This window comes from Paramisgurnus dabryanus, chromosome 3, assembly GCF_030506205.2.
Source record: "Paramisgurnus dabryanus chromosome 3, PD_genome_1.1, whole genome shotgun sequence".
Taxonomy (NCBI): domain Eukaryota; kingdom Metazoa; phylum Chordata; class Actinopteri; order Cypriniformes; family Cobitidae; genus Paramisgurnus; species Paramisgurnus dabryanus.
In genome coordinates, this window is record NC_133339.1 from 46635377 (window position 1) to 46707465 (window position 72089).

The 72089-nt window shown below is 37.0% G+C and overlaps 1 protein-coding gene across 2 annotated transcripts; it reads right to left on the bottom strand.

Moving 5' to 3' along the window:
* Positions 1-37242: 37242 nt before the first annotated feature.
* nptx2a (neuronal pentraxin 2a) lies at positions 37243-56843 on the bottom strand. Of its 2 annotated transcripts, none has more exons than XM_065290001.2 (5): positions 55839-56843; positions 52901-53114; positions 50944-51188; positions 41635-41814; positions 37243-39612 (listed from the first exon to the last, which is right to left on the bottom strand). In XM_065290001.2, the coding sequence occupies exons 1-5, from the start codon at positions 56292-56294 to the stop codon at positions 39385-39387; spliced, it is 1323 nt and encodes a 440-aa protein (XP_065146073.2). In that variant the 5' UTR covers positions 56295-56843; the 3' UTR covers positions 37243-39384. The 2 variants fall into 2 exon arrangements, with proteins under 2 accessions (XP_065146073.2, XP_065146010.2); XM_065289938.2 differs by having other exon boundaries at positions 52901-53117.
* Between the last annotated feature and the right edge of the window lie 15246 nt (positions 56844-72089).

Below are 72089 nucleotides of genomic sequence, written 5' to 3' on the forward strand. Positions count from 1 at the left end.
ACCATGGCAGTGCCATTTAGTGCTGAGATCAGCTCATTTGCATTTTAAAGTACACACCCAAAACCGGCACATTTTTGCTCACACCTACAAAGTTGCAATTTTATCATGCTATAATAAATTATATGATATTTTGAGCTAACACTTTACATATGTACTTTGGGGACACCCGAGATCTATTTTACACCTTAAAAAGGTCTTGTAAAATTTAATAGCACAGTAGGCTTTATGCCCAGCTGCACTACTTCCTGAACTTCAGCAAGCTCCTTGTTTCCTGTCTGCCATTATTGGACAAACTGATGAATCCAGGTGTGCCTGACCTCAGTAGTCACAACAACAATAATCAGGCACACCTGGATTAATCAGTTTGTCCAATAATGGCAGACAGGAAACAAGGAGCTGGCTGAAGTTCAGGAAGTAGTGCAGCTGGGCATAAAGCCTATTAAGCAACATTAAACAGTCATTAAACAGAACTTAAATAATCATAAATGCCATTTCAGATCTTCTCACATTTAATTCACACATTTAATCAAAACATTTATTATGGTGGTTTCTATATGAATGCAGGGGGGGGGGGTCAGCTTGTTAGAATTGTAAATGGGAGTGTGCACGTTTCTGTAAGCTGTACACACTGTGCCCCCTTTAAAAAAATGGTGCTCGAGATGACGTCCCTGATAATAGACAACTTGAATTAACAAGTATGTGAATGCAAATGGCTGCGATTCCATTGCCTTCCACAAGATGTTGCCCAAATACCGATTTTAATAAAAACAACAGCGCACGTAGACAAGCAAAAGAATACGCATTGATGCCAGTAGGGATTATGAAATGATTTTCATCTCACTCTCATGCTGTTCGTCAGTTCAAACGTGTATATGTAAATAGACAAAAAATGAAAAACAGAACCAAAATGAAACTGTTATTTCGGAGATGTCTATTGGATATCTACGTTTGAGATGTATTCTTTTGTGTTTGCTCATCTGCAAAACGTCTCTGAGACGTCTCTGAAATGTCATATAAGCATTTTAAAGAATGTAAAACTGCTTTTTCCAAGATATTTAAAAGATGTTTTTACACACAGCAGATGTATTCCAGATCTCCAGATTTTTAGCAGACATCTTACAGACGTACCTTTCTATCTGGGTAGATGTTAAGCTAAACGCTGCAATGCTTCATAAAACCATGGCCTGCGTGTATTTTTGCATAATCATGGTAACAGATGTTGTGCTGTGTTGTGTGTAGAATATTTAGGCATTTTTTTTCTATCGTCAGTAACCATGAATACACTAAAATGAGTTACTGGAATCATATGAAAAGGATTGAATGACTCCTTTTGACGACAGTTCTGTGCAGATCAAGGATGCACAATGCTAAAGTGTTTTATTTTTTATAATGGAATTGATAAATCAAAGCCCTGCATTATGCAAATGTTATATTTCACAGAAACATGCCTTGTTTCAGAAAATATTATTCATGTCCATATTTGTCCACAATGTTCATCCATCTACCTAATGAGGTTACATACAAGTTGCTTTAATGCATCCTGTTCATGATTTTGATGTGGACCATGTTTTTATTCTGTAAACAACATTTAGCAAAGCTTTTATTAGGCTGTTTATAAATGTTTAAACAAGGCAAGAAATGAATGCATTAGAAACAGATTAAAAAGGGATGTTTTATATCTGATCCATTTGATCCAGACTTTAATGGCAAAAATTTGAGCTGAAACGAAACATCCAATCAAAGCTTCAGTCCATCATGATGCACTAGAGAATAGACAGAGGGCTCATGCGCGCTCATTTCATTGTTTTCTGGAACAACAGAACGTGCGTTGTGCTTTTCTCTCTCATAAGACGCCAAAAGCTCTGTAAGCTCTTACAAGCTAAATTGTATGTTGCACAGTTTGTTGAATCCTGATCAGAAACGGATCTTCGCAGCTTGTGATAGATCTATAGTCTATGAATTATCTGTGCAAATCTTCTTTCATAAGAACCTGTCAAAAGATCGTATTTCACCACTAAATCTCATGAAAAAAATATTATGTTCAACATAGAGTAGAGGTCTTCACGAGTCCACTTAGATCCGAAAACCAGAGGTCCCGCTCGGCTTTCAAGTGTGCCTCAGACAGACATGGTTCGAGTATAATATTAGAGGCATCAGGTCTCGGGTTATTTAAAATTTATGTGCAACATGGTAATGTGTAACATGGTAATGTGTTATGCCAAACGAATCTGAGAAGACTTGAAGGTGTGTGCATCGAGTCCGAGTCCTTTTCCGACCCCTCTGTTTGCGAAGAGCGCTTGCGACATCGTGTGGCAGGCGGTAAGTTAATTTTCACTGAGCCAGCCTGTCAATCAATTTTTGAATGCACTTTGTAGCAGTTACCTAATATTTTCCATCTGATTGGTCCATCAGACTGCACACAGTGTCATTTACATTCGGGTCTAGTCTATCGGGCTGGGTCTTTCTTTAAAAACAAAATATTTATGCACCTCGTGTTCGGATAAAAAGTGATTCGGGTCATTTCGGGTCGAGTACAGTTCTTTGGACCTGAGAAGACCTATAAAATAAAGTCCATTGTTAGTATCATTATTGCATTGTAACATTATCATTTTATGACACTCTCGGCTCCCACCAAGTCCTATTATTATGAATAAACAATATAATGCAATAAAAAATCACATTCTCATGTAATGTGAAAATGATTATCCATTTATTCTGCATACCACCTTATTATCACTTATTTTGTAATCGGTATCAACAAAACATTGTGCCATGCTGATTTTAATTTAATTAACCAAAATAATTTATTACAGTATTGAGACTAATAAATATTGAATATGAGAATTATAGGAATTACAAATACTTCAAAGTGAAATGATTCCTGACATGTTTTTCTTAATTACTCTACTGTAATTTCAAAAGGTATTAAAACACAGCCTTAACTACTTTAAACATTGCACAATATGATAAATAATTGTGATTGACATCTTTCTGTTTTATCTTTTTTAAAGGTACAACTACATTTTTAATTGACTGTAATTGTTTCTGATTCTATATAATTCTTTTATAATCTGGGATTTTATTTTAACCATTAAAACATATATAAACAAAAATAGTAGTGTCATTAGTTATTTCACTGGATAAACAAATTATGTTTCTGAAGTGGATTTGTAGAAGGATAAAGCTGTATGAATAATATGTTATGACTGATAACTTTTTAAAGGTTTTTAACCGTTCCCCTAACAATGAATGACGTTTTAATGCTAAAGTATTTAGAACGTTCATCAGTAGCGTATAATGTTGGTAACAGGCACGTGCACAGATAGGGCTCAACCTGTGCAGAACACATGCCCTTTTTGTCCTTACACTCCGAAGTGCCCTTTTTTGGAGGTGTTTTATTATTTTTTTTAATATATAAATTAATGCTATTGTTAAACATTTACGTGTGTCTGTGTGTTTTACAAATATATTTATCAAATAAAATTATTAAAAAAATAAATATTTTTGGATCCGCTCAAACTGTCTGTCAAACCTCTTAACTCCGCCCCCTTAGTGCAGCGAGCTGAAGTTCCACAGCAGTCAGAGGCAGCTGAACGTCTTGCAACGGTAAATAAATATCTTGTTGTTTGAGTACAATGCTGTCTCATTACGAAAGAAACACTAGTATGTATATAACGGCGCATGTTTTATACATTTGAGCAGAGCCGAATTATCCATAGACGGGATTGGTCGAGTGGGCAATCAGGGGGCACTAAGGGCTCCAAACTGCGACCAAATTGAGTTTTTGACAGAGCACGAGCAGTTTTTAAACAAGTGTTCACCCATGTGAAGGGCACCCGTGACAACAATACGGAATGCACGGTCGGGTTTTTACCACTTTTTTTGCATGACGTGTATTAATCGTTAAACTAAAGTCAACACATCTTACGCGAGAAGACGCGCACGCGCGGGTAAATGTCTAGCCTACATTAACACCAAAAACATATCAGATTAGAAAGGTCTTAGACATCAGATGCCCAGTTGGGAAAACTGGATAGAGACGAAAAACATGTAAAGGATACAAGTATGTACATTATATTGCCCTGTCACTCATTATAGTATGCAATCTGGATATAACTTATTGTATATGCATGTATCTTATGCATTGAATTAGTCAAGGGAGTTGTATGATTGTTGTATGATTATTTGGTTCATAACTTTTTATTCTGAAATCAACTGCATAGAGTTAAGTCTACTTAGTATTTAGTATATTTATTAGTAATGCAGTTATTTGCACCTTCAAAAGACCAAGGTTCCTGGTCAGCACAGTTTTTTCCAGGTAGGCAGATACATGTTGAATATGCTAATGGTATGGCTATAGTATAGTATAATCTCCTATTTTGATCTTTAATCTCCTATTTCCCACTCTTCTCAATCACATACATAAACATTTTAACCAAATAATAAAAATTAACTTATAAAACCAAACAGAATACCTTTTTTTCTTCAAACATATTTTTATGTACAGGTAACTTTATGTAGGTAAGCAGAGAAAAAAATTAAAATTAATATATTCTACAATTAAATAAGAGCGAGTACACAAGAGCACTTCACAAACACATGACTACAAATAGGCCTAATACAGACAAACACCCAGGATGTAAATTGTTAAAGCCAACTTACAAGGGCAGATATCCTTTGCACTGTATAATGCCAAGCTATCATAAAATGTCATTTTTCATTCATTAATAGTGATTTTTTTCAATCATTAATAGCGAATAAATATAAAGCTATTAAGATGATTATTAAGTGATATTTATTTGGAGGGGGTGCCCTTTTTCAGTTTCAGCACATGCCCCTCAAAAGGTCTGTGCACGGCCCTGGTGGGAAAACGGTATACTGATGTTATTGCAAGAACTTTTTTGATAACTTTGAAAATTTTCAAAGAACGTCAATGTTCTGAAAACGTTCCCTGTTAGCTAACTTTTCTAATGCTAATCTTTTAAAAAACGCTATGCAATGGTAACCTTTTCAATGCTAATGCTTTTAGAATGTTCCACTAACAATATAATTATAACATTTGCAGTGCTAAAATTTTAAGAACGTTACATTACCTATGCAATGTTAACATTTTCAATGTTAATGTTTTAGCAGCAGGGCCGGCGTCAAGGGGGGGCAGTCGCGGGCAGTGCCCCCCCCCCCCCCCCCCCCCCCGAACAGGTTGTTGTTCCCCCCTACAAAGTTTTTTATTACTTTAATATATATCAAGAAAAATTTAAATAAATTAAACATTGAATGTTTCATGACTTGTAATGTAATCAAATGAGGAAAATATAGTTGATATATGTTTTCTTTAATTAAAATAGACCAGTTTCTCTGATTGGATGTATTGCCGCGTCTCACCCGTCTTACGTCTTTAGCATATTTGTGACTTGATACTAGCAACGTGTTTTTTCGCGGCATTTTATGGATCGTGTAAAATATGGATATTAGAACATTTAGAACGAACCAGCACTGCCTGCTTCATCTGACTTCATGCAAACACAGACTGGCTCAAACTCAGAGATTAGAGGTCGAGGTGGAATTTACAAATCTACAGGACACTGTTTTAAGGAAGTTTAATGTTCTTACACGCCGTCTTCAGCTATTTCAAAGGTAAGTTAGCGTTGTTTTAAATTACATAAGCTTAAATGTGAAGTGTGGCTATAGACTGTTAACAGCATTACGACGTGATTATGGTAAAGCGGCTTTTTTAAAGCTAGGACGCGCTGCGCTATGAAACCCATTCATTTCAATGGCTTGCGCCACGCGAGAGCGGTTTGTTGTTGCATCGAGTAAAGCACGAGCGCAACGGAGCTCAGCTTGCGCTCACACCGCGGTCGAAGTTCAATAGTTTTGCGCATAGTTTGTGGTCTTTTGCACTTTATACGGGAAATGAGCTGACAGTACCAGTTGTATAAGTGTGTGTTTGCTGTAGTTGTTGTTTTAATGTCTTGTTTTTGCAAGTTATTGTTGCTATTGCGTGCCCCCCGTTGGCAGCCGAGTGCCCCCCTGTTAGTTATGGTCTGGTGCCGGCTCTGTTTAGCAGTTTGTGTTGAAAACTGGTGGGGACAAAAGATCAGATGAAAAAACATTACAGCAGGATGGTAAAAAATATTGAATAACGGCGCATCAAAAATGGTTATAGCGTAGGCCAGTCAACAACTTTACCAAATGCTTTCAAAAAGTGGTGGGGACAAAATCAGCCATTTTAAAAAGTGGTGGGGACATGTCCCCAGTGTAAATGACACCTATGGTTTTTAGAACGTTTGGCTAAAAATGCAATTATAATGTTTCTAATGCTAACATTTTAAGAACATTTATCAATTGCAGATAACATTAGGGAAACGTTTTACTAATGTTATTGCAAGAATGTAACTTTTAGAGAACTTTCAGAGAACGTTAGCCAATGTTCTGAAAACATTCCCTGTTAGCTAACGTTTCTAATGGCGCTTTTCCATTGCATAGTACCCCACGGTTTAGTTTAGTATGGGTCGGGTCAGCTCACCTCACTTTGGCGTGGTTAGCTTTTCCAGTTTAGTATCACTTCGGAGTGGGAGGGATTATAGGCGTGTCGTTATATTTACGCTGCCTACTGCTGTGACATCATACAAGTGAGAGCGTTATTGTACATTCCCATACATTCATTTATTTCTCAGTCTGCCACAAAATTAAAATTAGCCACCACAAATAGATGTTTGCACATCGTGTTTATAACTACCTCTGTCTCACATGACCGTTTCTGTTCAAACACCCGACCCGTTGCGTCAGTCGACGGCGCTCCGCTGAGCCTCATTCAAGTTGCATTTAAGCATATATAATGCGGACGTGCACATCGCGAATGTGCCGCCACAAACTGCAAGTCTGGAAAAAACTGTTATGGTGTCCTGGATTCTCAACCTGTGGATGTTTTTCATCGCTAAAAGGGTGTTTGTAAACTTATAGCAGAACACAGATAACAACATGTTTGCTTGAGACAGTGCAAGTTAGCAGTAAGCTAAAGCTAATATTTACATTATAGCGATGACGCTTCTCTCAGACCAATCAGTGACCTACAGTGTTTTCGCGTCACGTTTGGTATCAGCTCGGGTCGCTTGGAACCCCAACCGAGGTGGTACGAAAAAAAGTATCGGGTACTACGTACTGCACCCAATGGAAAAGCTCCCAAAAGTAAGCTGACCCGACCCAAACTAAACTAAACCGTGGGGTACTATGCAATGGAAAAGCGCCATAATGCTAACGTTTTACGTAACATTACCTACGCAATGTTAATGTTTTTAGAACTTTATGTAACAATGCAATTATAAAATTTCTAATGCGAACGTTTATCAATTGCAGATAACATTAGGGAAACATTTTACTAATGCAAGAACGTTTTTTGATAACTTTCAGAGAACTTTAAGAGAACTTTCAGAGAAAGTTTCACTAGAAAAATATGGCTGTTTCTCAAAATGCGTTCTTCAGCGATCTTGCGTCCTTATGTCATCGCTCTACGTCATCATTAACTGTTGAAGTTCAATTCCAATTCTCAAGAACGCAAGTACAGAGGACACGTGAAAATACCCGGATGTGTTCTTGATATCGAGGATGCATCGAGTGCAGACTTGCACGCTGAAATCTGGGGAGGTCCCGTGACCAGCAGGAAGCTCGCACACATCTCAATTCTCACAAGTGCGTTCTGTGTTCTCGCGACCTTCTGAGTTCGTTCTTCCAAGGTCGCCTGGCAAGACCAGTCTCCGCGAAAACGCAAGTCCGTTCTTTGCGTTCTTGGAATTGAGAAACAGCCTAGAATTATAATGTTTGCAGTGCTAACATTTTAATAACGTTACATTACCTTCGCAATGTTAATGTTTTTAGATCTTTATGTAACAATGCAATTATAAAGTTTCTAATGCAAACATTTATCAATTGCAGATAACATTAGGGAAACATTCTACTTATGTTATTGCAAGAACGTTTAACGTTTTTATAACTTTCATGGTCATGGACACCTCCACAATTGGTCAGGTGGAGCCGGGAATTGTTTGTAGACAACCTACATGAACCACCAAGCCACTGACGCCGTTAGCTAACGTTTCTAATGCTAACGTTTTAAAAATGTTCAATTACCTACGCAATGTTAACGTTTTCAATGTTTTTAGAATGTTCTGCTAACAATACAATTATAACGTTTTTAATGCTAACATTTTAAGAAGTTTAGCAATTGCAGATAACATTATGGAAACGTTCTACTGATGTTATTGCAATTTTTTTTGATAACTTTTTGATAACGTTAGCCAAAGTTATCGGAACTGAAGGTTCCCTGTTAGCTGTTATACTCAGTGGTTTTGAGTCTGCAACTAAATTAAAAGCAGAAACATGAAACAGATGTTATATCATTCTCAGTGCTGTGATGTCTCAAAACTGAAGACTATTTCTTTAACTAGTTAGTCATCTGAATGTTGCAGGCTTGATTTACTGGTACAAAGTGAGCTTTTAGTGAGGAGCTCATAAGCAGAGTTTATTCAGAAGCGGTGAAGAGAGAGCTATGAGGACATCTGCTCTGTCCTGTTACAGATGCACAGCCTTTCAGCTATCAGCTTTTTACAATCAAACCCAGACAGAATGGCTTTTACCGAATGTTGTTCACATCTGTCAGAAGTACATATTTGGACCTCTTTAGGGTATCTTTCCAGTGATAGCTTTGTACCTTTATATTTAAAATTGATGTGTACACTGACCCCTTTACATCAGCTTAAAGGCGGAGTGCAAAATGTTTGAAAAACGCTTTGGAAAAGGGACTCGGGCTGACTACCAAAACACACTTGTAGCCAATCAGCAGTAAGGGGTGTGTCTACTAACCGACATCCTTGCCGGGGTTGGTTATGTATGGGGCGGGTCTATCAAAAGAAGGTCCAGATTCTATTGGGGTAGGGGTGTGTATGTTTAGGTGATTTCAAATGTCATTGTCTTTCAAACATTGTGCACCCCGCCTTTAAGCATGACTCATCTAATTAAATTTGTTTTACTATTTCAACACTTTTGTATTTAAAGGTGCAGTGTGTACATTTTTTGTGGCATCTAGTGGTGAGGTTGCGCATTGCAACCAATGGCTCAGTCCACTGCTCACTCGTCGCTTTAGAAACGCATAGAGAAGCTACGTTAGCCGCCACTGGACAAACATGTCATTGTCAGAGATAACTTAGTAAAAAAGTTTGTCTGTTAAGGGCTTCTGTAGAAACATGGCGGCAGTCCTGGCGCCATGGGTGGGCATAGGGGGAGCCTCCTAAATAAAAATAAAAAATTTATATTTTAAATGCATTTGATTGGTTTGTCGATAGTGAGCAGCGCAGAAATGTTTGGTGGTTTGCTAAGCATACTGTGATGTGATGCTGCTTAACTGTATCATGTTATTAAAAACTCCAAATTTTTACCGCAGTATGTTTAACCCACTTTGTTAACACACTGTTAACTCACTTTGTGTTTGCTGCGCTTATTTGTTTAACTTAGCGTTATTACATTTTGCACTTTCAGTGGCCATTGAGACTAAAGGATGCAGAATCATTATCGTGTTTTGGTGATTGTTATTGGCATTTTAATCTAACGTTACTTTTCCCTGATAAACGGACAAGCGTTGATGTCAAGCTCCGCGATGTGTTTTTAGACTGCTTCAGTAGGCTAGGTCCAATCTTTACGACTCCTCCGTTGTATTGCGTTTGTCATTTCTTACTCGTTTTTTGTCCCTTATCATAATTAATGATATTATGCATTGCAGTGAGGTTGATCTCATTTGTGGCCCCCTGAAAAAATGAAATGCCCGTTCGTGAATTTGTGTCTGGCGCTGGGTCTGCATGGCGGCCCAAAATGTCGACTTCCATGTAAGGGGACCCTCGGTGTATGTAGATAAAAACATCTCATTCTAAGAAACATAACGGTTCATAATGAAAGGTCTTTATACACCCCTGATAATATAGTTTTATATATTATTTTGCATTTCCGTCAAGAGATCCTTCTAAAAATTACACACTGCACATTTATTTTAAATGTTAGAATGTAAAGCTGTCAGATGTTAATTTGTTATGAATAATCACATTCTTCTTTTTCTTTTGCATTCATCAGCATTCATATAAAATCATGTATTTTATTTATAAAAATATTTAAATAATTATATCCACATAGAATACAAAATCATTGAATTTGAACACATCTATATTTCTATATATATGTAATGCAGTTTTCCAGGAATATTAACTTCAGATTCTCTGAATCTCTGTATTCCAGCTCTTTTTTGTTTCTCAGAACACATCTAATTTTGTCCAGATCTCTACCATATATCCGTCTGCTCATAGGTGAGATTGCACCCCTGCAGTTTTACATACAAACACTCCTGTTCTCTCATCTCCTGCTCTTCACATCCTATCTGATCATAGAGTGAGATCAGCACTTCAGCAGGTGCAGATAAAACCTCCCCGAATCCTCTGTGATGTGATATTATCAGATCATTTATGATTGTACAGAATGGGACGAGAGTAAAATAGACTGTGTTCATGAACAGCATTATATGTGTTTCAATCAGAACATCTGTCGTAAATATCTACACTATAAAATCAGTGCAATTTTAAGCATGTGCACTTTTTTATATGACATACAGCAATTTATTGAACAGATTTAATGTACATAGATATGTAGTGTAAAATCGTATTCAAAAATGTGATGTTTATGTTTCCAAGGGCATATGACAGCTGTGAGGATATACAACCTGGTCTTACTGTTTATAAATAATATATTAATATGTAACTTTTCAAAACACAAAACATCCTTTTTGTACGTTTGGGAAAATGCTGAACCATACAATATGGACATATTGGCAACATTTAAACATATTATTGTGTTTTTACAGCTAGAAATGATCAAATATTTACAAATATAAAATTGCATGATATTTCCCCTTTATCATTTTATAAATAATAAATAAAGTCATGTCCAAATGGTAGCTTGTGTTTCCTGTTTGCATTGCACAGCCTTACAGACATCATACATCATCTTTGCATTCATGTACGGTGTTCAGACAGAGCGAGGATGGCATCCTAATCAGCAAATGACTCCGGGCTGAATTCGCATCAGATCCTCGCCAAAGTCACCAGCTCTGGTGCTAATCCGGTGTGGATCTGTCCCAGAGTCGTCTGCTGCCTGGGATGCAAACTGCGACCGGCTTACTTTCCTTCTCTTATTCATTTCACTCTTGTGCGCCTGTTGCGCATTCATGCAAAGAAACAGTTGAAACACCAATTTTGCATAAATTCCCATATAACGCAAACAAGTTTTTACGCACGGGTGAGGTGGATTTTCAGCAAATATGAAGTCGAACACACCTGTCGCCTTAGTTTTTGGAATGACTTATCGCAAGACAACAAAATTAAGTTTTAGTCACATAATTTAATGAAAAAGCCGTCATTTTGCATTAATGATATTTTTTAACGACATTTAGAACATAACACTAAAGTTTTGCGCAAATCTTTAATGGACACGCAGCTACTGTATTGTGTGACGGCAGAGAAAAGCTCAGCTAAGATAGTAAGTTTTTATTCGTGGAAAAATAAGGTAATTACAGAATTTACAGGTGCCGATGATAATTTTTTAATGCCATCTAAATTGGAAATGTCAAAGTTTCACTTATACCACCCTGGAGAAAATTTCCATCCAAAATCCCTACTGTTGTTGACAAACATGAGGGCCGTCTGCTAATTCATTTCCCCTCTGAATCCTCATCTCAAAGTTTAAAAGGTAGAATTGGCACCAAAGTTTTGGCAGTCTAAGTGCCGTGTAGCGCTGCTATTTGACACTTTTGCAATTAATGAGAATTTGGAAGCATGCCACAAACACTGGCAGTTATTAGTAAAGCAGATCTGACAGCTGCTGTGTTTGTTTATGCTTTAAGATGGCACTGTTAAACAGTGTGATCTCTCAGAATGGCAGTGTTTGGGTTGCCCCCTAGACTGCCGGGCTGGTGGGAGAAAGCCGTGTGGAGAGAGACAGACTGATATCAAATTATGCAAATGAATCATGATACAGTACGTGACTCTCTCTCTCTTTCTCTTTCTCTCTGTGGGAGAAGACAAATATCTCAGATTTCTATTGAAATTATTCTTCTTATTCATTTTCACAATATAGTTGATCTTTTTGCTTCTGTAAACTCAACAGAGATTTACTGTATTGTCTCTAACTTTTCTCCAATGTTTTGGACTCTGGCACACGTGAATAGCCAAATCGTATGTGTATGAAACGTCCAACATGATCTCATAAGAATATGTTTGTATTTTTACGTACATTTACTTACGTTTTCATACACACTGAAACTTATATTATCGACATTTTGACAGGACTAATACATTAATTATTTATGTATTAACAGCTTTACAGACGGAAAAATGTTTACATATTCAGAAATTTTTTAATCACGGACTTTGTTTTTTTCTTGCTCATCTTAATGTTTTCAGTCATATTTTCTGACTTATTTATTTAAGATAATTTACTCATTTAAAATGTTATAAGGATTAGTCAATTTTCTTTAAAAAATTCCAGATAATTTACTCACCACCATGTCATCCAAAATTTGATTTCTTTGTTCAGTCGAGAGGAAATTATGTTTTTTGAGGCAAACATTCCAGGATTTTTTCTCATTTTAATGTACTTAAATGGACCCCAACACTTAACTCAACACTTAACACAATACTTAACACATTTTTCTTGTCAAAAATGACAATCTTTTCGCCCCTTATGCCTCGTTTGGGATCGTTTGGAGTCCTTTGAAAAAAACTGTTAAGTGTTGAGTTAAGTGTTGGGGTCCATTAATGTCCATTAAAATGAGAAAAATCCTGGAGTGTTTTCCTCAAAAAACATTATTTCTTCACGATTGAACAAAGAAAGACATCAACATTTTGGATGACATGGTGGTGAGTAAATTATCTGGATTTTTTTTTTTTTAAGAAAATGGACTAATCCTTTAATGCCTTTCAAAGAATTGAACAATATTAAACAAGACTACAATTTAAGGCCTTAAAATAAATAGCATTTCTGTAATCATTTAACCATTTTGTAATATTTAGTTTGTTTGCCATGTTTACACACAAAAACGCGTTTTCTCCTATGCTGTCTTTTCCTATGCAACAATAATTACCCCAAAACACAACATAAATTCACAAAAGATGTACATTTTATTCATTTGCTGTAATCCATACAGCAAATCTTTATACAGCGATCTTGATTCCAGTTCACATCAGTGACCGTAAAGGAAAATCTCAAATTCGTTATGAATTTGAATTCAAGTAGTTTCATGACACAATGCTTTACAGCAGTGCTATCAAACCTCATTGGCTCTTGCGCGCTTAATTGCCATCTTTCAGTCTATGTACTTTTGAAATGTGAAATGTGCGTCTTGACAAAGAGAAGCTGGATTAATGTTCTCGTGGATAAATAACTTTAATACTTCTTTGTACTTCATAAACTCCAGAGAGGACCGCAGCTGCAGCACATCGTCGTTTTAATTACTTTTGGTTCTGCTTTTGAAATTTTGCAAAAAAATACGTTATTGTGATTACACTTGTCTGTCTGTTATGCTATATTTCTAACAGTACATGATTTTAATAAACTGTTTTGGGTAGGTTTAGGGGTAGGACTGTATTAACGTCTTAAAATATCTTTTAAATGCTATATTTTACTACACTGTAAAATATTTCTGTTGAAATTACAGTATTGCAGGGTATTACTGATAACTAGCTGGCAGTAACTTACTGTAGATTTTACATTTATGTCATTTACTGGCAGCAGTTTGTTTAAAGTTAAATGAACATGAAACATTTTCAATCTTTATCTTTTAAAGTAAGTTACTGGCAACCAGCGGCATAATTACAGCTAATTTTAAAAAATGTTATTACTAAATTGTTCCTACAAATTTTTTGTCCACAACATTGCAGAATATAAAAAGAATACATTAATGTATTTTGAATTTTTTTTTTAAAAAAAAAGGGTTTGTGTTTAGGGTAAGGTCGGGTTAGAGTGGAAACATTATCGATAAAATGCAAAAGGGAATTTAGACAGCAATCTTAATGGTATGAAATATTTGTAAATGTTTAACGTTTTGTAGCTGTAAAAACTGAAAAATGTTACGATTAAATGTTGCAACAACGTTACACTGTATGCTTTATCATCTATTTAAACCTAAAAAAATAAGTTTTGTATATTTGAAAGTTACGGAATAATACTACACTGTAAAACATTTGCTGTATTTATGCAGCTGTATCATGTTGTTAATATGTTGTGACTTCCTTTTTCATTTAAATGAATTCCTCTAAATTGTACAAGTCATTTTACAGATGCCGTCATAGATGCTGTTTCTTCAGGCTGCAATTTTCCAGCATTTCTCTGTCTTTGAACTTTGACCCGTGTGTTTCTGTATCACAGTTTGGGAGGAAACCTTGTTAGTTTGGATGAGTTTATGGATTTTTTAAGAAACATATAGATTCGTCGTTGACCCCTAACCTCCTGTTATACATGGTGAGCATAATAAAGATGTTATTGGGTTTAATGTAGTCTTTAATACAGACACACAAACACATTACTTTGTGGAAAACAAACTTGAGTCTTGTACTCTTTATAGTAAGATACAGTCATGAAAACATGGTGAAGATAAGTTTTTATTTTCCCTGATTATACCAAATCATCTCTGAGATGGCAATAATTTAAAAGCGTCATATGATGCGATGTCATGTTTTTCTTTGTTTTTAGAGTGTTAAAAGCTGTTTCTGCTAGGGATGGGCATTTGATACAAAATTTTAGTCGATTGTCGGGATAATAACCGATCGACTATCGATTAATCATTAATATTTTTTATCATAAAAAATATTTAACTTTTTATAAAATACAGTGTGTTTTCCTCCATGAGACCTTTATTACAAGATCAACTTGTGGCAAACAGTTAAACTACATTTAGTTAGACAAACGGAAGATATATGCGCTTGAATATGCGGTGCTCTTAAGCAGCAGAACCTGCAGCTGCGAGCCGCATTCTTAAACAGAGACTTTATTTGTTCCAAAAAATCATGACCTCTTCATGATTATTTTTTTTTAAATCAAAACGGAAGGTCACAGATAACGGAGTATGGTGTCAAATACTGTACCCTAGTGGTAAAATGTTGAATTGCTGCCACTCAGTGATATTCATTTAATTGCTTCAAGACACACGCTACGCTTGGCAACGCAACCTGCATTAGATAAAAAAAAGTATTCGATTAACCAATAACAAATTAACGTCATCGACTAAATTCTTAACGATCAATTATCGATCGTCGATTAATCATGCCCATCCCTAGTTTCTGCATATAGATGATCTGTAAACTTGCAAAGATTAAAGTCTCAAACTCAAAGAAATATTCTTTCTGAAAGTGAAGGCTCATCCACGTCTTTCTAAAATGCCTCATTCAAACATATCTACATCGCTGTGTGGGGCGATTTGCATAACACCGCTCAAATGTATGCGTAAAGATAAAGGTATAACTTTATTCTTGCTGTAGTATTGCTGCTAACGCAATGTCGTGAAGAAACCAGAAGGGCCTTTTCAGAAGGGCGAGCAACAATAATAAATTGTATGTGAAATTTATTTTAAAGGGACACTCCACTTTTTTTGAAAATTTTCCTGCTCCCCTAGAGTTAAACATTTGAGTTTTACCATCGCATAAGGTTGATTGTATTTTGGCACACTGTAAAAAAAATTACAATGTTATTGCAGCTGGGTTGTCGGTAATTTACCGTAGATTTACATTTATGTTATTTACTGGCAAGAGTTTGTTCAAAGTTAAATAAATGTTAAATATTAACAAGTCTTTATCTTTACAGAATAAAACTATACAATAACAGCCTCATGCAAAGCATTCTGGGAACCAGAAATCATCATAAACTTTTTTCTGTTTTTTTGCTTCAGATTTTGTTTCCTAGAATGTTTTGCTTGATGCTGTTTTTTTAGTTTTACTCTGTAAAGACAAAGACTTGTAAATGTTTAAATGTTCATTTAACTTTGAACAAAATATTGCCAGTAAAAAACATAAATTTAAATCTGCGGTAAATTAAAGGCAACCCAGCTGCAATTTTTACAGATTTTTTTTACAGTGCACATCTGCATGTACACATCCTACTAGTGACAGCCTCATGAATATTAATAATGTCATGTGACATTTTTCCATAAGGCCTAACTGATTTTAAGGTAAACATTGGTCTGATCCAAGCTAATCCAAGTCCATAGCCAGATGAGTCAAATGTCAAATGCTTGTCATATGAATATTAATGAGGTTATTTGACTGGACAGATCAGGAAAGTTGCCTAGCAACATCTGCATGGTCTAATTAATATTCATGACTGAAGTTTTAACCTATTGAGTAATTACGATTGATCCAGGCAACTACTTTAACGTTACTAAAGCCATCTAATCTCTAGTTTGTGGTACAAGAATAACAAGCAAAAGCACCTAATGCTTTGTAAACCAATAAGCAACATGTTGCTTTCAAAGCTTGATGTTTTTGTAAAATCTTCACGATGCTTGTTAAACATGTGTGACATCTATTTCATTAGCCACATCAGATTTTATTGTGATTGCATTCATCTAAGAGAACAGATGTGTGCTGGGAAAATTGATTGACTTTTCATTTGATGTTTCATTAGACCGAGTCCTTTGAAAACCGGATGTCCGTGTACAAACCACGATTTCATCAAACAGGACAAATAACCAGTAGAGACTCTGCAGTCATAGAGGTAATATGACTGTTCACTAATAATAAAAATCCAGAGAATGAAACATTGCATTTTATACCCAGCTGTACCAAAGCAACCCTGGAGAGAAGTACCTTCATCCTGTTTGTGTTCAGGCTATATTCACTAAACTTAATGTGCTTGGCAGAGCCCTGGGAAAAAATTAAATGATCAAAACAAGAGTAAAAATCATTCAGACTGGACAGGAAATGCAATCAACAATAAATCTTTCATGTGTGTTTTCAGGTCTCTTTTGGGGATAAATTGCTGAAAAACATTTGGAAAATAAATTTTGTTCGCAGCAAGATAAAACCGATATGGATCAGTTTAATTATAATGAATTTGTAATTTTCTAAAGAAATCGTTAACGGTTGTGCTCTCAAAAAAAGCTCATGTGAAAGGTTTGTTCATTCAAACTGAAGGGCCACGTGCCCATTACTTGTCTTTTTTTATCAGTTTAATACGCACCCTTTTATCAGTTTTGTGCTGCATCCTCGTCAGTTTTCAGAGATTTTAATAGGGTTTTTTGATCATGTTACATGTTGCTTCATCCAGGCGTTCCATATTGCTTCATCATCAGCATTTGAGGGCAGTGGCGGGCTCCCTGCTGCGTTTTGTTATCTGAAGAATTAAAACATCATCAGAAACGCCCACAACATTTTCCGAGTACAGTAATGTACAGTTAACCCTCGATGTGAAAAAAGATATGGTTAAAATTTGACAGTCAACGTTATATTAGTAGTTTTCTAGATACATCGCCAGAGTTCACATACAGTATGTCAGGAACTGTAGACGAGGAACAGAGAACCCAAGCGCAAACGATATCGGGGAGTGAACACAGAACATTTATTACATGAAACATGAAAACAAAAAGCCCACGAGGGGGCAACACTACATAAAACATGATATACAAAATACAGACACAACTTGATTAACAAGACTAAAACTAAACTGAAGAACAGCATGACATACATTAACATGGCACGAATGAACACAATGATCCAGCACTAGACAAGAGAAGCTTAAATATGGAAACTAAACGAGGGCAACACAGGTGCAAGGGATGAACTAATAATGAATAATTAACAGCGAGAACAAGGGGGCGGGGCCTAGAGACGGGACACCAGAGGCCATGCCACACTTAACAAGGCATGAACCTCCACATGAAACAAGAGACTGTCAGAACTCTGCCACCACAATAAAACATAAATAAAAAACAGACTCTCGTGGCAGAATCCTGACAGTAGCCTCCCCCAAAGGAGCGACTACCAGACGCTCCTCAGGGGAACACACAAGACAAGACCAAAAACACTAAACAAAACAAACATGAGTCCATGGGCACACAAAACAAAGTCCATGAACCAAAGTCCGTAGTCACAGCTCCGCGGGACAAGTCGACCGCGAGAGCTGTGCGGAACAGGAAAACTGCGCAGGTTAGGCGGCTCCGGCCGCGCTGAACGCGCAAGCTTCTGCGGCTCCGGTCGCGCAGGACGCGCTGGCTTGGGCAGCTCCGGGCGCGCTGAACGCGCTGGCTTGGGCGGCTCCGGCCGCGCTGAACTGTGCAGACTGGGCGGCTCCAGCTGCGCTGGCTTGGGCGGCTCCATCCAAGCTGAACGTGCTGGCTTCGGGGGCTCTGGTCGCACTGAACGCGTTGGCATCGGCAGCTCCGGCGGCGCTGAAATCGGTGGCTCCGGCGGCGTTGAACGCGCTGACACTGACAGCTCCGGCGGCGCTGAACGCGCTGGCTTTGGTGGCTCCAGTCGCGCTGGACACGCTGGCTTCGGGAACATCGACCGCGCTGAACGCGCTAGCTTCGGCAGCTCCAGATGCGCTATACCCCATGACTTCCCCGACATCGCTGCTGGGTTCAGTTGGGGCTGGATCATTCTGTCAGGAACTGTAGACGAGGAACAGAGAACCCAAGCGCAAACGATATCGGGGAGTGAACACAGAACATTTATTACATGAAACATGAAAACAAAAAGCCCACGAGGGGGCAACACTACATAAAACATGATATACAAAATACAGACACAACTTGATTAACAAGACTAAAACTAAACTGAAGAACAGCATGACATACATTAACATGGCACAAATGAACACAATGATCCAGCACTAGACAAGAGACAAGAGGAGCTTAAATATGGAAACTAAACGAGGGCAACACAGGTGCAAGGGATGAACTAATAATGAATAATTAACAGGGAGAACAAGGGGGCGGGGCCTAGAGACGGGACACCAGAGGCCATGCCACACTTAACAAGGCATGAACCTCCACATGAAACAAGAGACTGTCAGAACTCTGCCACCACAATAAAACATAAATAAAAAACAGACTCTCGTGGCAGAATCCTGACACAGTATAAGGTAAAATTTTGTGCAAAATGCGTTCCTCTAATAAAGTTTTTAATGATTGCAATTACAATGAAAGTTTAAAATAAACGAAAAGTGTAGATTATAGCATTTTTAGTCAATCACATGACTGTTGTTATGGTAATTTTCATTGTTTATATACTTTATGCAACATAACGCAGTTGTTGTGCAAATGGGTGATTCTCACAAAATCCAGATTTAGTGTCCAGCATCAGAATATTATAACGCCCTTAAAGCCAATTTATTACTATAAGCATTATTTTTAGAGTATAAATATTTCCTATAGAATTATTACATTTTTTTAGATTATCATTATCAAAAATGATCATTAACGCAACATGATATAACATTACATATATGCATTTACAAACTCATGTTTCGGTAATGAGAACTAAAAAGTTGCCTAGGGGCTATGACAAACAAAATGTTTACTTTTATCTGGAGAAAAAAAAATAAGAAAAAAAAGAACTGCTTACCTGGCAGCCATCTTGAGTGTCACAGTCAATTATGTCCCTTCCAACAATTTTTTTTTTGAAAATGTTAGTTCCTTGAGGGCTTAAACAATGATTGAAAATTGTTGCGGAGGATGAGGAAATTGGTCTTGGACACATTTATATTCCTTATTATTGTCATTACATTTACCAATGATCACCAAATACCACCAGTTTCTTTACTGTAAATGTTTTTAGTATAACATGCACTGAAGCTTTTTATTTTTTAGATTTTTTAATTATAAATATTTCCATGTCAAAGAACCCAAATCCGGTCATGCACACGTTGCGGTAATGACAATTTTCCCATTAAATGTGAAAAAAACAACACAATTGGTATGATGTCATTTGAAATCATGTGCAAAATAGTACATAAAGAGATGTTCGTAACTGTAGGCTTTTTATTTTGATAGGATTTACTTTTTTTATCAAAATGTTTCATGACACCTCATAAGTCTCAATACGCGAGAATCACCCAAATGCATTAATGCCACAATTGAGCAACATTAAAAACTGAATTTAAATAAACATAAATGCCATTTCGAATTTAACTTCTACATGACTGAATTATTTGATATTCGTATTGACATAAAAGTTGGTCAACACTTTTATTTTGGTTCTTTTCACATGAAGGCAGGGTGGGCTGAAATGTTAGTGGAAGTGATAAAGAAAAGACTGTGAACACTCTATTACATTTCTTTTAATTTTTGTTCATGCACACTTTTTTGTGAGCTGTGCACTGTACTCTCCTGTCTCCTGATGACAAAAATGATGCCATAGATAGATACATTAATTGAGATAGATAATTACCTCATATTCTGCTCCATACTAACTATGACTGGATTTCATACTTTAATTTTAACCTATCATCCAAGTCCTTAGAAAGTAACACAGTTCTGCTTAATAAGTTATGAAACATGGTTTAAAGGTATAATGAATAATTTATATCGGTTTTATATCTGTGAAGGAGTTTAATACTGCAGGGTGATGGGTTTGTTTAAATCCTTAACCCCAGGTATAAGCAACATTAATATTGATGCTTTCCTGAGCAAACAGCAGTATTAGCATAATGTTAGAAACAATATTAGTCAACAGAAAATCCATATTTATTACTATAAAAACTAATACTTTTGTTTATCATTCCCAAATTATTCTTTGAATCTTAAAGGAGAGATGAAGAAGGGGATGTCAGAATTTTAAGAGGATTCTCACCTTTAATGTTTCATTTTGACGTGCAATGAAATATTCTGCTTGTAGCAGAGATCGTGTCATTGGGACAGTGAGCTAAAGGTGTGCAAAAGTCAACAGGGGACACCGAAGGTCTTTCTGTTGTCCAATAGTGCGAGTCAAAGTTAGACTACATTAAGCAAACTGCCAAATGAAAAAGTTTTTCCAATCATTCTTACCGTTCCATGCCGTGTTTGTGTGTGTATCCGTGCGTGCGTATGTGAATCGTATTTAACTGTGTTTCTTGGGACTGTAGCTCTCAGGAGATGCTGCAACTAGAGCAGAAATATAAGCTAAAATGATTGAGATCACTGTACTGCACTCTTATTGGCTGGCGAGATGATGCCCGCTTCCAAAGCCGATTCTTGCCTGATTCTCAATCTACAAACAGTGTGCCGCCAGGGAGTGCAGAGGGGTACAACAGAATGCCAAAGTCGAAAAGGCAAAGGATTTGGATTGATGTGTCACGTCTGGAGAGAGTCAAGGTGTACAGCAGCGGGAAGCAGGAGGAATAGCTTTACCTGTGCTGAACTGTGCTTAAATATATATTTCCTAGAGTAAAACTGCCAGATCCCATCTGAAACTAACTGAACTCTGCACCAACTTCTGCTATCATGATATTTTTATAAAGGTTGAAAAAAAATCTTGCTTGCTGGCATGCCGAAAAATTAGTGGAAGTTTGTGGTCTATGGTTTAAACACCAAATTAATTTGGATGTCTTGGGTCTGGGGTTTAGAATAACCCAGGGAAAAGCCCTAAAGATAACCCAAGGTTAACAGTTTAAGTGAGAAAAGCCCTAAAGATAACCCGGGGTTAACAGTTTCAAGTGAGAAAAGTCCTAAAGATAACCTGGGGTTAACAGTTTCAAGTGAGAAAAGCCCTAAAGATAACCCGGGGTAAACAGTTTCAAGTGTGAAAAGTGCTAAAGCATGAAAAGCCCTAAATATAACCCAGGGTTAAGCACGGTGTGAAAAGCCCTACAGATAACCTGGGGTTAACAGTTTCAAGTGTGAAAAGCGCTAAAGCATGAAAAGCCCTACAGATAACCCGGGGTTAACAGTATCGAGTGAGAAAAGTCCTAAACATAACCTGGGGTTAACAGTTTCAAGTGTGAAAAGCCCTAAAGATAACCTGGGGTTAACAGTTTCAAGTGTGAAAAGCGCTAAAGCATGAAAAGCCCTACAGATAACCCGGGGTTAACAGTATCAAGTGAGAAAAGTCCTAAACATAACCTGGGGTTAACAGTTTCAAGTGTGAAAAGCCCTAAAGATAACCTGGGGTTAACAGTTTCAAGTGTGAAAAACTCTAAAGCATGAAAAGCCCGAAAGATAACCCGGGGTTAACAGTTTCAAGTGTGAAAAGCCCTAAAGATAACCCGGGGTTAACAGTTTCAAGTGAGAAAAGCCCTACAGATAACCTGGGGTTAACAGTTTCAAGTGAGAAAAGCCCTAAAGATAACCTGGGGTTAACAGTTTCAAGTGAGAAAAGTCCTAAAGATAGGTTTAGAATAACCCAGGGAAAAGCCCTAAAGATAACCCAAGGTTAACAGTTTAAGTGAGAAAAGCCCTAAAGATAACCCGGGGTTAACAGTTTCAAGTGTGAAAAGCGCTAAAGCATGAAAAGCCCTAAAGATAACCCAGGGTTAAGCACGGTGTGAAAAGCCCTTTTGCTTCTTTTTCCTCAATTTGTATGTTTACTGTATAGTTTAGGAAAACATTGAATATGGTACACAAGTAATTGACCTTATTATTCATTTTTAATCTTTGACATGACCTTAGTCAGTGTCAATGGTAGCCTATAAAGATTATATTTTCACAGAATGTTTTTTTTTACATTATGTAAGATGATTTTGTTTAAAAAAAAAAAAAACTGAATCACAAAAAAGAACTGTAGACATTCAGCAATATTTCAACTTATAAGATAAAATGACTATCATTGGTTGAACTAACCTTTTAAGTAAGCCACTTTGAAGAATTTTGAGAATCCTTTTTCAAGGTGACCTTGAAACTCCATGAAGACGCTGTATGATATGTCTCGGGTCTCTGTCACACTGATCAGTCATCAGACACCAAGAAGAAAGAGATCAATGAGTGTCAAGATAACAGCGGCAGTCACCGACGCCCCCCTTGAGTCTTCCTGTGAAGAACACATGGCACCATCAATCCTCCTGACCTGGAAACAGGGACTTACAAAAACATCAGGTGCCGCTAATGGGAATTTAGTCACCTTCTGCTCTATCTGCAAGTGTACTTCAGGTAATAAAATGATTTTCCTTTTCATCGTAAAAACCTCACCCTTGAAGCTAAGAGGGCCACACTGTACATTATGATACAAAAGGCATATAAAATAAGCAAAATTGAATAATGACATTGTCCTGTCGTTTGATTGCTGCACACACAGTATGAAAATCATCTTTATTAAATTTTATATTCCTTATTCCCCTAAAATTCTGGAGTCATAACATTTATTAGAGGCTCGTCCTGGATAATTATGATTGACATGAGGAATGGCGAATGGAGGGTATCTAGAAAAGATTTACTTTTTTCCACTGCAGCTGACTACTGCTTCAAAGTTGGAGGTATATAGACTTCTTATTATATTTGCCATGCCTCTACTGCTGTGACATCATCTTAAATAAAGCACAAATAAATGCACAACACAGGAGCAATGGATCATATGGATGGAATGGTGTTCTTGATTCTCAGCATGTTTTCACTGCTAAAAATACAAGAGTTTGGAAACTCTTACAACAAAGCACAGATGACGACATCCCTTGGATTGCTCGTTTTATTGTATGTAAGATTAACTGCTTTCCAGTGTTGTATTCGAGACCAGCTCATTCGAGTCCGAGTCAAGACCGAGTCCAGAGAGGGTGAGTCCGAGTCAAGACCAAGACCAGAAAAGGTTGAGTCAGAATCAAGACCAAGTCCACATAAAGTTGGGTCTGAGAAAATTATGTGTAGTGCCACTCTGTGTTTTAGGGCATCCATTTTATCATTTTGGTTAACAGCGGCTTATCTAATGCTTAAATCTCACTGGACAGGTGCGTTTTTATTGCACTGCCATGAGGTAAAAGTCATGGCAGTGCAAAAACCTCCTTAGGTCTGACCATCTGACCTCGTGCCAGTCTGATGCGCGCAAAAAATCACCAATCACTGTTCGTGTGAATTTTACGTCAGTTTAAAGAAACCGTTATATATATAATATAATTTTTTTTTTGAAAATATAACTTTGATATCTTTAATATTGACCAAGGTCATGTCATGTCAAAGATTAAAATCAAACTTGGGTGTCTCCTTATCTCATAATTTGATTTTGTGACTTTAGTTTGGACTTCACAGACAGGGTCACACATCATTTAGATGCGACCTGTTATTTGACCTTCATTATTAATAGTTAAGATACAAAATATGTCATTTTGCTCATGTAATAAATATGTAACTTTTTGATTGCCTGGAAGTATGTTCTTGCAACATTAAAACAATGCTAACAAAGTATTACCTAAATAACACTTTAAAGATGCAATTTGTATTATCTGCGCCGGTAGATGGCGCCAGATCAAATCAATAACAATGACGTTGTTTACTGACGCTCTGAAGCAGCGTGGAATTATGGGATTTGTAGTCTTTAACTCAACAGCTGATGGCCATCAATCAGACGCAAACGAGAAATCACGTTGACGGATAAGGTAATCAAGTCTTATAAATGTTGCGTTTGATGACATCGTTTATTTCATTATGTAAGTTTATATGTGATGTTCAAAACGAAATTGTTAGTCATAGATGTTACAGTATTAGTCCAAATTCAATGGTTAACACAGCACAGAATTAAGTTTTCAACTTACAATCTACAATGATTTTTCACATAATGTATTGACTAGGGGTGTAACGGTACGTGTATTCGTACCGGACCGTTTCGGTTCAGGGCTTTCGGCACGGTGCACACGTGCACCGAAAGGCCGAATGCATTTTGTGTGCGCCTGTGCGGAACATAATACGTGCGTTTCCGCACGAACATATTAAGTGGCGGAAGTCTCCGCATTCAGCGCAAGTCTTCTGTCAAACATATAACATAATTCGGCCCGCAGAAAGATTTTTATTTACTTAGTTGTATATCCGTTTGATTATTGATGTAAACGTTTACGTGTCATATCTAAAAGCGCATGTTAAACGCGTGTCAACGCGCTGCTTTGTTCTTTCAAAAGTGCGTGAGAGGATGCACGTCTTTCGTTGCTACGCATTCATGAGACGCGCTTTCTGTGACAGCGAGAATAAGGAATGCGTGATCAGATTTTTCATCTGCACATCACGTCAATCATATCATTGTCACAATGCGTTCAGCTGGTCGGGACAGAGAAGAGCTGTAACCAGGGCTTACTCAGCTGTTACTCAGCTACGGAGGGGTTCCTTAGTAAAGTCACAGGCAGCTTACATTGACGACACAAGCAAAGATTAGGATAAACGTGTAAAAGATCAAAGATGGCTATGTATGCAGCTCACTAATCTCAAAATGAGTGTATAATAAGTATATCATCATGTTGCTTGCTATGCAGTTACACATAGAGCAGTAATATTATTTTTTATACAGAGATGGTACATAGCCAATTCAATACTGTGAGTTAAACAATCCAAAATAAATCAAAACAGAAAATTTTTGGTGGCAAAAATGTAGGCTAATAGTTCATTAATGTATTCAGGAATTGAATTTGTTAGTTCAAGGTTTTAGTAGAAAAAGTTTAAAAGAAGGTTAAGAAAAGAGTTACCTTCTGTTATAAAATAATGTAAAAAAGAACTTTGCAGTAGTATTTTATTTATTTTTTCATTTTATATATATTTTATATGTTATATTTTAATAAAAACTGTTTAAAAAAAAGTGTAAACAAATAGTAAAAAAAAGTTTATAGTAATAACAACCTGCAGTTTAATGTTTGCATTTTTCCCTTACTGTACCGAAAATGAACCGAACCGTGGCTTCAAAACCGGGGTTCGCACCGAACCTTGATTTTTGCGTACCGTTACACCCCTAGTATTGACAGTACAAATCTTATTGTGAAGTGTCTTAAAATGACCATTTATATTGCTGTACAATACCTTTGATGTGCATATCGTCCGCGGGAAGACGCGCTGATTACAGCCTACACACTAATGCTGTGATCAATATAATGGCATACGTTTTTTGAAGGGTTACAAATCAAAACAACTCACCCATTGCGTAAAACACAAGCAGGATCAGAATCTCTGTCTAGTTAAATGTTGTTGCGAAGCTCTCTTCATCCAGATAATGCAACAACAAATTGATCCTCATTCTTTCTCTCGTTTTGTTCCAAACTCTTCTTGGGTCGTTTGGTTGGCCTGTATGCTAACGGGAGCTGTCTTTGCTGACACAATGAGCGGCAGACGGTAAAAAGTAATCCATAAGTCCATAAGCAAGCGCGTAGCCCGACAGGCGCTAACGCATACTTCCGCATTCGTCAACGACACTGGATGCGTCCGAAAACTCAAGGCTTGTTGCCTTGATGCCTCATGAGGAAATGTCTTCGGAGGCATGAACGCAGCTCAGAGAAAGGCTTTCAGACGCACTTCAAAGGCAGCGTGTTTGAAATATAAACAGAGAGCGCCTTTGTGATAACTAATCACATATTTGAAAACTACAATACAAATTTCTCGCTAGAAATGCAATTAAAATGTGTAAAAGTGAAAATATACCTTTATTTACACTAAATTTGTGCTCCAGTCGCTTCCTTGGCCGCCATTTCATTTTTTCGAACTCGACCAGGGTTGTCATGTGGTTTTTACGTCAGTAAAGGCGGTGACAAAGGGTCACATGGATATTAACTTCATTGACAGGAGACTGCACTGCCCCGTGTCAATGTTTTGAATGGAAATTTTCTCATGATTTACAAGTAGTTGAAAACATTACAGATATTGATAGTAATCAGCTTGACAAAATATATAACACTGGCCTAGTGGTTTTTGGACATTTTACTGCAAATATCTTACAAATTGCACCTTTAAATGCAAAATGAAACACTCTTTCAGAGTTTTATACTGCAACAACAACATTTGGGAGTACTTAATGTACATAAAAAGAAAACATTCATAAATGGGTTTATAACTCATTCTCAATAAATTGAAAGATGATATTGATGGTCTGTTGCATAGCTTGTGATCATAAACAATCTATGAAATGTTGTGATTTCATGCAGCTGAAGAGCAGGGACATCAAATAGAGACAGGTGTTGAGCACTGCAGTTCGCTTTTATGATCTGAGATCCTACATGAAGCAAAAAAGAGGCTGAAATGATTTCCCTCTCAACTCAGTTTAGGCTTTACAAAGCATCTGTTTTCATGGTACTTAAAAATAAAATAAAAAAGAATGTTTAAAAATATTTAACAAAATGAACAGAATTGAAAATATTTGACAAATGAATCAAATAGAAAATATTTGACAAATGAAACAGAAACGTTATTAATTATCTCTGTAAGTCACCTTCAGTAACCTTTTCTTTGTTAGTAAATTACCAAATGTGCAGCGTGTTAAATATTTACTATATTTGAGCTTTACTACTTTTTAAAATTCCTATTATCTGCGACACATTGCTGAAACTTTGTTTTCTGTAGAGCCTGAGGGCAAAACCGACCAATAATGAGGAGAGTTATTTTCACTTGTCTTTGTTTGGGAGTCAACCAGCGGAACAGATTTATTTTGTACCTTTCTTCATTTTTGTCATTCCTCATTAGGAGAATCATGAAAGCATAATTCTCATCTGTCTCAAACAAATGAGCGGCTTTGAAAAAGTGACTTTTTCAGTTATCACACATTGTGTTCAACAAATCAGCTGCCAAGGCCGAATTTGACATCCTCAAGTTACTACTGTAAAAAAACTGTATGAAGTTAAAACAACTTGATTTTGCAAGTCAATTCAACACACTATTTTAACTTTTGACCTGTGGATAATTCACATAACTTAAAAAAAACAAGTTGAAATTGTTTAACTTCATTTTTTAAGTTAAAGTAGCATAAATATATATGTTGATTTGACCGAAATGCATCATTTTTTTTACAGCGTACATGTACCCAATATAGTTTTGGGTGGAAGGGCAAACTGTCACACTACTCATGTATAACTAAGCTGCAATGTTTTGCTCTATGTATCACTCCATCACATCACTCACGCCTATAAAAGCATGTCTTAAGTCATTTGAGTGCTTGAAATTGCTGATAGGAGAGGCATTGCAGAGATCAGGGAGCGTCTGGATTTTATTATGCCAGAAAAACATATTATTCAAAAATATTCTTTGCCAAGCCATGTTATTTTTTATTTGCTGGAGGAAATAAAAGAGGAGTCACTAGAAGTCAGACAATACCAAAACTTCATTTTTTCTTCTCCTTTTACTATGGTTATGTTAGCTAGGATTTCACACCCCAAATTTTCAGCTGCGATGTCCGTGGTGCTAAACTCAGGTACATCAGGCTGTAGTAGATCACCTGCACCTCATCAGCTCTGCTTATTTGCAACCCTGAACTAATTTAGTAGATTGCGTTGGTCATTATGGAAATCAGCTGTTGCGCCTGTGTTATTTAATTTGCGCCTTTTTAGTGAAAACTAGCAGATATTGTCACTTTTTTTGGGATTGCGCTCTCACGCTTATTTTCCCTTTTAGTAAATCTGGCTCTAAAAGCACAATCAAGAGCATGCCAAACCAACATGTGGCGACATAACCCTAACCATAAAGTCATGTTGGCCAGTCAGGAGCCTGAATTATTTGCAGCAATATCTAGGCTATGTCTGCCATTGCACAGACTCGCCTCATGTAAACAAAGGAGATATTGACGCACAATCTGACAAGAATAAAAAAGCAGGTACTCTGACATCACATGCCAAAATCTCCAGTTACACCGACTTCACGTAAACACTGCCCTGACAATAGTTTTTAAAAAAGTTCAATTTATTATCACCACAGAAGCCACTTCAACACAGTAGGTGGCAATATTGCACCTTAACGTTGTTGCTACCCACCATTAAACGAAGAAGAATATAGAAGCTCTGCAAAAGCACCTTGGTCCTTACCGGTAGCTAGTTATTATAGTTTATAAAGTTTTAAATATAAGGTTTAAGTTACCATTAGAAGGTCTTTATTCTTCTGTGAAGCATGGATGTACATTTTTGGGTTTCACAATCTCCAGCCCTGTTTACTACCATTTTAAAGCTTAGAAGAACCAGGACATTTTCTAATATGACTTGTATTGTGTTCATCTGAAAAAAAAAAGATGGTCATATGTACCTCGGATGGCTTGAGTGTAAGTAAATCATGGGGTATTTTTCATTTTTTTGTGAACTTTAACAAAACACAGCAGTGCTGATCATCACATCATTGATCTCTCTTGTGCAATTTTGTTTGAATATATTTCATAACATGCTTTTATCATGGCATCATATTTTGAACTGTCCAAGCAGCCTGTATCAGTCTGACATTGTAAATCTCATTTTTATGGCAGATTACACTCATTCATGACATTTTGACAGCATTGGCCTTAAAAACAAACATTTTAAAGATTTTTGGATTGGATGGCTTTGTGTCTGTGATGATAGTTAAATGTCATGGAGCAGAGAGGCTTAAACACGTACGAGGGCACAGGTCAACCGCACAACTGATTCATCGGAGCACGATTTCCTCACAGGGAACCAGGTAATGTCCTTATCTGTCCCCATCTACTTCTGATTAGATCTCATCTGGGAAATCACACAGCGACCGGATTACACATACGGTAATCGGGATTAACGGAAGGCTGAATAACAAAATCGTCTGCGTTACGTTATAAGCTGCAGTTGTGGACATGTGATCTTGTGACAGCCCTGACTGAGCTCTGACGCATGTAACACACAAAAACACGTTATGAAAGTGAAATGTTTTTGTTTCTATTTCTGCAACGATGCGGTGAGAATCACACAAGTGTTTTTACATGAAACGCAGCAATAATTAAATTAACAATTTATAACGCTTTAACAATAATGCTTTTACGAATGATTTAAAGGGACAACATGAAAATTCTCATCATTTACACCCTCATGTTGCTCTAAAGAAAATATTTTAATAAACGATGGTAACTGCACAGTTTCCAGTACTCATTGACTTTCCATAGGAGAAAAATTAAATATGGAAGTCAATGTGCCGTAAACTCTGTGCTTACCATGAGAAAATAATGTGAATTGTCATCTTTGGGTGAACTATGCATTTTAGCAGAAATTCAGCATGTTTAATAAATGACGCCTGCAAACAATATGCCATCAAACATTTTATGTGGTCGAAATGAAAATTTGATTTAAATTTAAATTGATTTCTCTGAGGATAAAACCGAATACTAACAGGGAAACATCACAGCAAAGATTTACTGTAGGCCTATGTAACGAAAAAAGAAAGGATATTAGGTTTTTGGAGGATCTAGTTAGCAAAAAGAAGAGTGTCGATGTGTGGTTAAGCTGGATGAGAATAACAAGGAAATGACATTCAGGTTTTATCATTTAATGAGTTGTTCAGCTGAAGGAGGTTTTCACGACTAGTAGTTTTTCATGAAATGGGATTGTTAAGAGGAAACTCAGCGTGGTTTGAAGAGGTCACACTTGTGTTAGACACGCTCTCTCTCTGACTGTAATTACACAGAAGCACATGTTAGCTGGCCAGATCTTCACTCGTAGATCTTTGTCTGAGGGCACAGCTGTAACAGTGGCATTTTAATTTGCCCCCAAAACTGTGAAACATGGCCTTTTCATAAAGATTAGACAGAGAAACGCTGTCTGCTTTTAATGACCACTTTATACTTGACTACCATTAGCTTTACCAGCTTGAAAACAATCTTTATGTTACAGCAAGAACTTGTGTTGCTCTTAAATGTTAAGCAATCCTGTTTAGGGAATTCAAAATAAAATGAAATCACTAAAATACTTTTACAGTCTTGAAATAAGACACTTCTGTTTTTACACCCATTGGCGTACAACACTTTAGTTTATTTGGAAGAAACAAGGATTTGCAAATCATACAACATTGTATGATTATTTGCAGTGCTTGCTAGGAACTGTTAACATGTGATCTGGATTATATAATCTGATTCCTAAAATCACGTTTAAAGTACCCCTTGGGGTTAAATTGGCATTTTTTTAAGGGTGGGGTGGGGGTTGAGGGTGAACCCAAAATATTTTTAAAAGAGCGTCTGAATTTGCATTAAATGATGCAAGTCTATGAGTCTGACTCACTATATGCATTTGTAGCACATCATCATATGCACTTTATCAAACTTTCAGAAAAGGAAATGATAAGAATCATATAACCTTCTTGACTTGAGATATGCCAAAACAAGCAACCCGGTCGCACATTTCGTTTTTGTCACTCACAAGCATGAAGCCTACCTTCCATAGGAATGAATGTAAACATGTTATTCGCTTTGTGTCAGTGCACACTCACCTTATGTGCTGGGGCTCAGCCCGCAACGCCCCCTGGCCCAGATTTAAACCCTGCCTATTATTGTATGCCAGGGTTCCCCAAATCTTACCCTGGAGGGCCGGAGCACTGCAGAGTTTAGCTCCAACCCTGATCAAACACACACATGTTAAATTCGATTTCGATTAAAAGCCTATCAAATCTATTCGATTTCAGCTCTCGATTCCGATTCTCGACCCGCTTTTTATACTCGATTTTTGATTCAACTTAATGAATATAGATTATATAGAATATTAAAAAAAATATTTGTGGGCTTTAAAGGGACACAAGGCAGCATTTTTATGTTAATAAATCATCTTCGTAAGTCGGTATATGGTTAAATGACTCATTACATGACGAATGAAGACTCTCTCGCCCGCCCCTACCGTCTGTAGGAAGAATACCCCACTTGCAAGTTTGCTGTTCCGACCCGGTGTCCTTCAGTCTGTAAAGTCTTAGATATAGAAAGCATATACTCCCAGACACTAGGGGGAGCTAGTAGAGAAATAATACTCAGACTTGCCTTGTGTGCCTTTAAGAATCGATTTTGACTCGACCACATAAAAAAACGATTAATCGAAAAATCTACTTTTTTGGCCAGCCTTATTACATTTACATTTATTCATTTAGCTGACGCTTTTATCCAAAGCGACTTACAATTGGTATATATGTCAGAGGTCGCACACCTCTGGAGCAACATAGGGGTTAAGTGTCTTGTTCAGGGACACAATGGTGTGTCACAGAGGCTGTTTACACTTGGCATTAACATGCGTTTTCGTCGATCGGATCACAAGTGGACGACGTTAATGCCAGGTGTAAACGGTGTTCAAAACGTTTTGAGCTCGTCCACTTTCGACCACTTTCAACCACATTCAGAGGTAGTCGAAACCACTTTCGATCGGATCGCTTTGGAATTGCGGAACGCACATGTGGTTGAATGTGTTCGAACAGCCACACGCGACCGCCTTCTCTCCGCCCATTTATCTAATCTGAGGTATTAAACACAAGTTTTACATCTTTTTTTACTTCTGGCGTGAACATACGGTGAACAGGGCTATTTTTAGACTTTCATTGATAAAACTAAAGCGGCTGATCTCCGTAGTTTCGTTTTGAAAGCGTGTGAAAGTTGCGCGATCCTATTTCATCAATTGCGCTGAAAATTCAGAGAAAGCTCTTACATACACATGTAAAAAACACTGTGCAGCATGTTTACTTGCTAAACAAGCAGCGGACTCCGACATCATATTAGTTTGCGTCCATATAAACTCATACTGTAATTACTCCCGCTCGCGTTTGAATGACAGCAGAGAGACTCGCCCACCGTCTCACAGACCACCCCCTCACAGTATTCAGGACAGATGCGGTCGAAAGTGGACAAAAGAGATGGATTTAAATACCAGATGTAAACGTAATGTGTCTCTCTTGTCCACTTGTGATCCGATCGATGAAAACACATCTTAATACCAAGTATAAACAGCCCCACAGTGGATTCGAACCTGGGTCTCTCACACCAAAGGTAAGTGTCTTATCCACTGCACCATCACCACCACTTCATGATCACTAGACAATCACAGGTGGGTAAGTTTGATTAGGGTTGTAATCTTAAGTCTAGTGGTAATACAAAATTAGTTTCTGTGTGAAATATAAACAGCTCACAATACAAATAATTCAACACCAATACAAAAGTTTAAAGGAATTCATTAAAAATATTAATGTCATAAGTCAAGAACAAGTTGAAAAATATAAAAACTACTACAGGACCAATGAACATTAAGCTGTGTCATCAGCAAGTTTCCCGTCGTGCTTTTCGTCAACGCAGTCGGTGGAGAGCAACTGCGCTGGACTGCAGAATCCGACACATACGTCAGCATGACATCAGAGCAAGGCGGACCGCCCTCGGACACAATTCTAACCGGCATGCATCTCACGCTGATCACCGGTGATCAGTTCTGTGCAGATTTTGCTCATCTCAAACAAGCCTATCGTCTGGTGTCTCCAACAATGTTCATGGAGGCCACTTGTCGTGCCTCTAATGTTTAGGTAGCCCTAAACAACTTGATACGCAGGTTCAGGTGTGTTTGATTGGGGATGGAACTGAAATCTGCAGAACAGGTGCTCTCAAGGAACAGGGTTGATGTCCCATAGTGTGGACCAGTGTTTATCCACCCTGGTCCTCGAGGACCCCCTCCCAGAAAGTTTTAGATATCTCCTTATTTAAAACACCTGAACCAACGCCTCCTTCTAGAATGTCTCCCTAAGCTAATGAGTTAAATCAGGTGTGTTAAATAAGGAGACAGCTAAATCATTCTGGGAGGGGGTCCTCGAGGACCAGGATTGAGAAACACTGGGTAGACGTTGCTCATGAAGTAAAGTCAATAATTTTATACTTTAAAATTAAACTTGCATCAGGAACAGAGAAAAACTGATACCGCTAGCACTTTGGTGGACATTTCAGCTTTAAAGTGCAGTGATTTTGTACTTTGTTTGCAGAAATATTTGGAGAGATCTTCGTAGAGAAGAGAAGTGACATTAGCATCTTTTTCCATAGAGAAACCTCTAAGATGAAGAAAACTCAGTTTGTTCTTTATTTTATCATAACTGTCTCATTTCATCCAATTTGTGATTTTTCTTCACTACGAGACATTTATTCATGATTGAAGCTGAATCTGACGACAGTGTTGGATAGTCATGGTGCATCCTGCTGTCAGTTTTTGTACTGTACACATAAGTCTGCAGCAATGGTTCATTTCCTTAAAAAAGGTTAAAGTTATGAAATAATTATACGGTGACGCCTCTGGGCACCCATAAATTACTACCAGTGACAACCCCAAGAGTGAAAATTAAAACTGAGAGCACCAGAAAAGCCCGACCTACATTTCATCGTTCATAATCTGCAGATTTTTTCATTTCCACCTGGCGGTTAGCCACGGCAAGGATTTTGCAGCTGTCAGAAGCAATTTTAACCACAACAGAAGCTAGAAAAAACACGGAGGTCGATTCAAATCCTGTATGGACTCTCAATTGAGTGATGAGCAATACAACAATACAAAGCTTCCTAAAAAACCATCTTACGCTTGACCCGAGAAGTGATGCATCAGACAACATAGAGCGTCTGGACATGTCTAGAATAAAGACGCCTGCAGAGTCCATAACACAATATCCTCATACTGGGTATTGCTCGGATTCAGATATTACTTTTTTTCTCAAACAGCTTTTTAAAGCATTTCAAAGATTTTTTTAATTTAATTGTGGATTGGTATCAGTATTTAACTTAGTAAAATTAATGTTGCATTAGTGGGTCTCATTAAGAGAAATAGTTTAAATGTACTCATCCCATGCCATTATGTAGGTGTATATGACACTTTTTTAAGATAAACATATTTGGAATGATATTAAATAAGAACCTGGCACTAAATAATGCATTTTATTACATTTTATTTGTAATGCACTTTTCTTAAACCCATAGCAATGCAGGAAATAACCAAAAAAACATTAATAACAGAATAAAACAAGTTAATAAAAAGCTAACTTAAATAGATGAGATTAAGATTTAGCTGGAATGCCAGAGAACAGTGCATTAGAATGATTTAACCTTCATGTAATGAAGGAATGGGTGAGCCTTTCAACATGAACAAAAGAAAGAAAAGGTTGAAGTTGAGCATTGTTCTTAAGATGACAGAATGAGATATTTAAGATGTGCATTTTAAATGTGCATCAAATGTTAACTGAGGATCAAGAATAACACAAAGATTCTGCACCTGCGAAGTGGGAATATTTGAAAAAATACCAGCTGACAAATTAAATCTTCAAACATTGGTTTGCTTCCAGTATTTGGATTTTAAAAAAAAATTCAGAATGATTAACATTAAACAGACATCAGGGCTGATAGTGATGTAAATTAGGTTTCTGTTGTATAGCATTGATACCCAAGTCCATAGTCCCTGATAATCTGAAGTGGAAGCAAATATATATATGTATGTATGTATATATATATATATATATATATATTATGCTGAAAAGAATCGGCCCCAACACTGAGCCCTGAGGAACTCCATGAAAAAGATGCACAAAACTTCCAGCTATGTAATGCTGTCTTTATTAAACACCCCTGGGATGGCATGAGAATGAGTAAATCATTTTTGGTCTTCACCAGTCTTCAATGTCATACAAGTACAATTACATGTACCTGTAGTTCAATTGGTAGAACATTGCATTATATGTGTTAACATTATGTATTAGCAGTGGCAGCAGGTGACTTCTTTTTTTAGCCCGTCACGTGTGTGGTTCGTCATTTTAAAATATGTGTTCAGCGCATCATGTAAACTTATGTGCATCATTCTTCATGTCAAAATAAGTACCCGTTGCAGACATGTCTAAAGGGCTTATGATAAAAGTGATGCTTGTGTTTGCAGATACTTGCTTAATCTCATGTGTAATCAGAGTTTAGTCTTAAATTACTATCTTGAAAGTATTTTGTGAACGTGAGTTTCTCTTCTATCATAAACTGTTTCAATACGTGTGCAGCAGGAACTTATTTTGACAAGATGCACATGGTTCACATGACGCAACACACATATTTTGAATTTGGGCCACTCGGAAGTCACAAGCCACCACTGTGTATTTGTATATTTGTCAGATTCCAGTTTTGGCATAGAATAAATATGATTACTTTGTTTTTATTTGTAGTCATCAGATTGGTTTAAGAAACACATGGTAAACAGCAATTAAAGGGCACATATTTCATTGCTAATAAATGTTATAATGTGTATTTGGTGTAATACGTGGTTTATGGTTAAAAACACATTATTTTCCACATACCGTAAATTTTTGTACCTCCAGATTTCACTCTCTTCCTGAAACGCACAGGTTTTGTAAAAAACTCATCGATTTGAAAAGCGCTGTGTCCCTGATTGGCCAGCTAATCTATATGTTGTGATTGGCCTGAATACCTCTGATGTCAGCCGGAAATGTGATGCTCCTTACCATGTTTGAAAGATTTAAGCAAAATGCAATGCTAACAGGAGTTAACTTACAGGCTGTGAGTCCAAGCGGGAGGAATTATGATAATGTCGGTCTTTACTACTTCACCCATCCCAGGAAGTAAACTGTTGCCTAAAATCTGTGTGTTTGTTTTAGTCTAAGAAAAGAGATTAACGTTGAAGACGGTAACTTGCATCATCGTTTACTTTGGGGTTTGAACATTTGCATATCGTTAACATGAACTAATACACACCTACACAACAAAGGAAATGAAAAATTGTGAATCTGACTTTTACATTTTCTGTTCTGTTCATGTTCACAAAACTCTTCATAATTAGACAACTTTAGTGAGGCAAAGTTTAAAAACAACTAAATTCCTGATGTAAGAAAAAAAAAAATATATATATATTAGATTTGACGAGTTAAAGTAACTTGTCAGTTAAGAGAAAAAGCTTCCCTGCCAATGACGAGTTTTTCTGGCAATCCAAATTGGCGCTCTTACCCAACTTATAAAACCCTGAAGTATTCTCTTAGGGCAAACAGTTCAAACTTTGTATATGTTTTAATCATTGGTCTGAATCTGAAGTCTTTCACAAAAGCCTACCTTTGTGAAAATCATAAAAAATGCTGCCGCTGACTGGCAACTTTTTTAAAAACGCTAACGGTGAAAGAATTAATATGTACCTAATGTTTAGGCATTATTCACAAATGATAAAAAATATAGTCAGTTTTTAGTCTGAAGCTAAAATATTAATATACATTTTTAATAGAAATCTTACATATTTATAACATGAGCGAGTGGATATTCATTGGCTTGAAATAATTGGTGTCATGTGTATTTACAGTGTAAAAGATATTCAAAACTCTGATTCATAGGTTTTAAAACCATTTATTGGGTGAAAAAGGACATTCAGCGTTTTTCCATGCTGAACAACATATCCAGGTTGCTCTGTCTGAAGATTTCAAATCAACCAATTTCTGCATTTTTTTTATTTTCCTTGCTTTCATCAATTCATGTTGTGATCTTACTTACATTAGGGGTTAAAACTTAGAAAACCCCAGAAAGCACAATTGGTGCTTAGAAAAGGCCATTCATTTTTGGACAAACATTACATTCTGAATCAGTTTATAAAGAAGATTTTTTAAATGTTGCCTTCAAGTCCCTTTTCGAAATTTTTTACTTTAAATCAAGATAATGCATTAAATAATTTTGGCAAGAATGAAAATAACATGTTTTAAAATTCTACCAAACAGAAATAAGCATTTAAGTTTTTATAAAAAAACATAAAAAAAAACTTATTAATACTTTTTTAACGTAAAACAATTTGCTCTATAAATACAGACACAGCAGTATTTCTGCAAGAAACCAGTCAGTGTCTCACTGCTATTTGTGACAATGCAGTGGTACAGTAGATACTGCCTGCTCATCCTTAAAATATTATCATCTTGACATGACTTGAAAGCAACATAAAACATAAAAATAGATATTTTTATCCCACCATTTTTGACACAAAATAGCAGTACATTACATTCAGATAAAGAATAGCCCGTGTACAAGCATGTGTCAACGAGGGAAACACACAAATGCATGAACAGTATCTACTACTGTATGTAAGAACGCTGCACCTGTAAATTTAACAGACTTTCATCATAGCTGAAATGAAAACATCCATGTGACACGGTGAAAACGACAAGCCCACTGGTGCAGCGAGATGTGAAACACAGAAATGATGAGGACCACATTTACATAAAGTGTCCCATATATTGCACTGCTCTAAATAAACACAATCCTACCATTTAAATAAGTCATATAAGTAGATCAAACACAAATCAAATCAGAAAAGCGCACGGATGAATCTCATGAAAACATTTATAGGTCACATTTCAACTCCAATAATAAAACGAATATTTATTTTAAAAAATGCAGTAGTGAAGTACCACACCATGATATTTACATGAAGTACTTTACAACAAAAATTATATTAAATTTATTCATTACAGTAACAAATTTGCCCCCCAAAAAACAGGATTCATTTGTTATGCCAATTCTAGTGTCTTATTTTTTGCTTTGAGACATGTTTGTGTTTTGTGAGATTCAGCCACATGCATTATCAGATTTTAGAGATCAGATCAATTGTACATCCTGTCATCATGCTCTCAATGAGAGCCCACACTGTCAACCTCATTAGTGCCCATCAATATTTCTGTTTCATCTCCTTAAAAAAAATAGTCTCAGTGCATTGTGCAAGGGTCTAAAAGGCTTACTGGAAAAACACGACATACATGTGTATATATTTGCTGTATATTAAAACATTATTTAAAAACATTCCCTGTCGATTTCTCACAGTTAATTTCATAGCGTCATGCGCTTGTCAAAATCTTGTATAAACTATTTATAATCGAACACGAGCTTCATAAGGTGAAAACCTTCAGCTAAAGACCTTCCTGACCTGTGGTCCGTCCAGCTCCAGAGGACTTCTGGGAGCTGTAGTCCAACATTTGGTTACTTATAGCATTTTGACTTATAGCAGATTTACAAAATGTCTCCTCCACTAATCTCCTGTGACAAACACACCTCAGTCTGAATAAGGTGTTACAGACTAGCACATTCGTATGTGTTTTATAAAGCTCAGTCTTCATGATAAGTGGTTTGAAAAGCATCACCCCATCTACGATATGACAAAAGCTCAATGTTAGACAGAAAAAATCCATCTTTACTGTAGTGCTTAAAAATAGCCACGAGTTTGTAGAAGTTTTTGAAGGACGCTACACAGAGAAAAGCATATTTAATATCAACAAGACAGTTTTGTGTCAGCCAATACTGGATTCTGACCTTGAATGTGCGCGCAGATTTTTTATTTATTTTTTTAAATACATTTCAAACATTTTATTGTCCAGACTGACAGCGAAAAAATAGCAGAATAAAGGATGCAATAATCCATGTCAAATCAGAGTGCCTTTGTCTCTCTGTAAGTTTCCCGGCGTGATATTGGGACATGGTTTCGATAAGCGCGCTTGCTTATAAATCTACAGAAGTGTTTTTAGGAATCAAAGAGACGATCTTCACAAATCTCCAGTGCTGATTTTGTGGCACCGCCAAATACCTCCACGTTGCCGTCAACCCATGGCACTACGTTGCCAGGCATGTAGGTGGAGCAGTTGGCCATAGCGGAGATGTCTATAGGACGCAGGACTCTGTCCCACATGTTGAAGTGGCTTAACTCTCCCACGAAAGCCTGCGTGGCATCAAATCTCCCACCTACGATGTCCTGATGGGAAACAATAACAGCATGTAAGTCAACAAACCGTAGTAAGTGTGCATAACAGCTAAACCGGCCTGTTTAATGTATGGCTGCAAGTGAGAAATCCAAATGAGCCTTTTTGAAGCTGCAAGAAAAGCAGATGGTCCATTTGCAACATTTGCATTTATTTAGATGAATTTTCATTCTGTTTATATAATAATATCATTACATCTAATGGCGCGTACACACCAAACGCAAATTCAAATATTTAGGTAAGTAGATTACATACAAAGTCAATGCAAAGACGCAAAAGACACAAACTTGCAGGCAATTGCTGCAAAAAATGCGCTATTTGCCTCAATGCAAAAAAATTCAACTCGAGCGAAAAATTAGCATGCATTTATTTAGATTTGCATTTATTTAGATGAATTTCATTCTGTTTATATAATAATATCATTACATCTAATGGCGTGTACACACCAAACGCAAATTCAAATATTTGCGTAAATAGATTACATACAAAGTCAATGCAAAGACGCAAAAGACACAAACTTGCAGGCAATTGCTGCAAAAAATGCGCTATTTGCCTCAACGCAAAAATATTAAAATTGAGCGCAAAAATGTGCATGCATTTATTTAGATTTGCATTTATTTAGATGAATTTTCATTCTGTTTATATAATAATATCATTATATCTAATTGCGCGTACCCACCAAACGCAAATTCAAATATTTGCATAAGTAGATTACATACAAAGTCAATGCAAAGACGCAAAAGACACAAACTTGCAGGTAATTGCTGCGAATAAAATGCGCTATTTGCCCCAACCTAAAAATGTTCAAATCGAGCGAAAAATTCCCATGCATTTATTTAGATGAATTTTCATTCTGTTTATATAATAATATCATTACATCTAATGGCGTGTACACGTCAAACGCAAATTCAAATCTTTGCGTAAGAAGATTACATACAAAGTCAATGCAAAGACGCAAAAGACACAAACTTGCAGGCAATTGCAGCGAAAAAAATGTGCTATTTGCGTTTATTCAACTCGAGCAAAAAATTTGCATGTATTTATTTAGATTTGCATTTATTTAGATGAATTTTCATTCTGTTTATATAATAATATCATTATATCTAATGGCGCATACCCACCAAACGCAAATTCAAATATTTGCATAAGTAGATTACATACAAAGTCAATGCGAAGACGCAAAAGACACAAACTTGCAGGCAATTGCTGCGAATAAAATGCGCTATTTGCCCCAACCTAAAAATGTTCAAATCGAGCGAAAAATTCCCATGCTTTTATTTAGATGAATTTTCATTCTGTTTATATAATAATATCATTACATCTAATGGCGCGTACACACCAAACGCATATTCAAATATTTGCGCAAAAGACACAAACTTGCAGGCAATTGCTGCGAAAAAATGCGCTATTTGCCTCAACGCAAAAATATTCAACTCGAGCGAAAAATTTGCATGACACAAAGTTAAAACCCGCGAGTAATCTAGAGCGAGGAATGCGATACTATGTTTGGTATGTCCGCCAGTAATGTGCCTGCAGTCCCGGTCGGGTAGTTCGAAATAAAGATGCCAATTAACTATTTGAAACAATTACTACTTTGAAAAGATGCGGGCCAGGAAGTGGATCACTATAAAAGAAATTGCGGTCCGAGTTGCGGGTGGGTTAGTTGAAAACGTTGGTCGAGTGCGGGTTGTTTATACATTGACCCGCACAACACTGATGTCCACAGACTAATAGACAGCATTTTAACGTCTTGACTCTTTATCACAGTATAATATATTAAGGTCACTATTAATCATTGTAAATCTGATACAGGTGACCAGTATGTCTCTGCTATCTAACATCTCTCAGCAATCATTACTGTAGGTCCCTGAGCTCTCATCGCCTGCATCCTGGCATGCTGAGAGGTGACGTCTTCTTCTAATCATCGCGTGTGAAGACTTATTATTATCATTGCATGTCTTCCTCACGAGAGATTTACTGCAGCTTTATGCTTTCTCTCTCTCTTGTGCACTTACCTGTTCTTGTCCCAGTATAATGACTCCTCCAGGTTTAATTGGGTGCCACGGGGCCAAGTTCTCTCCGGTCCCTAGTCGCTCTCCATCCTGATAGGCCTCCCAGAAGCCATCTCTGGTTGTCCAGGTGATGCAGATGTGATGCCAGCGCCCGTCACTCACAGAGAGAGGTAACTGAGCTACCTGTGACAGAAATGTCGAAATCACTGGATGTTATTGGTGTGGAAACAGATCCTAAAAGTTGTGGATTTCAAATTTAATACAAAAATGCAGAAATCAGTTATTTAGTGCAGAGCCATGCCCGTTTCTTGCAGACATGATCCTCACGTCTCATGTACTCGCCGGAAGAATCTATCAAACAATAAAGCCGTAACTTGATTTGCTGAAGAGAATGTAAACCGTGTGTCTATGCTAAAATTAACATCATGATGTTGGGGTATTGTGGGTGTTTTTTAGCAGATATTCAGTTGCTTGGGTGTTGATTGTAGTGGTTAAAGGTGTTGTGGCAGGTTGCCATCAAGCAATAGCCATACTATTTAGCCAAACAATAATATGTAATATGGTTACATGTCATTTTTGCCAAAATAACTTGTGAGATGTCTGAAATTCCATCATGTAAGTGAATTCAACAGTGATTACAAGGTGTTTGGTTTCATTTATTTACTGGCTATGCTAAATTTTCACTGACAGCCCAAATCTTGTTTTAGCCTAGACGTGTACTTTAAACCTATTGTGTGGTATCAGGATGCTGGCCATTCAGCCATCACAACACAGAAAATACATTATTTTACAAATTATCACAGGAAAAAGAACCTCAGAAATCATGGATTGTTAAAATAAGAAGTAGCCCAATGTGTACATAAAATATCTGTTCTGTTATTAGCCTGTTGGCTAATCATTTATGTCTAATAAGTTTTCTTTATAACACCAATATAGTCGGTACATTCAACTCCAATTCTTACACATTACAAAAAATTCAAGGAATAAATCTTTTAAAAACTTTTCCCATGTTGGTTTTTTAAGCACATTGACCGGAATCAACAGAAGCAGGATTCATTTCTAACTAAATAACATTTCTCCACAACTTTAGGGGTTCATATGAAGAGTTTCGTAGCAAAACGAGATAAATCCGTTTTTAACATGTTTATTATTATGTTATCATGTTATTATTTTGTTTTATGGTGCTACTTAGCTGTATTTTTTAAGTTATGAAGGTTTAAATCAAAACAAACCTACTGCAGTTGAATTGATATTAATTGGAATGCACAACCAAAAAATGAGATTTCTGAAAAATAAGTTATCTCGTTTTGCAACGAAACTCTTCATATATTCTTTTACCCCTAACAATACTTGCAAAACAACTATAACATAAATAGCTTGTTATCAAGTCAATCACATGTTAATACGCCAATGTCTTGAAAAAAAAATAATGGAGGAAATACCTGGGACATACTGTACTCTTCCTGGATATGTATACTTAGTTGTCTTAAAATATTGTATTGTTGCACTTTATTAGTGTTTTAAAGAAAAGTAAACATGCTTACAACATCAGAAATTAGCGATTAGCAACAGGCTACTGTCCAAAAGAGATATGTATACACAACCCAGTCTCAGAAAATTGCATTATATAGTTACGTAAATTTTTTAACGTTTATTCTTTTTTAGTAATATTATCACAAATGTCCACGTTTTTTTCGTGATCGCATAACGAATTTCTGTTTTCGTGTGTTTATCATGCATGGTCGGCATCATGGGGGGGCATTTGCGGGCCGTGCCCCCCCAAAGAGGTTGTTGTGCCCCCCTACACAGTTTTTTATTAATTTAATATATGTATATAAAGAATAATAAAATAAATGAAACATTGTATGTTTCATAACTTTTAATGCTATAAAATGAAGAAAATATAATTGATATATGCTTTATTAAATTAAAATTGACCCGTTTCTCTGATTGGTTGCATTGCAGCGTCTCTTTAGCATGTGACTTTATACTAGCAACTTGTTTTATGGATTTATATACGTTACATTAGTAATATGTTTGCTTATAATGTTGATTTATAGCCCCAGCAAATTTAGCTGCTTGTGCTATCGTGTATTACGTTGATCTTCTGTGCTTTTCACTGCATCTATTATATAAAGCTGCTTTGATACAATTACCAAATTGTGAAAAGCGCTATATAAATAAAATTGAATTAAAAAAATTGAATTGAATTGTGTAAAATGTGGATATTGGAACATTTAGAACGAAACCAGCACCGCATGCTCCATCTGATTTCATGCAAACACCGATTGGCTCAAACTCGAAGATTAGCAACAAGGTCGAGGCGGAATTTTCAAATCCACAGGACACTGTTTTAAGGAAGTTTAATGTTCGCATACGTCGCCTTCACCTTTTTTTAAGGTAAGTTATGCGTTGTTTTAATTTACATAAGCTTAATGTGAAATGTGGCTATAGACCGTTAACAGAATTGCGAAGTGATTATGGTAATACTGATTAGTTTGTGATATTCTGCACACTATATGGGATAATATGTGATAATATCACAAAAAATAATAAAAAATTTACGTGACTATATCATGAACCTCCGTGAGATACGCTGCTTTTATCTCAAATTAGGTTATACAGTATGTCCCTTTTACAAGGAATTTTAACAATCCACGTTTTCTGAGGTTTGTCCTGTGGAAATTTGTAAAACAATGTATTTTCTTTGTTTTGATGGCTGAATAACCTGCATCCAAAATTGCTTGCTTGGGTGCCCACCCCAAAGTTTATTATATTTAAGCTTTTAGAAATAGCAAAAGTCTATAATATCTTTTGGTCTGATTTATTGTATTGTAAAAACCTTTAGTCACTTCCCAATCCCATACAGCAACAAAAATAACCAAAAATATATTTTTTGCTAAAATATATTTTGAAATATCTTTACACATTTTCCACAAATATATTTTTTGGCAACTTTATTCTATTTAATAAATAAATATATTTTAAAGCACGAAGCATAAGGAATTATATTCATGTCGCATTGGAAGAACTTACGAACCTTTAAACATAACAGGTTTGAAAAGGTTAAAATTGAATATATTTTCAAATTAAAAAATATACCTCAAATATAACTTGTATTAAGGATATATTTAAAATATGTTTTTTGTCCTTGAATATGTGACCCATGCACTGTCTCATTTTTAGCTAGATTCAAAATAAAGTATAAATGTTGATTTTGGCCAAAAATAAGTTTAAATAAAAATAAAAAAAGTTAATAAAAATAATTACATTAAAATGCCCTCCTTTAGCAATTTCAATGCTATAAATAGTCATTAAACATCTAAAATCATCTTTATTTGTATGTTTTCTAAGAGGTGTACTGTTCTGAATGCTTAACCTATTCAAAGAGGCGTGTCCATCCACTTCCGAGTATGAAATTTTGGTTTTGGTTTAAAACATGATAACATAATAATAATAATAATGTTTTGACAAAAATGTCAAAGAGTTTATCTCGTTTTGAAACCAAACGCCTCATATAGTAAGAGAGAGAAAGTTCGGTACCTGATTGATGTTTAAAGAGTTTTTAAGAGTGATAAGACATGAAAACTCACGCTGACTGACACATCTGAAGCATGCACATATACACCAAATTACATTTTTAAAAATATCTGATAAGAATTCACGCAGATATAACCTGTTATGTCTTAAGTTATCAATGCAGTGATTTTGTTTTTGAACCTTCAAAAATCTTTAAATTCAACTTCAAACAGGTGTAGTTCCGTATTTTCTGTCAGATTCCAACAAATCATACTGTACATCGTTTTAAAGTTGAAGACTTAATTTGCCAAAACAGGTCACAAATATTGATATATGTAGATTAAAATTAAATATATTACCAAATTAAAAAATATATATTCAAATGAGCATTATCATATATTTAAAATATATTTATTGGCATGAGAAACTGTATGGTTTTATTTACTTAAACACATCACATATTCACCTTCAACAAGCCTAATGATTATAAGTATCATTCATGTCTGTAGCACAAACGTGGAAGAATCACAGAAGTTTAAGGTGTGACGTTTAATAGGCTTGCGTTCCTAAATGAAAAAATTTAAACAAGCCCTGAAGTATGAACAGTAGTTCGAATAATAGTTAGGAAGTCTTAATAATTCATGGTAACATGAACTCCCTCTAGTTTAAAATTGTATCTCTACGTGCTTTAAAAATAATTTATATGTTTAATCCCAAAGCCAGACTTGTCTTGCAGACGGCACACATTGAGTCTGACAACTGCAGCACTCTGAGAACAGACCCGTAATGCACTTAACTGGAGGAGTTTGCAGAAAGTATAAAAACACAACATTCAGACAGGAGAAGTATATGCGCTCGACAGGTAATCGCATTCACCAGGGCACCATCTCTTTCGCTTGTGCCTCCCGGTTTGACGTACACACGCGTGTACGCACACACACACACACACACACACACACACACACACACACACACACACACACACACACACACACACACACACACACACACACACACACCGTACATGTATAATGCATGCTGTGCTGGGCTGTAAGGCAAGATGCCTCTCTCAATAAGCGAGATGCCAACCTGACAGATTCTGAGTGAGGTATCAGGAGAATATCAGGCCAGCAGAGCTTATTCATTTACTCCCATCCCTCATTGCCTCCTCTCCTCTCTCAAGACCCTCGGGTAACATTCAACAAAAGCAAGAGAGGCCGATACCTTGCGGTCTCCTCTGCCAAGATTCATAGATAAGGAGTGTATGGTTACTGAGAAGTACTACCCTGATTTACTGAGAAACTAACTTTCCCAAGTGAAAAGCAGCTCGGTTTCTTTTCAATGACTAGTTTAGATTCCAACGTGGTAAATAAGGTCAATATACCAGGTCATTTAGTCTACTTATTTCTGGCTGTAAGGGAAAATAATATATTTATGAGCAGTCGATAGCCCATCTGATTCATTACCATTACCATTGAAGTTTTACTACACTAGTAACTAATGGTTATATTTGACACAACAATGGGTTAAGACGTGATGTGAACAAGAAACGGTCTGAGATCCCTTCAGTTCTGAAGAGGACAAAAAAATAAAAAAAAATTGGGTCCACTATATTGTGAACACCAAAAGGTCACATTCGGCTAGTTCCTTTTCTTGTTCAATTTATAAACTTGTTTTGGTCCTTTTAAAATGAACTATATGTGAAAACACCCTTAAAATTGTAAGTAATAACTACCCAGTCTCATGTAGATGTGTATAAATAGCATGAAGTGTAAAGATCGTGCAATACATACGAGAATTCCACTTTGGCGTGCATATGATACGCCAGTCCTTCCCTTTCACTTAAACGGGGCATCTTTTTTTTGTCATTTTATTTATTCGTTTCTCAACTTTTTTCTGTTTTTTAAACCATTTTCGCTTGGGTTTAGGATTAGGTTTCAGATTTGCTTAAAGGATTAGTCCATTTTCTAAAAAGAATAAATCTAGATAATTTACTCACCACCATGTCATCCAAAATGTTGATGTCTTTCTTTATTCAGTTGAGAAGAAATTATGTTTTTTGAGAAAATCATTCCAGGATTTTTCTCATTTTAATGGACTTTAATGGACCCCAACACTTAACAGTTTTTCTCAACGGAGTTTCAAAGGACTCTAAATGATCCCAAACGAGGCATAAGGTTCTTATCTAGTGAAACGATTGTCTTTTTTGACAAGAAAAAAAAATTTTTTGGGGGATCGTTTAGAGTCCTTTGAAACTCCGTTGAGAAAAAAATGTTAAGTGTTGGGGTCCATTAAAGTCCATTAAAATGAGAAAAATCCTGGAATGATTTTCTCAAAAAACATAATTTCTTCTCGACTGAACAAAGAAAGACATCAACATTTTGGATGACATGGTGGTGAGTAAATTATCTGGATTTTTTCCCAAATGGACTAATCCTTTAAGGAGGTTATTTAATATATAGGTTTCTCCATGTTTTTGTCTATATTTAGCCATGGTCGCTTGGAGTTGGGGTTAGAATTGAGGTTTGGGTTAGTATGTCATTTTTATATAACAAAAAGTTGTTCTAACCCTAAACCCAAGCGAAAATGGTAAAAAAAGCAAAAAAAATTGAGAAACCAATAAGTAAAACAACAAAAAAGATGCGCTGTTTAAATGAATGGGAAGGACTTGTGTATCAAATGCACGCCAAAGTGGAATTTGGCGTATGTATTCAGGGCCGGCGCCACGAGGGGGCGTGAGGGGGCGTCGCCCCCTCACTGGCACTATCCCGCCCCCTCAGATCACCATTAATGTTGAATGGGATTTTAATGATAAAATGCGCTATTTAAAAATCACGTTTGCCTTGTGTATTGTCTTCCTAAAGGGAATTTTAAAGTCTAATTATTTAACAAAACAAAAAAACAAGTGTGCATGTATTCTACCGTGACACACGCCCACTCATGTATAGCCTATAGGCTTGTTCGAATTCATCAGGCGAAGACGTCAAAATGCCGCGAGAGCGAGACGAAACGACACTTAGTATGATTTCTCGAATCGTTCTCGCGGTACTTTGACGTCATGTGGATGTTGGTTCTTGCAGCCGCGCCTGAAGTTGAACAAGTTTGTGTTGACGGCTTGAGGCACGCCGACAATGAGCCCGCGTTCTGAGTCTCAGAGGGAAATCAAGATGTCGAAGTGGGAAATTATATAAAAATTTACAGACAGGAGTGTGAGAGTGACCTGGGCCTGCCCTGTAGCAATGGATATATGGAAAATAGCATTGGAAGTTCTACAAACCGGACTCCGGATTGTCACACATCAATTAATGCCGTGGCGTGGATGAATTATCGGAGCATTTCAGGTGCAAAGATCCAAATATTCGGCTGTCATTAAGTCAATTCGGGCACCATGAACTTCAGCCAGACTGTACATAGTTTTGAAAAGTTCAGATGTTCATGTTCTTCAGCATCCTTGCAAGTCAACGTACAACCAACAGCCTATTATTGTTCTGCATTTAATTTTAAAGGTAAGCCTGTACGATCTCTCACACACCTGTTTATCAGGAGTAAATAGATACAAAACAGACATCGTTAAATTTATAATTAACGAATTTGAATTAGCCTATCCTACAGCATAGCTGTATATGTAAACGAGTTATTGTCATTTTGCTATTGTGGTTCTCTAGCTGCTTAATCGCTAGCTTGGTGCATTACTTGTGGCAGTTAAAATAACTACGTTGTATGATCAAATTGAACCAAAATGTTGATAAAATGTTGCGTTTGGACCGTTTTTGGGCTGAAAACCATCAACTCTATTTGCCAACACTGCCCCCCACCATTATGTAAATTTATTTCTACCTCTGGGTCTGAACTTCAAATGAGTAGTGTTGTGCTAATATGTGACGTTAGGTATGCGTTTTTTGTTGTTGTTGTATTGTTCAGAGCTCTGTAAGTTGCTCACTATAGCTGTAGTTTTTGTGGTTGTATTACAGAGATGTTATAACACTTTAAAACTACCAAACCTATGTATTTTCTAGCTGGGGGAATTATATGCATTCATGTGATCGCCCCCTCTGGTATTTTAGACGCCCCCTCATCAGCGCTCGGCTGGCGCCGGCACTGTATGTATTGCACGATTTTTACACTTTGTGCTATTTATACGCAACTCTGTGAGACTGGGTTCGTAATAACTGTAAGGTTAGTAGTTATTTTAAACCTGTCTAACCCCTCGTTCAGACAGCCAGCGACGTTATCTCTGTGTGTCGCTCGTCTCTTTCAATGAGGCGTTTCTAAATCTGTTTGTCATAAACAAATGAGTACCGTCCACGCCGGTAACTGACGAGAGAAGGATGACGTGAACTCCACTACTTCGTACTCATTGGTAGTCGCGCCCGAAATTCGCTCGACATTTGCATAAAGTTAAACTTTTCTTAACTTTCTCGCGTCGCTGGACACGCCCATACGGTCGCCAGCGGTCACTTTCGCTCGTGCCGCCAGAAGTTGCCCGGTTTCCATTGAAATGAATGAGATCGCGTCGCTCTGCTACTGCTGGTCGCTGGCTGTCTGAATGGGGTGTAAGAAATCATCTAAAATTAACCCCACCCTTTTCAAACTAAAGTGCCCCTAGTGAATTTCTACCATTTTACCCCCAAGTGTCTATAGTATATTTAATAAAAAAATATATTTAGTGAACGTCCACATGTCAGAAAGTTAAAGGTATTGCAAAGGATTTTCTTTTTTCCGGGTGGATCATCAAGACTATTGGTTCTCCTAGTTGTCAATCAGGAGTGTTGCGCAATTGGCGGTTCTTTTCTAAATTTCGAGAAAATCATCCGCTACACCTTTAAATTAAATAATCTAAATAGCCAATCTCCACCCTTTTGTTGCATGATTTATCTTTATGGTATATGCTATGTTATATTTCACATGCTGTTTGTTTTTTAAATTGGGTGTTGAAGAATGTACTGTATGTTTAAAATGTAGTTGGTTAGTGAAAAGTAGAAAAGTCCAATGGTTTATAAGCTAAATTACTTTTATCATGTCCCTATGTGGTTGCTAAGGTGTTCTGTGTGGTTGCTAGGATGTGATTACTAGCCCAAGTCAGAAAAGCCCACCCTTAAATCTCCAGGGCTTCATTTCACCACACACACACATTTGAGTTGGTTTTCAATTATAGAAAGAAATGAAATCTGATCTATTTGTTCAAACACTGTTTCAACGTCCGATATATCAGTAGTATCAGTTACCATAGTAATGATGTAAGCATTCAGCAATAAAAGGCAACATAATGTTTGTGTGTAAAGACCCACTATTTTGCCTATGTATTTTTCCATCATGACATCTTGCTTATGAGTTGTACAAGAGTCATGCACAAACCGACAATGACTAAATGACTCATTCATTCACTAAATAATGACTGCCACATGGTTAAAAATACTCATATTTCAAACTACACAGGGATGTGGCTTGGATCAGGTTTGTAAACAAAAATGAGTCAGATACTCAAAGAATTGATTTTTTTCTGCCTGACTACGCTCCGGTATTAACATCTGCCTGATTACTTCAAAAATATTGAGTGTCAGTGTTTCATGCCCAAATAAAACAAATATTACAGATGCTTGCCTTAAGCAAGAACCACAAACTAGGTGGCATGACCCAAACATTCATCCTTCGAATGTTTAAAAACAAGTTTTGATTTACATTTTAAAGACCTGCAGCATTGATGCTGTGTTTCACAAATCAGTCTCATTTTTATCCCTTGCAAACAAGATCTTTCCAAGGTTGCTTTGCTTTAACAGTTCATAAATAACTTACCTTATCATTGACGAGAAGCTCGATTGGGTTGTTTCCCCACTCGATCAGCACGATCTCATTGGCCTGCCCCGGGACGCCGTAGGAAAACGGTGTTCCGATTCCAGGACTGGCGCTGGACTTGAGCCACATACAAACGGTGAAGGCGTACATCTCCGGCAGACTCTTCTTTATGCGGCCATACAAGTAGTTGGTGCGCAAGGGCAAAGACACCTTAAAATCCTCTGGTGATTTAAATGCGCTGTTACCTTTGAATAGATTTAAGAGAGAAGCTTGAGTTGAAGGACAAGCGCTGACCTAAAATGATGTTAGTTTAATTTCATCGAATTGAATTTGTGCACCGCCTTTACTTTCAATTAACGAAATGAGAGACACGCAAGCTGTTTTTGTTCTGATATGAAATGACACGCCGTGGCTCTGTAAGGTGAAATGATGATGTGGCGACACGCTGACGTTAATTATTCGCTGATCTTTGCAAGCGTAGCTTGTGCTGGCCCAAATTCTGGATACAGTGGGATGTGTGTGTCCATCCGATGCTAACAGATGGGGCCCGTTTAAATCCCACATCCAAAAAGGCCAAAGGGAGGATGGAAGGTAAACAAATGACTGTAAATAGCAAGTTCATTTACATGCAGCCATTTTCTCATCAGCTAAAAAGGCCAACATCAGTGTTCGGTTGCACTTTCATAAAACACAATCCCGATCATTTACTCACCCTCTTGTCATCCAAGATGTTTATTTCTCTCTTTGTTCGAGAAGAAATTAAGTTTTTTGAGGAAAACATTCCAGGATTTTTCTCGACAGTTCACAGTTTCAATTTAGTTTGCAGTTTCAACGCAGCTTCAAAGGACTCTAAACGATCCCAACCGAGGCATAAGGGACTTATCTAGCAAAACGATTGTCATGTTCGACAAGAAAAATAAAACATATCCACTTTTAAATCACAACTTCTCGTCTTGAACTAGCCGTGATGTATTACGTACAGTAAGCACGTCGAAAGGTCACTTTACATATGTGAAACGCACACTTGTGGACCATTTTAAACAAAAAAGTGACACAAAGACATTTATTTGTGTCATTCCACATACAACAACATCTGAATGGTCCTCTTTTTTCACACTTTTAAACACTGAAGCGGTAGTTTCGCATACGTCATAATATGTAAGGTCACGCTAGCGCGTCACACAGCTGGTGCTAAATGAGAAGTTGTTGTTTAAATGTACTTATTTTTAATTTTCCTTGATAAAAATGACGATCATTTCACTAGATAAGACCCTTACGCATCGGTTGGGATTGTTTAGAGCCCTTTGAAGTTGCATTGAAACTCCAATAAAGTCCATTATATTGAGAAAAATCCTGGAATGTTTTCCTAAAAAAAAACTTTAATTTCTTCTCCAAAGAACAAAGAAAGACATAAACATCTTGGATGACATAGGGGTGAGTAAATAATTTGTTTGTTTTTTGTAAAAGTGGAATAACCATTCAATCCTACACTCTTAAAATAAAGGTGCTTCACGATGCCATAAAAGAACCATTTTTGGCCGAATGGTTCCAAGAAGAACCTTTAACATTCGGGAGAAATTAAGAAACTTTTAAAGAACCGTTGACTGAATGGTTCCAAAAATGGTTCTTTAATAGCATCGCTATGTACATTTTCTGTACCAAACTGGGCACCATCATGACTTTCACTCTGGAAAAAATGGTGCTAAATAGCACTAAAAGCTCGTAATCATAGGGGAACCATTTTTAGTACTATATAGCACCTATAAAGTACCTATTAAGAACTATACGGGGGTGATAAAGCTGATATGGTTCTACAGTATATAGGTTCTACACATAGATGTTATATGGCACTTAAAATGGTTCCCAGTGATTACGAGACAGGGAACCATAGAACTATTTAGCACCATTTGTTTTTAGAGTGTTGAAAACCATTATTAAAAGACTTTGTGAACCGTACTTTTCTCCAGCTCGTTGATCCTCTCCAGCAGTGAATTCAGGGTGTTTTCTGTGCGCTGACGGTGAGCGGTGGTCTCGTTGTAAAGCTGGCTCTTTTCCTCCTCCAGTTCGGCCACTCGGGTCAACAGCTGGCTCTCCAGGTCACCCAAGCGACGTCTCAGCAGGTCTTTCAGATCGTTGGGAAACGGTCCACCGGATGTGTTAGTACGCAGCTGCTGCTGCAGAACAAGAGGTGCTAAAACTTTAATCTGCCTTGACTTGGTAATACCTCATGCTGTTATAGTTAATACATCAGCCCAGGGATCCTCAACCCAGAGATTCGTGATGGAACTGCAAAGGGTTCGAAAGATATGTCAATGCTGAATGAATGCTTTACAGAGAGTAAGGTATTGGTGGTAACAGCTGACTTGTTACTGTGATTAGGTGGATTTGTGCAAGGCATGAATGCTTAACAGGAATGTTAATTTAAAATGATTAGGGGTCTTGTGTCTAATGATGGTGATTTGGTGAGTTAACATAACCAGGTGGAGATTAGTGTTCATTTAACACTGCTGGGATCTTGTTTGAGCTTTTAAGTTTGATTTTTCATACTGATTGACTGTGTTTTGTAATAGATTACAAATCTTCAAATGGGTGCGAGCCCCAAAAATGGTGTGACTTCCTTCTATTGATACCAAAGATATTGGATATAACAAGACTGAGGACAATGCAGCATTCAATATGGCCACTCTGGCAATATTATCTACATAACTATATTATCAGTGGAAAGACTTTACATAATAAACTGTATTGTTTTTATTACCTTCGAATGGAGTGAGACATTTTTATTTACCAGCCCAGTCTCACAAAAATTCGTAACCTATATTCAACTATTTTTTTTATTATTTTTCATGTTTTCCAAGTTTTTTCGTGATCGTATCATGAATTTGAATATGTGTCATTGTTTTGTCCTATTTTCTTACCATTGTCGCTTCGGTTTAGAGTTAGATTTACATAAAATTGGCATCCTTACCCAAACCCAACTCTAACCCTAACGCCAGGTGACAATGGATTAAAAATCAGAAAATATAAAAAAATCATAAAAAATTGTATAAACAAGTACTTAAAATTAAATTCCTAACGCAAGCACCAAATCTAACCCTAAACCGAAGCGACAATAGTTTGAAAATAGGAAAAAGCAGTTGAGTAACCAATCTGTGAAAATGACAAATAAACAGAAATTCGTGAAACGATCACGAAAAAAACGTGGAAATTCGTGACAGGATCACGAAAAAAATCTAAAAATTACGTGACTATAGGTACATAATTTCATGAGAGTGGTAGTTATTTACATACACCACGGGACTCCTCACCGTCATCGTCATGTTTCTACAGTAGACGAAAAACGGACAAACCTTTTTTTTTATACAAAACGAGTTTTATCCCTACGTTGTCTCAGGTGAAGACATGTTTGTCCTGTGACAGCTACCGTAGCTTATCGTTGCATTTGGAAATTGAGGGTTGGTCGCAAATTTGCAATCTCACTGCTAGAAGCTGCTACAAAACATATACTGTACCTTTAAGAATAGAAAGTTTTGGTACTATGTCCCCATACAAGTATACATCAAGTAGATGATCCCCTTTGAAGTAGACAGGACTGTAGTCTTGCTAGTAGTTTGTCTGTCGAATTTTCTGTGTTTCCCCCTGCTTTTATTAATGTAAAGCTGCTTTGAAACAATTACCAATTGTGAAAAGCGCTATATAAATAAAATTGAATTGAATCGAACAGTCTTGTATGACTAAAATAACTGCCCAGAAGAATTGCGAACATGGCTGCCTAGTGGCACAGCATCTCTAAACAGAGTTTGCTGATACCTAGACAGGACACACCTAACCCCTGCCGAACCCTGACCACACCCACCCCCTTTTACAGGTACCGCCCACTTTTAGAGTTCACGCCCCATTTTGAGATTTGCAGTTATATTTACTCATATTTAATACTATATCTATATTACAGGGTAAATTTTAGCCATTTTTAATCAGTCTATTTGATTAATTAATCGAGAGGCATTAATTCATTTCATAAGATTTTTTAAGATGTCAAATAAATCTTTGGTGTCCCTAGAGTGTGTGAAGTTCTAGCTCAAAATACCATATAGATAATTTATTATAGCGTGATAAAATTTCCACTTTGTAGGTGTGAGCAAAAATGTGCCATTTGGGGTGTGTCCTTTAAAATGCAAATGAGCTGATCTCTGAACTAAATGGCAGTGCTTTGGTTGAATAGTGCAGATTAAGGGTCGTTAATATCCCCTTCTGACATCACAAGGGAGACAAATTGATTTAATTATATATTTTTTCACATGCTTGCAAAGAATGGTTTACCAAAACTAAGTTACTGGGTTTATCTTTTTAACACATTTTATAGGTTGCTAGAAGCACTGGGGACCAAATTATAGCATTTAAACATTGAAAAAGTCAGATTTTTATGATATGTCTCCTTTAAATATTTTGAGAGCTTTGTTTTACTTAAACATAAATATGAACATAAAAAATATGAATTCATTTATTTTCTGCAATTTTGTGTACATAGCATGTGTTTTCACTGGCTAGCTTAATGTAAATATCGATTACTTTCTAAGTATTGACACTGGCCATTAAAAAACCAAATGCTGAAAACTAATTTTGGATGCATGCAATATTACAAGAGCCAGGTTTTATACTGTTATAAAAACTGCACACTACTGATTATGTAATGAATACTCTTTCACACTTGTTAGTGTTTGCGTCAACAGAAAAGTGCATTTATATCACATGGCAGGCGTAAATCAAGCATCACTAATAATCAACAGCAAATTTCACACATCATTAGGAGCTTCATTTCCACACACACACTGTACACCATTAGCAGCCCCTAAGTGGTACTCAGTTATAAATGATTATTTTCTCCATTATCTCACCTCCAGGTTCTCCAGTCGGTCTTTCAGGCTCTGCATGGTCTTGCCCAGCTGCTCTACGGTCTCGGCGGGGTCGCGCGGCAGGTCGCCCATCGTGTTTTTGCCAAAATCTTTCCTGCGCGCGTTGCCCCGCGACTTGTCATCAGCCTCGCAGCGCGCGAGTTTGGAGTTGAGCTCTTTGATGGTTCCCTGTTGACTGACGATAGTCTCCTTCTGTTGGAGGATGGTCTCGCGCAGCTGAATAATGGTGCTCCGCAACTGTTCTTCCTGCGGGCTCGTGCTTTGGACCCTGTTGCTCGTGTCCGTCGGACAGCTGAGGTCGGTGCCAGCGGGCACTGGTGTGCACACGTAGCGGTTTCCTTTCGCGGCGGTCGCGCGAGCCACTTTTCCGCTCCCTGACGCGAATATAAGCAGCAGTGACAGGAGGAGTGCGAGCATATTTTTGTTTAATAAACGCATAAAACTTACGTACTTGAGTTAGCTCGACGAAAAGTCGCCTAAAGTAGTATAAATATATATAAATAAGTATTTAGTAATACATTCGAATATATTGTTTTGAAGAGAAAACTGTCCCTTTCCACTGACGCATCACGCGTACCTGCCCGTTGGTAAAAAGTTAAACAGCAGTACAAACAAAAAGATATACCGCCTTTAATTGTGTTGTAAATCCACAGCTTTAGCCGTCAAATAACTAGTGTGAGCGCATTAACTATAAACTAATGTATTTTTTCCAAATAGAACACTGTTGCAGTCCTCTTAATTCCTCGCCAGTTTTATAAAAATTCACACCAAGTCGCAGTCCAAATAAGAAGAGATAAGGTATGTTTTGTAAATCCAGAGCATTACCCGTCGAGTATCCAGTGCGCGCGCTTCAACTCTCCTCACAGTCAGTCAGTGGTGCTGAACGGACAGCGGCGCTTTACCGGATTAATATAGGACGCGCGCGTTTTTGCTCCGCTGGAGGAGCACGCGGATTGACTGAGCTCCAATTACGTCACTTACTCGTACATGATGCCAGTCACGATTATATATCATACGACTGTTTTTTTTTTCTTTTTTGCTTGCAATCACTAAATGTTGCGCTAAATAAACCGATGCTGAGAAAGGGTCTTGCAGTAAACCTCCATTAGCTGCATCTCAGCCACGTCAAGCTGTGTAGCACGCTTTTACTTGCCATGGGCTGAGTATGTGGATTAAAAAAGTATGCTTGAAAGAATTCAGTCGATACATTGTCCCTGAAAAATAATTGGAGTCTTAAGGCCTTTGGGTTCACTGTGTGTATACATTTTAAAAGATGACTGCTTGACAAAACGGGTTTGTAATGGCATAGATCAAAATGTTTCGTGCGACCAAAGCAATGAAAAAAATTATAGTAAACTTTATGCAGGGCTTATATGTTTAGATCACACCTTATTGATTGTGTTGCCACAGTCTTCACCCTGGCATCAGTGGCTGAGTTAGAGTAAATGGTTTGTTGTCTGGCAGTAATACAGAGCTGGGCGGCTTGGGTCACGGGTTTGGTGACAGATTCCATGTTCATTCAGACACACACAGCGGGAAGCTGCCACTTCTCCTGCCTCCACCCAAACTGAAAAACACATCTTGTGACCTCTCATTCTGACTTTTTCCCTCATTTTCTTTCATTTCTGATGAAATGCAGTGAATCAAAGCCAATTCTCAGAATGATGGAGGGCCTTTTTGGCTATGCAAACACTTATGGACTGGTAAATGGGTAATAATGCAACTAATTCAATACAACATCAGGCTGACAGTTCAGTGAAGATGTGAAATCACATTTAAAAAGTGAACATTATGGCATCATTTATGTACTCCAAACCTGTTTAATCTGTATATGTTATTATTTCATTTCATGGGGGAAGGATATTAATATGTAATTGTTAATTGCAGAAAGTGTTTCCTCTTCTCCTTAAGCTGTCAAATCTTATTCAGGATTGCATGAGGTCGTATGAAAAATGCATTTGTTAGGTTTTGTCACATCAGTGTGGTTCTCCTGTTGCCATCTGGTATTGTTTGTGAACATGCTCATTCTGGGTTTGTCTGGTCATGAAATGTTTGAGCAATTTCACAAAATTCTCTGAAAAGCTCCTACAAACTGTGATATAATCTATATGATAAACTGTTACTAGAAGTAAATGTCCCTGCCAGCTCCTTAGAAATGCAGCAGCCTCAGCTGCCTGGGTGGAGCAGAAAAACTAGGGCTGTCAAGTGGGATTAATCCAGCTTTCATTAACATATTAAAGCACTCGGTTCTTTTTAAAAGAAGCAATAACAAAAATAACACGTGTTAGTGTTGAATTCAGTTTGTGTGGATGACATTCATTTGAAAAGGACATTATAACACAACACAGAGATAGATTTTCACAGCTTGTGTTTTTTCTCTTAAGATGTGTTTCTTAAATAAAACACATCTGCTCTGTACCATTTCAATGTCTTTAAAACACAAAGTGATTATTAGTAAAAACACTCTTAAAATAGAGGTGCTTAAACGGTTCTTCACAGTGATGCCATACACTCTAAAAACAAACGGTGCTATATAGCACCAAAAGTGGTTCTTAGCTCGTAATCATAGAAGAACCATTTTTAGTGCCATATAGCATGGGTGAAGCACCTCTTTAGAACCATATAGGGGCCATATAGCACCACATATGGTTCTACATAGAACTATATGGTTCTACAAGGGTGCTTCACCGGTGCTATAGACCAATTTCGTGTTTGCAAACAGAGATGATGTTTTTTGTGGGCGGAGCCAAACTGGTTGCAGAAAGTGACTGCTCCGCAGTAGGGTTGTGAAGTGTTTTAGCATTAAACCGTGATTTTTATGGATCCGGTGTTCTGTCGAAGTCTGATTCCTTTATGTTTCCCTTTAGTGCAATGTTTCTTATAGCGTTTTAATCACATTACGTTTATTTTTTTAGATAGATCAAAAGTTTAAATGGCTTGGCTACTGATATGCATGTATGTAATGTATATGTATTGTTCTTTTTTGCTAAATCAAATATTTTTACAGTCTGAATCGCTAAAGTACATGTAAAAGCAATACTATCATGTATTATATATAATAGCGTTTATTAAATATTTCATAATTTTACAGTTTTTATTATTTCTTCCTTAATAAATTATAATTGTAACAGGATAAAAACGCTATAAGAAACACATGGAGGGAACAGACTTCGACAGAACACCGGACATCTTCTCTACTTATTTTCTATTCTAATTATTAAAAGATTTCCAGATGATTTCCTCTCTCCATTCTGTCCGTTTAAGGGCTTATTGTAATCATAAACACCTACGTTTATCTTCAAATGATGTCTTTGACGATGGTATTCTATAAAAATGAAAGCCATCTTTTTTGGCATTCTTATTCTGACACTTAACAGCACAACCGGACATTTTCCAGTGAGTTATCTTGCTCTTTTCACTCGTGTCTAATTCATTTCCACCATTTTTCTGCAACCGCATTGCGCGCGCAGCTTGCAGTGACGTAACTGTGACGTCTACTCTAAATTGGTCTATATGGCACTAAAAATGTTCTTCTATGATTACGAGCAAATAACCAATTTTGGTGCTAGAGTGTAGAAGAACCATGTTTGGTTCCTCAAGAACCATTTCAAAGATTAGAAGAACCATTTTGTTCATACTTTTTTATAATTTTTTCACTATGAAGAACCTTTTTTGAAATAGAAAGGTTTTCCAGATGTTAAAGTCCCTGGGGTCAAAGCCGTCAAACTGACATCATCAGTTAAGAACTGCAAAAGTACATTTTCAGATTTAGCTTAAAGGCACCCACCATGGAACTTTTTGGCCACTAGGGGGTGCTAGACATGTATTTTGCACGTCTAGCGCCCCTAGAGGCCACAAGCGCAGCAGCAGTGTTGCAAAGAAGACAACTCTTTAGGTCACAAAGTGTGCCTTCCAGCATGTCATGTGTCATATAATATAATTTCATGGGTTTTATTTTATTTTCAAATGCCAACAGATCGCATAGCTCACATTTACAAGCGAGTTGTAACGGTGGTCGCTTGGTTAAAGTTTATATTTAAAAAAATATTGCCTTAAATAAGAATCAAACCCGGCTCGCCCGTTTCCTGGGTCCATGACCCACTACGGCACCACAATGTTAGGTATCTTATCTCCCGCTAGTTAATACACTCAATGTATTTTTTTCAACACATCCCATCATTTTTTAAATATTGGCCTCTACCTAAAGGAATTCATACACATACTATGGAAATCACAAAATTTCATATTACTATGGAAATCACAAAATATGAACTATAATACACATTTTTTTAGTATTGGTATATTAAAATATTTCAGGTTTTCATTTTAACACCAGGATGAATGAAATTTTTTAACAATAAAAAATAACTAAAAGTAACAAATATAAAGGTATTACATTCTTTCTGCATTCAAAACCTAAACTAAACGAAGGCAAAAGATAGTAATACAATGATATTTTAGTTTAATTTATGATTGAAGAAACACACTGCCAAGTGTGGTAGTGCAACAGGATTTTTTCCTCTTTTTTTTTGACAAATTAACATTTCTTTGTGAACCAGCAATGCTGTGTAGAGTCAGCCAACCTTAGAAACAATCCTTCAAACGTTATAAAACATCATTTAAGAAGTCATTTTTGATTAATTAATCAGTAATTATGATTTCCATACATGAATTATATGAATTCATTATATTTATTAAAAAAATATCCAGAAGTGGCAAAAAATACATAAGAAATTATCTCAATATATTCAATAAGAAATAAGCTGTGTCATATTCATAGCTGTGAATGATCAGAAATGTATATTTCTCAGCAAATAGTAATTTATGACTGCAGAAATGGATGATCTGAAAACATCACTTTAGCTTTTCTACACTTACCATAAATCAACATACAAATCAACCGAACGCGACATCCAGGGGGCGGGGTTGGATTTAGATCCAGGGGCGGAGCTGGATCCCGATCCAGAGATCCCATTGGTCGGCAGTTTTACCACAAGACACGTCATACACGTGTTGCTGCGTTACCATTTCCGCATTAAGTCGTAACTAAATTAAGTTATTATTTTGACATAAAAACTAACTTTACTTATGACTACAATAAAAGTAGTGCCTTTAGGGTGAAATGTAAGTTTTTTGCTATAATGTTTTGGAGTAAAACATTTCAGGTAAGCCTGCTATGAGTAATCTTACCACATGCAGTTTAAGACCTATTAATGGATACAGTATAAATATGCATAATTAGTAAAATATATAGGCTATGGCATGTTATTTAGAAATTAATCAATTGAATGTTTATCTTGTTTTAAAACGTCTTTGCTTACAGCCATTAGGAAACAGGTTTCCCTCGTAGATGGTTTACTTTTTTATTTGCTAATAAAAGATATCAAATAAATTTGTTTTTATATTTACTCGTATAGGAATAGCTGTGTTATAAGTGGGATAATGTACAAATAAATCCCTTCAGTGATATCAAATTGTCGGGAACGTGTCCGTACCTCTCCTTACACCTAACTGTGATACTTTCTAAATTATGAATCTTTCTCAACTATATTATTAATCAAACGTACACTTAAATTGATAAGAGCAAACGTTGGCGACCACAGGTTGCAACTAATTGTGGGCTGCAACAACGCAAATATACTGGTTCATTTGGCGGAACAAAGTATATAAAGTGGGAGGAGTTGGATCTAGATCCAACCCCGCCCCCTGGATGTTGTGTTCCGCAGTGAGGACCATCTCATGTTTTTGACAATTATTAAAAACATACAAACATTTTTATCATGGTACCAAGTAACATAATTTTGTTCAGTTAGAGTTTTTACAGTGTAATATGTCAAAAAATATGCTTTCCTTGCAAAATTTCAACAAGAACAGTTCACATGGCAGGAGTGATTGTGACAAATGCTGTTGATTGACACTCTGACATCTAGTGGAGTTTTTTGGCATAACATAGCTCAACCAAATAGTAAAGATCGCTCAATCAGCTTGAGTTAAGTTGGGTACTCCTCTCAATAAAATATGGAGACTCAAAATGTGGGTTGAGTAGGCAGTTAAAGGGTTAATTGTGAACTTGTCACGGTTTAATCCGTGTTCTGTTTGTGTCTGTTACTGATTGTTGTCACCTGGACATTTTACTGATTGCGCATCAGCAACTGCTGTAGCCCATCTCACCTGTGTATATATATATATATATATATATATATATATATATATATATATATATATATATATATATATATATATATATATATATATATATGCCTTGTCTTTAGCCTGTCTTTTGCTGGATCGTTGTCTTTGTTACAAGTTTATGTCTTTGCCACCTGTTAGTTAGTTAGCCGTTTGTGTCTGTTTCTGTTATCTGTATTACCTGCCTGTCCGGATTACTGTTTTGTGTTTATTTGTTAATTAAATCCTAAATTGAACTTGCATTTGCATTCTCATACCTGTTTTCAGTGATGTGACAGGACTGTAATTGCCAGAATGAATTGCATCTTTATGCTTTGTGCCAGACATGCAAAAACACTTTCATAATATTTAATAGAAAAAAATGCAATGCACAACATACTCAATATAACAATAAATAGCTAAATATGCCTACTTAAACAAGATTGTTAGATCCTGGGATTTCCCCTTGATAGTTTCTGCTGTTCATTCTCAATTCTAATATGTGCTCCCGTATAGCTCGGTGGTGTAGAGCATTGCATTTGCAGGGCAAAAGGTTATGGGTTTAAACCCAGGGAACACAAGTTAATAAAAAAATGTATAGTTTGTAATGCACTGTAAGTCGCTTTGGATAAAAGCGTCTGCCGAATGCGCACGTAATATTTCTTGGATTTGTTTTGTGACGGTCCTGTAAAATACGATGATATGCTGCTTGAAATCTGCTTTTTTTACATCGAAATTGGTGCTTGGCAACATTTGGAAAACACAGGCATGGATTAAAAAAGACGCTGTCACCTATTGTCACAGGAGCGGAAGCGCTGACAATAATTCCTGATTTTACTGTTGTTTGCACTACGTGACAGCTTTTTTTACTTATATTTAATTATCTTTATTTTAGGCCGTTTATATGCCGTTTGATGATCATTAAATTCACAATGAAATGAAAATAAAAAACTGTATTTTGTTTTGGAATATTGTGTTTTTTTTTTTTACAAATGACTTATCTGTGAGCTTGAAAATAATCTTTAAAGGTGCATTGTGTAACTTTAAGGAAGATTTTTTGACAGAAATAAATTATAATATTACATACATATCCATTTTTTAGTGGTGTATAACGACCTTACGTAATGATCTGTTATGTTCTAATTACCTTAGAATAAGACAATTTTAACTACATACACCGCGGGGCCCCTTACATGTAAGTCGCCATTTTGCGTTGCCATGTTTCTACAGTAACAGAAAACTGCGTTACACAACACATTTCATCACTATAGATATGTATAAAGGCTAGATGTCTTGCCCACGCTGCTGGCCAATTGGGTGGAACGTCTGCATTTGGCGGCCATCTTACCACAGGGCACTCGCTCACTAATAGCATTGTGTTTTAATGATGCATGAACTTTTAAATGATCATAACTTGCTTAATTTTCTACTGATTTTCAAATGGTTTGGTTTGGGGTGGTGATGGTGCAGTGGATAAGACACACGCCTTTGGTGTAAGAGACCTGGGTTCGAATCCACTGTGACACACCATTGTGTCCCTGCGCAAGACACTTAACTTGCTCCAGAGGTTTGCGACCTCTGACATATATAGCAATTTTAAGTCGCTTTTGATAAAAGTGTCAGCTAAATGAATAAATGTTTGTTATACACGTCAAAGATGTACCTGCACCATTAAACACAATGCTATGAGTGAGCGAGCTGCCTGTGGTAAGATGGCCGCCAGTTGATGACGTTAGAGACACTTTATACATATCTATGTTCATCACTACATGGTCTCAGACAATGACATGTTTGTCCTATGGCACCTACCGTAGCTTCTCGATGTGTTTCGAAATTAAGGAGTAGACTGAGCCGTGGGTTGCAATTCACAATCTCACAACTAGATGCAGCTAAAATCTACACACTGCACCTTTAATCAAAAAGGTAAATCTCCTTCCCTGCTCGAAACAATCTCTCTTTACTTTCAGTCAGATTGAATGGCAGGTGGGCGAGGTCCGGGAGAAGATTTCACTGAACTTAAAATTAACCAATCAGTTCTTGATGGACAGAGTCCAAGTCCAGCTCAGATATACGTCACCACAGGGAAAATACAACAATGGCTCTGTTTCATGGCAATTTGGGGGGGGGTAAATCACACCCTGTCTACATAAATACATTATTTATAATGAACACTGCTATGTTCCATTAAAGATAAGAATTGTTAGTATGGAACCATTCTATGACATTGTAAAGCAGCTTAATTTTTAGGATTATAATATCACAGAAACTGCGGCTAAAACACCCTAAATTCGACTGCCAACTTTAGACCTTAGATTGTTTGGTGGCGTTTGTCGGAGCAGTGTGAAGCCTTCAGATGATGATAAACCTGATGATAAAGTCTTGCTTTTAATTTAACTATTTTTGAATAAATTAAATGTCTTCTTGAGGTTAGTCTGCATGTATCTGAAAATAGATTAAGAACATACTGTGTAAAAATTAGAGTGTTATGACACATAATAAAGCTGCCCCAAGGTCTTTTATCCGACATTAGAGCTGCAGGCATTAATCTGTTTGTATTCAGCTGTCATTCTACATTTGTGAGTTGTAACGTGTTTTATTGTCACGACCTGTGATCATCATCGTTGAGCGTCAGCAGTGTGATTCAGGGTTTACGGCACGCTCTCTCTCTCTCTCTCTCTCTCTCTCTCTCTCTCTCTCTCTATCTCTCTACACACTGCAGGCACACAGCATGCTTCGAATTTCTCATTTACAGTACAGGACAACTATTGTATATATCCGCTAGAGCAACAAAATTTCAAATACTGACAGGAGGAAAAGGACAAGCACCTGTCGTTTGCAATGGCTTGTCAATCATTCATCTTCCCCAGCAACAGGTGCAATCTCAAGTGACAATCTTTGGTTCTTAAAAGAAGCTGAATCGTATTCAGACTTTCAATCACTCTTAAGATCAGCGTCACACATTTGCTCTGCGTTATTGGAGTGAGAACAAAGATGAAATAACCCTTTAGTTCCTGAGGGTGCTGAAGTTCTGTGAATGTCTGTGTGCTTGGGCTGAGATTTGAATTAAAGACCCAGAGATTGCAACAAAGACATGATGCAATGCTTTTGGGCAAAGTGTGTCAAGCTTGGTTGAGAAAGATTGTGTGTGCTTGAGTATATGTGTGTGTACGACCAAATAGCACATCATTTTAGTGCTGGGAAATGTAACGAATGATCTACAATGATTACATATAAAGTGATTTTGATTTAAAGGTGTTGCGCAAAGTGTAGGTGATAGGCTATTGCTATAGGCGACCTAGTCGGTTGCCTAGGGCGACAATTGTGTTGGGGTTACGTTAGACAAGTGATAAGCTACTGGCACGTTGATCTAAAATGAAGCGGCCTACTAAACCCTCTGGCGCGCAGGGACGAAAACAGAGAAAGGAAGAAGATAGAAGAAAGCCAATATAGAGGTAAGACTTAAGTTGTCAAACGAAATAAATGTACTTAGTATTGTGCATTGGACGTTTCATTGCTGTCACTAAGCTATCACTAAGCTATAGCTAGGCTAGGCATTATGTTCAGTAATGGCAAGGAAAATAACATTCATATAAAAACATATAAAAAATATATTTTTTTGTTTATCTGTGGAGAGGTTTGTGAAAGCCCTCCATCTGAAAATCAGTGTTTTTATGCTTCTTCTCTATCAGATCGGACGTAACTAGTTATTAACTACTTCTGTAGTTTTTCATCTAATACTTTTTACTTTTTATTATTTGAGATAGGGATAGATTAAATTTTATAGTACGTACAGTATCCATAAGAGCATTTTTGTTTGTTCACCCATTGTTTGAGTCATAATTTGGTTTATATATCCTTGAACATTATTTATAGCATTTTTGTATGTGTAATTTATTAGATTGTGTCATAATTTGCTTGTTGGAGTGACTATAAGAGCATTTTTGCACCTGGTGGGGGGCGCAAAACTCAATCTCGCCTAGGGCAACCAAAGGGCTAGAGCCGGCCCTGGCAAAGTGTGTTTGATATTGAAATATTTTATCATATCGGAGTGTTTATATATTTCTCAAGGGTTTTATTTCCTCCTAGGACTTTTTTCCATCTAGGCTTAAAAAGTCAGGAGTTTTTTCTCCTAGAGGTTTTTTCAACCCCAGGGAGTCAGTCGACATTGGATTAACTTAGCACCCTCTTCTATACGTTACATTATTAATATGCTCGCTTGTAAAGTTTATTCATAGCCGCTGTATTTTGCTACTTATGTCGTCTGTCGTTTTTTTCTGTGTTTTCCCCTGCTTCTATTAATGTAAAGCTGCTTTGAAACAATGAAAAGCGCTATACAAATAAAATTGAATTGTTAATCTGCATACCTTATAAGCATCCTGACCATCCACTGCGGATACAGATATGTTTCTACAGTAGCCCTAAATAGACAAACTTCTCTACAGAGTGCGTTTTGTCCCTACATTGGCTTCAGTGGTGGCTTGTGACTGCTCCTCCGCGGGGCGCAAATTCAAAATAAGTGTTCGGAGGGTTACGTTTGTTGCTTGTGTTTTCAAAATATGTGTTTGTTGCATCATGTGAACCATGTGCATCACGTGTTTTGTCAAAATAAGTGGTTTCTGCACACGCGTCAAAGCGTTTATGATAAAAGAGACGCTCACATACACAAAATACAAAATACTCCCTTAACAGTAAACTCTGATTACGCATGAGATTATGCAAGTATCTGGCAAACGCGAGCGTGTTTTTTTTATCATAAACCCTTTAGACGCATCTGCAGCAGGCACTTATTTTGAACAGACACGAGATGGACATAGATTCACTCGACGCACCGAACACATATTTTGAAATGACGAACCAGACACATGACATGTTGTGACGAATTTCGCATCGTCCGCCCTCGAAAAAAGAAGTCACCGGCCACCACTGGTTGGCTGTGTCTGAAAGCACCGGAAACGCATTCGTTTTGAGATTAAAGGGGGGAACTGTTGGTTGCAATTTGTAATCTCACCATTAGATGCAGCAAAAATGTACACACACCACGTTTAATGTGCATTTATTGTATAAATTTTCTTTATCAATTAAATTTATCCATTTATTTTCCATAATAGGCCTACACTGGGGGTATGCTTTTCTTATAGCAATGGTCTTTTAGTATCTTAATTTTCAGCCATTTTCATTAATCACTTTTAATTTAATGATTAAGGGGTTGTGCACACCAAAACTATAAAAAACGGACGCGGATGCCAGCAGTTTTTCAGTGCTTTGGTAGGTCTGATACTTCAGCTGTGAGCCCTTTGGTTGCTGTGGTAATGCCCCGCCCCTCCTTCACTATGATTGGATGGCTGTGTGAGAACTGACATTGACGAGCTGAGCTTTTCACCCAATGCTGAATCTCTTTGAACTCTCGAAGCTCAACACCGAGCGCGTAAAAAATGCTGAACGGCGGTTTTCAGCGTGAAAGAAAACCGCTAGCTGCTGGCTTCTTTTAAAAATAACACAGAGCTTCCATTGAAAACAATTGAAAACATGCACCGGCTGCGGGCGTAAAAGCTTTCGTGTGCACGCCCCTTAATGATTTTAAAGGATTTGTTTGCATTATCATAAAACAATTTTGAGTAAAAACAGCACATGTCATTTTTTATATACGGAGATTGTTTTGGCAAAAGTTTTTATTTCCTATGGTAAGGATTTTGGTCCATATAAATGAATTAAATTAAACAATTAAAAATATTGTTAATGATAGTGTTATTATTCATGTTTTTACAGGTATATTGCAATAAACCTTTTTTATCTGTTTGACCAAAAGAAAAATCAAGCTATAAGTAAATTCAACTAGGCTGAGATATACCTTTAAAGAAAATCACCACCGTTTTTCAATATTTTACTATTTTTTTACCTCAACTTAGATGAATTAATATTTAGTCTTCATATGCATAGCCCCATTCATTCTTATGGCTCCAAACAAAAGTTTTATTTTGTGCCACCATATTTACTCGTGTAACTACTCATTTAACAGTCTTTAAATAGGGAAAGCGTGGAAGTGTGTGGTGGTTTCTAAATTCATTTCTGTTTGGAGCCATAGGAATGAATGGGTCTAGACTAAATGCTAACACATTTACAACGCGCTGTACAATTAAAAGTGCACGCATTGAAAAAAGATAGGTATGTATTATTTAATCTAAGTTGAGGTAAAAACATGATAAAATATTGAAAAACGGTGGTGTTTTCTTTTAATATCAAGAGTCTGAAAAAAATCAAGATTTCAATTATTTAGCTACAGTGCCCCATCCTAATAATCTCGCAGCTTTACCAATAAGCTGAAGAAATGTAAAAAAGTGCCAGACATTTGACGGTTATAATGACGGTCCATGGTCCTCGTTCTACATACTCTGTGATATTTGGCCTGAACTGTGAAATGAATTATAGCCTCTGTGACACAAGGGAGAAATTCACCGTCATGTTGGTTTACTCAGCATTTGACAAGATCCAAAAACCCAAAAATAAAAATGTTGTCATCGTTTACTCACCCTCATGTCTTTCCAAGCCAGTAAAACACAAACGATGTTATTCAGAATTAGGTAGTCATCAGGGATATCAAGCTCAAAAATGACAAAAGATATAAAAATATGATTCTTATATTTATAATATAAAATCATAATAAAAAGAGGTCCATCCTTTTAATATCAAACCGTGTCCTAATTAAAATCTGTGCATTGTTTAAAGCATTCAGAGAAGCATGTTTGCCCTAGAGAACAACCCAGGAATTTTAGTTTCTCAACATGAATATTTTATAAGGCCCTGGCTTAACTAATTTTAATATTTTAATATTTTTCCATATAGTACTGTGGGGCACAATCATTGTGATATCAGTGCAAAGATCCAACCCGGTATCACGATATTACGCATCTATAGTCACGTAAACGTGTGAGTCTTTTGCATGACACTGACACGTTTTTACGCATTTCTATTTATGTGTCACTGTCAAGTGTTTGTTACTGAAACTGTTTTGGCCTATTTTCAAACCATTGTCACTTTGGTTTAGGATTAGATTTACATAAAATTACATATTTACCCAAACCCAACTATAATGCGGTAGAGGTGGCAAGCGCGAGTGATTTACATGTTAAGTCAATGCAAAGACATGATTAGGCATCCTGAGGCGCATTACACGTGGTAAGCGCGGCGCGGAAGGCACAGCGTGAATTGAACGTTGCCGCGGGGAAACGAGCTAGTTGAAAAATCTGAACTTCTGCGGATTTCCGCGCCGCGTTAACCAACCAGGACCTTGCTGTAGTAGTGACGTGATTACAGGAAGCGAGCGGAGTGGCTGAGCCCCTCCCATGACGCAAATTTCCGCGTGAATTACTCGAATGACTACAATTTCACGTGCGAATGAAGCGAGTGAACTTAAATGTTCAAGCATCCAACTACGCGAAAATAGCGTGTTTTTGCCACCTCCACCGCGCTGTTGTAAACGCACAGTCAGTCCGAGCAGTTTAAACAGTGTAAAAAAAGTCAGAGCAGTGTTGCTAACTTTGTCGCTGGATTTACCAACTTTCTAGACCCCTTTAGCGACTTTATTTTAAAAAAAGCAACTAGGACAAATCTAATGATCTTTTCTGCCGTGGTTGGAGACCGTTGCCCCTAATGCCAGATGACAATGGTTTAAAAATCATAAAATATAAAAAAATCATGAAAAAAGGTATAAAACAATCCTTGAAGTGAAACATCAAATCTATCCCTAAACCGAAGCGTCAAGGTTTTGAAAATAGGACAAAACAGTTGAGTAACAAATACGTGACAATGACACGTAAACAGAAATGCGTGACATGAAAAAAGGCGGTGTCACGAAAAAAGTTTCACAAATTTCATGACTATAGGTACATTATTTCGTTATACAAGGTTGCAAGATCATGGTTTTGATTCTAAGAAACACATATGCTGATAAAAACTATACCCCAAATGAGTTGTTATACGCATTAGACAAAGCCATCTGTCAAATGCATAAATGTTCATTTATACTGGAAAACTGGTAAGGAACCAAAAAGTTTATATTGAAAGAAACCTTCATTTTGATTTGTACCAATGGTCATGATGACACTGTCTCATTACTGTTACTTTAAAACTATAGTCCATAAAGACCTGGCTGCACGAATGAGCTACAGGAAAAATTTTTTAAAGGTGGACATGCTCGCATATTCAATTTATGATAGACTATATTCTATCTTGAGATAGTCTGGTATTTAAGTATTCATTTGTTCTGTCGAACACAGCAAATTCACATGTCATAAAAGCGTTTGTGCTGTGAACATTTTTAGTTTTTTTGTACAGTGGTGCACATGTGAATCTTCTTTCCCGTTCCTAAGATAAAATAACACGAGAAGCAGCCATACACCCAAATGAAATCAAACTGACATTTCAAAAGCAAGCGGAATCCAGCGCGCTTTGATGTGAAGTGTGCCGTCAATGAAGACGCCTCAATATCTTCAATTTCTCAGTAGAAGGAAGAGGAAAAAGTCCAGCAGTATTTCACATCAGAAGAGCTGAAGTGGTGACACAGCTTCCTCAGAGAGATGTGTGGGTTATGACATTGATTTGCCCACAGATATTTTAGTTATTGAAGATGTGGTTCAGCTACATCAGATTTTGATGTCTGTACATCGCAGGTCATGACCTGTACCTGCTAAACCATCCAGAGAAAGTAATCGATCGAATCCACTCTGGAATTATTCATTACATTTACATTTATGAATCTGAAAGACGCTTTTATCCAAAGCGCCTTACTCAATCTGTACATGTTTTTCTTGGGATCAAACCCATTAGCTCTGCGTTAAAAGCGCAATGTTTTACCAGTCGAGCTATAGGAATACAAAGTGGCCATTAATGGTGGTTTCGACAGTAAATCAAACATCATTAATACTTTTATTCAAACTTCAGACTCTTAACTTTGAACTTAAAGGGATAGTTCACCCAAAAATATACTTATGCTGCGTTTACACCAGCTGAGGTAGAGGTGGCAAAAACGCGATATTCGCGCGTAGTTGGATGCTTGAACATTTGAGTTCACTCGCTTCATTCGCACGTGAAACCTGCGCATGAAATTCTAGTCATTCGAGAAATTCATGCGGAAATTCGCCTCATGGTAGGGGCTTCTGCGACTCCGCTGAGACTCCTCCACTCCGTTCGCTTCCTGTAATCACGTCACTACTACAGCAAGGTCCTGATTGGTTAACGTGGTGCGGAAATCTGCCGAAGATTTTTCAACTCGCGCGTTTCCCACGGCAAAGCTCAATTCGCGCCATTTGCGTCGTGCTTACCGTGTGTACCGCGCCGCAGGATGCCTAATCGCATCTTTGCATTGACTTAACATGTAAATCCCCCGCGCTTGCCTTGCCGCCTCTACCGCGGCTGGTATAAACGCAGCATTACTCTCATGCTATTGTTACAAATCTGTATAAATGTTTTTGTTCTGATGAACACAAAGGAAGACATTTTGAGTAATGTTTGTAACCGGACAGATCAGAGGCCACGTTGACTTCCATAGTAGAATAAAAGAATACAATGGAAGTCAATGGTGCCCCAAATCTGCTTGGTTACAAACATTACTCAAAGAAATAACAAAGAAGAAATGTATAGGTTTGTAACAACATGAGAGTAAAAAAAAATCATTTGTTGGGTGAACTATTGCTTCATATCTCATATATTGCCAGCAATACCTTTGCCTTGGTGTTTGAACGTAGTTTTCTCCATTTTCTTTCTAATATTGACCGTCAAACCTCTTCGTGCTTGCATTTATAATTCATGATAACATTTGATAACATTCTGTACTTACAATAGATATTCCAGTCTGCTTCTGTTACTGCATGCTAATGGCTTATAGCACGGTTTCAACCTTTCGCATGTTTTTGAAAACGTGACCTTGTGCTGGTTCATCTCTCCTCTGGCCCTGGCTGGTCTCTGACTATGGCCCTAACAGCTTGTTGTTATACAATGTTGGTGTCGAAATTGAGTAACATGGCCACTGACGTCCCACACAACACATGTCTGGGCGTCAGGTGTTGGCGT

Coding starts and splice junctions, on each gene's coding strand:
- nptx2a (XM_065289938.2), bottom strand. CDS start 56,294: ATGCGTTTATTAAACAAAAATATGCTCGCACTCCTCCTGTCACTGCTG. Junction 51,189..52,900: donor GATCAACGAGCTGGAGAAAA/GTACGGTTCACA, acceptor ATCTATTCAAAG/GTAACAGCGCATTTAAATCA. Junction 41,815..50,943: donor AGCTTCTCGTCAATGATAAG/GTAAGTTATTTA, acceptor TTTCTGTCACAG/GTAGCTCAGTTACCTCTCTC.